This window comes from Leiobunum rupestre, chromosome 7 (genome assembly GCF_980474605.1).
Source record: "Leiobunum rupestre chromosome 7, qqLeiRupe1.1.hap1, whole genome shotgun sequence".
NCBI lineage: Eukaryota > Metazoa > Arthropoda > Arachnida > Opiliones > Sclerosomatidae > Leiobunum > Leiobunum rupestre.
The window spans coordinates 536382-608470 of NC_143390.1; the positions used below are offsets into that span (position 1 = coordinate 536382).

The 72089-nt window shown below is 34.2% G+C and overlaps 3 protein-coding genes across 7 annotated transcripts in view; 1 reads left to right on the top strand and 2 right to left on the bottom strand.

The window, feature by feature from the left end:
- The window catches only part of LOC149933843 (uncharacterized), a 479-nt gene extending 82 nt beyond the window's left edge, over positions 1-397 (top strand). Inside the window, exons 1-2 of the mRNA XM_090180812.1 lie at positions 1-76; positions 145-397. The exon at positions 1-76 is cut by the window's left edge and continues 82 nt beyond it. Coding sequence (XP_090036938.1) covers positions 1-76; positions 145-397 — 329 coding nt within the window. The remainder of the gene's footprint in view (positions 77-144) is intronic.
- A 31036-nt stretch (positions 398-31433) lies between these two features.
- Positions 31434-57700, bottom strand: LOC149933844 (uncharacterized). 3 transcript variants are annotated; one of them, XM_090180738.1, is made up of 20 exons: positions 57542-57699; positions 56291-56482; positions 51810-51931; positions 51090-51166; positions 50223-50348; positions 49849-49903; positions 49683-49783; positions 48750-48787; positions 47739-47885; positions 47136-47207; positions 46807-46926; positions 46624-46746; positions 46174-46315; positions 46004-46116; positions 45448-45636; positions 45289-45384; positions 40828-40932; positions 39081-39387; positions 34975-35384; positions 31434-32002 (listed from the first exon to the last, which is right to left on the bottom strand). In XM_090180738.1, the coding sequence occupies exons 2-20, from the start codon at positions 56458-56460 to the stop codon at positions 31609-31611; spliced, it is 2907 nt and encodes a 968-aa protein (XP_090036864.1). In that variant the 5' UTR covers positions 56461-56482; positions 57542-57699; the 3' UTR covers positions 31434-31608. The 3 variants fall into 3 exon arrangements, with proteins under 3 accessions (XP_090036864.1, XP_090036865.1, XP_090036863.1); XM_090180739.1 differs by having other exon boundaries at positions 35044-35384; positions 45289-45636; positions 57542-57700; XM_090180737.1 differs by having other exon boundaries at positions 45289-45636.
- A 10899-nt stretch (positions 57701-68599) lies between these two features.
- Positions 68600-72089, bottom strand: part of LOC149933845 (uncharacterized) — a 5834-nt gene continuing 2344 nt past the window's right edge. For all 3 annotated transcript variants that reach the window (XM_090181684.1, XM_090181683.1, XM_090181685.1), the window contains 9 exons: positions 70882-71088; positions 70655-70813; positions 70449-70595; positions 69757-70374; positions 69562-69675; positions 69388-69495; positions 69105-69325; positions 68888-69047; positions 68600-68818 (listed from right to left, as the gene is read on the bottom strand). In XM_090181684.1, coding sequence (XP_090037810.1) covers positions 68676-68818; positions 68888-69047; positions 69105-69325; positions 69388-69495; positions 69562-69675; positions 69757-70374; positions 70449-70595; positions 70655-70813; positions 70882-71068 — 1857 coding nt within the window. In that variant the 5' untranslated portion in view covers positions 71069-71088 and the 3' untranslated portion in view covers positions 68600-68675. The remainder of the gene's footprint in view (positions 68819-68887; positions 69048-69104; positions 69326-69387; positions 69496-69561; positions 69676-69756; positions 70375-70448; positions 70596-70654; positions 70814-70881; positions 71089-72089) is intronic.

The window sequence follows — 72089 nt, forward strand, 5'->3', positions numbered from 1 at the left end:
ATGAAGATGATAGTGAAGATCAAAATGAACAGCCAGTAGTAGCGGGAAATAATGAACGTATTGTAAATACCAATTGGTAAAAATTAATTCTGAATAGTTTTCACGAATCATTATACTAATTTAAGCATAAACAATTTCTTTTAGGTGTACTTGCGGTTATTGCAGGCCAATGCCTACAGCGACGGAGAGTATTTGTTGTCGAGAGATAGGAGGATTAGTGCGAGAAACCCCTGGTTTACGCTGCTGTCTCGATTGGAGAAAATTTCGATTAAATTCTTTAGAAATTGATGTTCTCGAGCCAGCGTACCTCCATTACTTTATACTTATGGAGACTGACTATGACGATCGGCTGGCACTCTGGATTAAATTTCCCGCCGTCAGTAGGGGAGGAGAGTAGACGTCACCGGAGGCTGCTTCACTCTCATTAGAAGACATCAATTTAAGGGAACCAATGATTTGAATTTTTAGAAGAAAGGAGGTTACTCTTCGAGCGTTAAAAGTATTGGGAGCAAAGAAAAAAATCGCTTCAACATAGTCATTATCCTTAAGTATAAATAAGTTCATTCTTGGCATTACTTAAACCGTTAAAATTGAATTTCTACTGGGTTTCGCTCTTAATGTTAGTTTCCCTGAACCGGCTAATTGTATTATACTCACTCTCCAGTCCGATATGAGAATATAACTTCCACTCTGCTTTTCGATTTCTTTGGGATTCTTGGTCACAACTTTATATTCTTCGAGCAGATATCCACGTGAGACATTCATATCCTGATGATTCTCGTAAGTGATTTTAAATCCGAATAGTAATATGTCGAAACCCTACAAAAAGGGAAATTCTTGTCATGTTTAGTTTTGATAGGTTTTTTACAGCAAGTCAGTCAATTTTTGGTTATTTTCGCTCTTTAAACTTCTAAGTATAAATCAAAAAAATTTAAATCAAGGGCAATCTATAACTATAAGTCTTAAAATTTGTCCTTTTATTTATTAATTTACTAGCTTTAATACCCGGCTTTGCCCGGGGTCTTAGTATTAATGAATTAGATCTGATTTGCACGTAAGAAAGGTAAATGCTGTAGCAAAAACGTAACACACGTAGCAAAAAGTCCTGAACTACTTAAAAATCCAAAATAAACCTCCCCTTCTACGAAGTCCTGTTCTTTCACACTAACCCGTTAAAAAAGTATAAAGGTCGGGACGGGCGCAAGGAACTCAAGAGATGAGATAAGGAAAGCAAAGGGGTGAGAGTCGAGAAAAAAATTTGAAAGCCGAGACAAGCCGGAAAATAGATAACGGAAGCAAAGAGGTGAAAGACCAAAGTCAGGTAAAATAAAATTGAATTATGAATAAAATTGACTAAGATTAATAACCATGTCAGGTATTTGGAATTAGGAAAAGAAAAAAAAATGTCTTAAAGCAACTTTATTATGCCCAATTGGTTGAATTTCCCAAAGCTTGTGAACGGGGACTAAATAACTGCCTTATATTTGGAATGCGTGGGGTAACTATTCAGTTACTAATCTAATTAATTTAAAACGTTTGCCTCTTATGACTCAGGTTTAGCGTACAATTTCATTAGTTAATTACAATAAACATCTTTTCGATTGAAAAAAATTCAGATAAAACAAGAAAAGGTTCACATTTACTTTATGCTCGTCAGCAGCGTTTCTAGGAGATTAAGTATTTTTTACAGAAATACGAGAAGCTATTCGTCGATACTTTACGGACTCTCTTTTGTGTTAAACCGAAAAGCATATAAGTGGTTTCTGTGAAGCCCTCACTTGCTGCAAACTATGAAAGTTCGAAGTCAAAAACCGAGTAAAAAAACTCAAGAAAGGAGGGCCGATAATTTCAGGTTTAAACCCGACCTAAACTGATGGAAATCCTAGTTTCCACTTCTGTTGCGCACAAATTTTAAAATAACACTTTCTCCATCCTGGTTATTCTAAATATGCTCTTAAATGAACACCTTAACCCTGTGGCGTATTTAAAAAAATTGCACCACTGAAATTTGGGAAAATGCGTCCCCTCTCTACTTACGCCACTGATAGTTCACCCGCATTTGTGTATCGACTTAATTTTTCCACTGACAAAACAGATTTAAGAAAAGAATGAAACGACTAGCCTAATTAATTTTTCAAAATATAAAAGTTTACGATGTTATTAAATGCAGAAGTAGTTAAAGCCGTATAATATGATGCAGACTAAGTTCTTTTACTATTACCAATTATAAAGGAAACGAGCAAATTTCCAAATTTAAAAGATCGCCATTTTGATGGTCGAAATCTCCCTTTCCTTATGATGGCGCGTTTGGGCACTCCTAACGTAAAAATGTGCTAGGCCTATATATACAGCTAATTTATCGAAATTAGATTTAAAAAAACATTTTACCTTGTTTTCTAAAGAATCCTTCATTGTTTCCCAACGAAAATCAAACCATTCAATCCAATCTAAAATAACTCTAGCAAAAATAATTAATTTACATTTATCTTTTTTCGGGAGTAAATAAATAAATCATGAGTGTTTTTAATTCAAGCTTTACGTTTTGTTGCATTTCTCCAACGAGTTGCACACTAATTCTGACCACGAATCATAAAAATCAGATAGCTTGCATCCTCCCTGAAGAAATTAATAGAGTTGTATTTATTTATTATATTATATTATTATTTGTAACATTTATGTGTAATTACTCACAAAGTAAAAACCACCACTAGCTTATTTATATCACCCCTTCTTTAAATTTGTTTTTGTAGTTTAATAACTTAGAATTTAACTTAGAATTTTAACAAGGATTATATGGCCGTTATTCCCGTTAAAATTATTTTGCGGAAATTAATAGTTTAGGAGATATAGTTATTCTATAAATAATTGTGCACGTGGCATGCGCCCCTAGACCTAACGACGTTTAGTTTTAGTTTTGATTTTACTGATGCAGGAAACAAGCGTGTTTGGGAATCGATTATTTTACTTAACCAGTTGGTGTAGTTAAAATCGGAATGACGTTATTGGAGTTTGAGACTTCTTTGTGGCGATTATCTACAAGAGGCCGATTTAATTCATTCCTGCGAAATCGATCATTAATGTCGCTCGAAATTTGGAAAAATAGAATGGCTTCATGAAAAAAAGGTAAACGCGAGTTACGCGGAATGTAATAAATGTGGCAGTTCGATGTCTCTTGTAGGGAGGTACGACATTATATGTGGTGGTACCATAAGGTATCAAAAACTGCGAAGAAAACCGGAAAACAAATATGATTCCTCTAAATCCGTCCGCCATGGTTTCTTCTTTTTCAAATCAAAAATGTAATTTCGTGAAATTTGGCTCGTTTCTTATTACTACGTTTTTAATGCTAACCCGCAAAGTTTCGTCGTGCGTGAGCTGTTTATCTCCCCAGTCACGCTAGTCGATTGGCGGATGTTCTGCAGGGAGGTGGCGTATCATGCTGGAATCACCAAACGTCAAGTCATTGGAGAAGATGGCAAGACCACTGAGTTTGAAAAAGTAAGTACCACCGAAGGAAAAGAATTGGGCAGTGGTTTATTGGTGGTGTGGAACGCGAAAAAGGGAAGTTTTTCGTGGAACGCGTCGAAAAGAGTGATGCCGCTACATTGGGGCCAATTATCACTTCTTGGGTCCTTCAAGACACTATCATCCTGACCGACTTTTGAAAGTCGAACTATTCTTTGGATCAGGAACACTTCACTCACATTAAATTTAACTATTCACTCCCTTTCAAGGACCCTCACACCGAGGTTCACACCAATTAAAATTGAGGGTGCATGGGCTCACGCGAAGGCGCTCTGCCACGTGGGAAAAATTGTACCATGGCCTACTAGCATGTACATGTTCAGGGTCTGGTCAAGACGTAAGGTGAAGAATGTTTTTCAGTCTTTCATAACTGCATGTTAAGGTGGGGGGGGGGGGGGGCGGAGTGGTTAGCACTTTCGCCTCGCAGCGAGAGGAGCCGGGTTCGATCCCAGCTTGTGGCACTGGGTGAAAACTAGGTACAACTCCTTATGCCTTGAGTTTGCAAGTTCTCTCCCCACTGGTTTAAGGGTTTTCCCCCGAGCTCTTCATTTTCCCCTTCCATAAAAACTCGAGGTTAACGGTAATAGTTAGTGAAGGAGCTGTTGGCTCGCGTGGCATGCAGGGCTTGCCACCATTTACCTACGCATTGTAACCCGGCCACCTGAATTAATGGCTTCAAAAGCCGCTTGTTGACTTAGGCTTAAGGTGATGCCTTGCCTGATTATTAACTTTAATGTTAACACACTATTGTGGAACCGGAAATTGACCCGGATGCCTACGAACCTAGCCCATCGAAATGCAAATAATATTTCTACCTTTTCTGTCGGGTAGCTTACGATGTCTCTTAATAACCTGCCATACTTTAGTTAGTTATTTATTTTAATGCTAATATGAAAAGTACTATTTATTCACACTTAACTCAGTTAGGTTATGTTTGCTGGGAATAAAGTTTCGATGTTAGTATTTACGATTTAACTAGTAACGACGTCAGTAGGTGGAATTTTTATATATACGCACCGTGATTCTAGAGAAAGGGAAGCGAGCATGCGACGCCGTTAGGACCACTTTTATGGTTTTTTTAATGCGTTAATTTCCAACAAAAAAATTGCTAAATTTGTAAAAAAAATTCATAACTACAATTTTTTTCCCGACAAACAAAACTACTCAGGGGTCACTAATGTTTCATAACAAAGAAAACGACAGGGGCTGCTAGTCTTAAAAATTACCATAATTGTAACTGAACTTTAAAAAGTTAAATCGCTGAAATTGTTTATAAAATGAAATTTGTATACGCAGTAGCGCTCCCAAAGAAAGAAAAATAAATGTCGGACGTAACTATCTAATTTCTAAATATGCACTAGTTCCAACATTAAAGTGTATCTTTTCGACAATTTCATCAGTTAAAAAAATAAATTTTAAAATATAACTTATAAATTATATAATAATAATCAGCTAGGTTTTTAAATGGAGCAGTCGATAATATTATAGTATTTATACGATATTTTTAAGTCGACACAATTTCAATACTAAAATTTGCTAAACTTGCATAATGCTAAATTTGCATAATAACTTTTAAAATCCAATACAATTAACTTAATGACGAGAAGAGATTAACAGGTGTGAAAAAGTGACACAAATTAAAAGAAAAAACACGGAAATTGAAACCACTTCTTGAAAGATACATGAAAATATAATGTACCTGTAATTTACCGGAAGTACGCCGATAATTACACGAGTAACCCGACAAATATAGAAAGTTTTCTATAAAATGATCAGAATTGCTACCCAAAATGAAGAAAAATGACTCAGGATTGAAAAATATAAGTGACAAATCGCAGTCACTCAAATAAAAGAAATCCTAACTTTTTGTTGTAGCTGTGTACAGTCAAATTTTTTAGCGATTAGACATTTCATATTGTAACCTTATTATCAAATCGTCATGGACAAATGCAAATCACTGTTTTTTATTTGCGATTTTTATATAACCACGTTTTCCGATCTGTTATGGTATTACTGTAACTTCTCACTGGTAAGTGATTTGTCATCTTTTGTGCCCTCTTATCAAATCAATATTGCAATTGATTTTGACTTTTTAGTGAGTCTAAATGCTCAGATAATCTGAAAATGATTCTATCAAAGCAGTATAACGGAAGATTTTTAGGGTGAGTTGAGACCTACGATATTGACTTTATTTTAGATTTAGAAATACATTTTTTTGGCCATTTCATTTATTTTGTGAGGATGTCTTGAAACAGGCATAACATTCTTATAGCATAACTAAATTAAAAATGCTAACAAGCGCTATTAATTGTGATTAACGTAACAAGTGACAGTTAACCTAGCTTCTAAATAATCTGGTGGTACCAATAGTTGGAAATTAAAGCTGTCATTTAAAAAGGAAAGCGCCATATGTTTTTCCGAATATCGGCTTTTTCACGTTTTAAGAGTTAACCGAGTCCCTAATTAAGATGAAAAACACTTACATTTAACTACCAAATATAGTGGTGAACAGTCAATTTCAATCTAAATTGCTCTAAAATCAATGCCATTTTATTTAAAATGAGTAGACTCCACAAATTTACGTCCGTTATCACTAAAGGGCGCTAAGATTGTTGTTCGTCAAAATTTCAGAGGAAAGCTCTGTTGTCGCTCGAAAGTGATGAAAGTTAAAATTTTAAAACTAATTAAAAACACAACCACTGAATATTCTTAACACAAAATTAAGTTTCTAATCTATAGAAAACTTAAGGTTTTAATCTTTATTTTATTTAATGCAGTGGAAAGCCAGATATTTTATTACGGTTGATGAAGTGTTAATTATGGACATACATATGGGTCATATTAAATAAATTTTACTTACTCTACTAATTTGGACTTTGACGAAATCGGTATGGTTTACTTTCGGAACGAAGTTCATAGTTTTACCTTTTCTTACACTGAATAGAAAACAGAACCGTTTTCTATAAGTACACAGGCACTTCATTTTTATTTTGTTGATTTATTTGATTGCGATTACGCAACACTCTTAAAGTAACTTATACCATTCTTGCTTCCCTTTCTGCGTTATTACAACTTTACATGACGCGAAATAATGCATTAGTTTTAATGCTTCTTGGCAAACGGGCACAAACAACTTTTAGAATAATGGAAATAAAGCATGTCGTCTTTTTGATCGTTATTAAAGTGGAAAGATCTATTTCGATTTACGATGTGCAAAACAAGGTTTTACTTTTAAACCGAATTAACGATTGGTACGTTTCCAATTAACGCGATGCACGCAATGGGGCTGTTCAAAAAATAAAGTAACGCAAAAATGATATTTTTGACTCGGCCTCCCTTTGTAACTAGGGGTGAAAAATAAAGACAAATTACGTAACAAATACTTCAACATCCCTCATTTAAAATACTACGATGCACTTGAAATTTTTTTTTATACGTCCATGGAACTAGTTATTCTCATACACAGGGCCGTAGCTAGAGAAAATGGCGCCAGGGGCGAGCTGTAATTTTGGTGCCCCTATACCCTATCGCGCGCACGGCGCCCGGGGCGGCCGCCCAACCCTAGCTAGGTCGCTGCTCATACATGAAGAAGGCAAGTACCAAATAGCGACTGTAACATAAAATAATTGATAATAGGTTCCGGTGTAGACATTTGAGCCATCTCTCCCTCTGTAGAACTTATAATCGCTTTTACAAAACCCCTCCCCATTATTGTTTAACTTAATTTGTGAAAGGTTTGAATCACTACCTTTGGCTTTTGAATTAAAAGCAATCGAGTCGATAAGTTTTATGGAATGGGATTTTTATTTAACCCGACGGGGTAGTAACTATAGTAATCAGGTGTAGAAATCTTGCGTAATCGAGAGGAAATGTTAAGAAAAGCACTGAAAACCGTCGAGAAATTATCAGAAATCAACGGATGATTTTCAAAAATCAATAATTAGGTGTACAAAGATTTTTAAGTAACTACCCCCTCAATTTAACACTGGTTACTCTTGGTTTTTAATTGTAATTTTAGAAATAATCACCACCATTTCCAAGTGACTAAGCTCTTCAACTTACTCACTTTCTGCAGAAAATTTACACAATTTTTACGATCTTTACCTCAAGCTGTGAATAATAATATGTATAAAAAATGACCGATATTGAATCAGTGATGCCAGATAGAGATACGTTTCCCACATTAAGATCTAAAAATTCACGAAATCTATTGAAATTCTAATCAATAATTGGATCGAAACTAAGGTATATAGAAAACCACCCGCGCGCCCCAATCACCCAAACAAGCAAGAACTAAGTTCGTTTTACTACTTCATCGACCAAACAGCTAACGTGTGCTCCAAAATCCATCGACCAAAAACCAGAAATAGCTGTATGAAAATCTATCGCGAGTAACAGAGCCTATAAGAATTTTATTCTTAACAGAGGCATCGACCGTATTATAAATAAACACATACAAGTTAATAAACATTCAGAGTGCCCTATATGTGAGCAGTCCATTGTAACTTATAGTGAAATTCTTCACCAATTATTGCATGGCGGTCGCTATTCAGCAGACATCTTTTACGCTCGGGCTTCCGTTGAATTCCAGCGTTAAGATATTTCTATCAAAAGTCAATATTTAGGAATAGAGGATAGCCAGAGTTCCTACACAGTACTGATGAGCCTCAAAATGGTGAAACCGGTCTACTGTTGGAATCTCTGGCCTAAATTTTGAAATTTGACACTTACAAGTTGTAAGTGGAAAAAACTCACAATAAGATAGGAGTAAAAACGCGAACGAGACCAATAAGTAGGGGAGAAAACTAAGCTTTATTGGGGAAAAATATGCGGTACTTCGGCCGATAGGCCTTCAAGGCGAAAAACTTTATGACGACTAACCGACAATTTGAAAATAAGATAAATTTTTAATAAAATAATTTTTTTATCAAGGAAGAGGCTGTAGTTTTATCGGAATTAGATGACAATTTTGGCCCCCCTCTCACGGGAGTAAGACCGAGATCGGTACGTGGTGGGAATTTATAGAAACCCGAGAAAATGCAGCCGACATAACCGCTGAAACATCTATGCGATCTATTATGGATATTAACACTTAACAGCTAAGAAAGTGAGACAGATGCATCAACTCAATATAGCTATTATTTATTTAGCAAATCTAAAACGAAAAATAAGTCTAGCATGTAATTTCGATAAAAAATTGGCAGATAATAACCAAAAATTGGCAGAGAGTACTAAGCCGTCACCAAGTTTTAAATCGGTTTCTTTAGCCGGAAATTAAAGAGAAAAACGATTCAAAAAGCTAACAAATTTAAAAAGGGTCTGCGTAGAGTTTGTAAGTTATCTCCCCACTGGTTAAAGGGGTTTTCCACCGAGATCTTCGGTTTCCCCTTCCCATAAAAACTTGCTGAGGTTAACGGTAATAGTTAGTGTAGGGAGCTGTTGGCTCGCGTGGCATGAAGGGCTTACCACCACCCTCCTACGCATTGTAACCCGGCCACCTGTTACTTGATCACGCACAAGCAACATTGTTTATGTGGTCGAAGGTGGTGCCTTGGGTATTAGCTCTATTTAAAAAAAAACCAAAAAAAACGAAGAGTTAATCCACCCTTACAGAATCTGTGGTAGTTGGGACATACGTTTCTGATTTTTCAAAGATGATCAATTCTTATTATCATGTAGAATTAAATTATGAAGTAAGTAAATTTGTATTTATGAATTTTGGCATTAAAGATAAAAAATGTATACAATAAAATGTAGAGAATATTGAAGCATATGTTCTGAGGCTATCGTTAAGCTAGCGATATAAATTCTGGTGATAGGCGAAACGACAATCTCTCAGCGACAATTTCTTAACTAGAGTGAAATTGGTATTCTAAGCGAGCTCTCGTTACGGTGGCGTTAGCATAGAAACACGAACGGGAGTAAATTTTAGTCACGTGTTTTCGTTTTTGTAAGAGACAATTAAAGCAAGGTAGCGTTTTATTAAGCAGACGGTATTACTTTCTTGTAAACACGAGGTAGTCCGTACTCCAAATTCTGCGGTAGGCCTAAATTTAGATGGTTTTATAAGTATGATTATGAATATAAAACGAGGAGTGCAAGGGAATGAATCTCAGAAAGAACAAATTGTATACGTTATGGAAAAACATCGACAACTTATTTCACAAAAATTCACTTTAAAATTTTCTAAAATATTATCGAATAAGTTGTGGGATGAGTTAGTTCTTCAGTTAAACTCCGTTGGAACCGGAGCAGTTAAAGACAGGCTGAAATGGGAAAAAGTAAAGGCGCGTTTATAAGTAGCGAGAAACCAAAGATAACCTAGACTACGTACCCTAGATTGGAAATGCGGCAAGATTCCTACGGGCTCCAGTATAACCATGTGATTCCCTAGTTGCGGGTGGCAATGTAATAGCGTGGGGGTAAAAAGGCTGAAGAATTCAGTTCAGTTCAGTTTTAAATCTCGTATTTGCGGACAGGAGAGCGTTCTACCGCAGAACCACGGATACAGTTACGCTTCACTGAAAATTAAAAACTCTTCCGAGGAGAGGTATATTTTGGCAAGCTTGCCAACTTGTTAGATTTTGATTGTTTCGTGATCCCTTTTAGCCCGAGGCCCGAACGAGGTCCAGATACCGAAGCAGACGAACCCGCTGAAACTTTTCAGACTAAACTTCCACCCCCCCCCCCTCTGCCACTAGGGAATCGCATGAGACAAAGCATTTCGCGTACGTTTCTACCCCCTGGAGAAACCGAAGCCGTTTGCGGAAGCTCAAAATTGTATACCTGCGTATGTTCTAGCGCGACCGTTTACCAACGAGTGAGACCCTAATTTTTACAAGCGAAAGCTGACCGATGACGCTGAAAGTCGACGCTTGGCGCTTCAAAGTTCGGATGATATTCTCGCCGGAGTGTTCCGAGGTTTCGGCTCTAGCTTCAGGTCACGTGTTTTAATGTAGTCAGTTAGCGTATTCAATGACACCGATTTCGTCTGCTGCTTTTCTTCAAGTGTTTCGTCGTTTCGTAAACCCTTCCAAAAGCAAGAATTGTTTTTTTTTTTTCGAAATAATAATGCCCGATACTGTTGGCTTGCGGCGGCGCCATTTTATTATTATATCATCATTATACCGGTTGTCCACTAAAAAATAAAAAAAATATTAATAACTAAAACAACTTTTTTTTTAATTTCTATGAAACCCTCCTCGCGCAGGGGGGACATTTACTATTGCAAGCAAAAACTTTCGAATTAGAACCAAATCGGTAAACCCAATGGTTTCCCAGATAGTTTTACAAGGTCATTAAATTTTACACTAGTAAATTTCCCCCTGCACGAGAAATGTGCGATAGAAATTTGAAATTTAAAAAAAGATGTTTGTCAGTTATTTATCATTGATCGTTTTTTAGTAGACACCCTGTATATTAATTAATAGTTAAGTTAGCAGTGCTATATGCGTTCTTAAATTGTAGGTTAAAATAAAAACTTTGTTATATTTGCATATATTTGAAACTTTTATTAAGGGTAAGCCTTAGTCTGACTAGTTTCGGCTAGTAAGGGCCCGTAGTAAAAGTCATTCTGAAAAACCTAGCCGATTGGCTAGCAATCGCAGATCGGCTAGGTCGTTTGGCGGATTCCTAAAAAACGCGTTGCAAAAGTCTCCGATGTGCGATCTAGCCGAACGAGATCCTAGCAAACTCGTCTACTTTTTATTTTTTTACCGCGCGCATTGTTTAACCAATCAGAAGATGCTATTTACGCGGGGAAATAGTACGTTTTTAAGCAGACGGCAATTCTCCAATTTTAAGCGTAGATTGTTTGGTTCTATTTTAAAAATAACTTGAAAAGTTTAAAAGAATAATGGCACCGAGAGAAGGGTACCAACCCAAATTTAACGAAAGGGAAAAAGACGCTCTCATTTCCGGTTTAGAAGTTAGACCGCGACATGGGATACGAAAAGAAGTATAACAGTGCCGACGAATTCAGCAAGGGCTGGGATGAAATAGCTTCAGAGGTTTCGGCGGCGGTTGGCTCTGGTTTCATAATGAAACTGAAATTGAAGAAAATTGCAACGGATTTGGACGTTCATGCCGTACTCTTTCGCGCCTTAAATCAGGTTCTGCATCTTCATTTCCGCGAATATTCATTTCATTTAAATCAAGCAACGCGATAAATTCAGCCATTTTTCCCGCTTTAGCCGATCGGTGGCTGCGTATCAAATGAATATATTCATTTTCAGCATTCAATATTTGATATTTCCCTCATATGTAGCGAAGCTTCGGGTTCAATAACAGCTGCAATTGTAAATTCAGTGTTTGAAATAGATAAGAAATATAACGTCTTTTACAGAAAATTATAAAAGCTCAGCAGCCGAGCAGCATAACCCAAGGGATAACCGTGAAAGTTCTTCAAACAAAAAAGATAATGAAAATTCAACCTCTAACATCGAAGAGATTGTTAATTTAACCATGTTATTGAAAACACCCGAAGGAAAAATAAAGTAAGGAACTACTCGAGGGGATTTTTACCGATTTTGATGAAACTCAGGGGAGTTTGATAGACCTACTTGTAGAATGAATACACCTAAAGGGAATTTTGTCTATGGGCTGTGTAGTGATAGCTGTTTATTTTTAGTAAATTTTGTTTAAATTTGGGTAAAATTGCATATATTCATTAAAATCTCATATATTCATTAAAATCTCATATATTCATTAATACCTCTCCGCGGGGACAAAGTCCCCTAGGATGGGTTATACAATCAGCGTGTCTGTCTGTCCTGCGAACGCGTTCGCATTTTCCGTGCAAAGGTTAATCAATGCGTAGGCAGTTTCTCGAAATCTCTCCGTTCGCATTTGTTAGGACTGTCGAAGGGTTGCCAAAACCACCGTGCAACGGTGAGCGTTAACGGATTAATTTGCGGTTGGGTTTGGATGGTTTTTTTCGTTAACGCTCACGGTCGCGACAGTTTTAACTCAGTTTGATTGGATATTTCGCTATTATAATGTTGATGTGTAGGGTGTGAATGTTGAGTTTGTGTTATGACGGTTGTGGGTGTTGAGTTTGTTGTGTTTGTGTTATGACGGTTGTGGGTGTTGAGTCTGTTGTGTTTGTGTTTGTTGTGTTTGTACGGGCGTTTTCTCTTCAACTTCTTCTTATTGACTTTTGGGACGGACCGAGTGCTGAGTGTTATGGCAACCTCTCAACGTCCAATGGCAAGGTTTCCACCAATTGTTCACGGTATTCGTCGTAGTATCAATTTGCGATTTATTGGCGCCGGCCAGGAATCAAACCCGGATCTGCTGCGTGCATGAGATTTACTCTAACCACGTTAGGTACCATATTTTATTCTACATCATTTTAAATATTTATAAATTATATTAATCTTATATTTAATTAAATATTTATAAATTATCTTAATCTTATATTTAATTAAATATTTATAAATTATCTTAATCTTATATTTAATTAAATATTTATAAATTATATTAATCTTATATTTAATTAAATATTTATAAATTATATTAATCTTATATTTAATTAAATATTTAAGTATTTTAATATTATATTTAATTAAATATTTAAGTATTTAATCTTATATTTAATTAAATATTTAAGTATTTTAATCTTATATTTAATTAAATATTTAAGTATTTTAATCTTATATTTAATTAAATATTTAAGTATTTTAATCTTATATTTAATTAAATATTTAAGTATTTTAATCTTATATTTAATTAAATATTAAAGTATTTTAATCTTATATTTAATTAAATATTAAAGTATTTTAATCTTATATTTAATTAAATATTTAAGTATTTTAATCTTATATTTAATTAAATATTTAAGTATTTTAATCTTTAATTAAATATTTAAGTATTTTAATCTTTAATTAAATATTTAAGTATTTTAATCTTATATTTAGTTAAATATTTAAGTATTTTAATCTTATATTTAATTAAATATTTAAGTATTTTAATTTTATATTTAATTAAATATTTAAGTATTTTAATCTAATATTTAATTAAATATTTAAGTATTTTAATCTTATATTTAATTAAATATTTAAGTATTTTAATCTTATATTTAATTAAATATTTAAGTATTTTAATCTTATATTTACTTAAATATTTAAGTATTTTAATTTTATATTTAATTAAATATTTCAGTATTTTAATCTAATATTTAATTAAATATTTAAGTATTTTAATCTTATATTTAATTAAATATTTAAGTATTTTAATGTAAAATTTGATCGTGATCAGGAATTGAACTCGGGTCGCATTGTTACCATGAGGATAGTTCACCGCCGAGCCATTGACTTCCTTAGGGTAAATATTAAAGTAAAGGAACCATTTTGATAAGGCGGGTTTTCTTACTAAACGGATAAATACAATATCTGTGGATATTGTTTATTGAACTTTGTTTTTTAATTTTTGTGAACTTGTTATAGTCTAAATTTTTTACGTATGAAAATTTAAAGGTCAAATCTTGTTTTAGCGCAGTCAGCAGATAAGATGGTTAAAGGGTAAAACCCGTTAGTTTTTTGTAATTTATTTCGTTTTTTCAGTCTTTTTTATTAATTGTGTTTTAGCGTATTAGTTTTCAAGGGTAATAGTTCATTTATGAGGAAAATATCGAGTTGTTTACATCGTGCACTTACACTTATGTTGGTCTGGATTTTTAACTGGGTCGTCATTACTTCGTAATTTATTTTAAACGTTTTCTCGACTGATAAAGATGTTTAATGCAGTTCATCAATTGGGTTCGTTTGTTTTATTTTTAAAGAGCCCTAACTATTCTGTCTACGGTCATGTATTGATATACGAGCTGTCGTTTAGTCAAGTGGCTTTTTGTGCTTTGTGAATGGTAAGTTTTTCGCTTCTTGTTAATTCATTTTTATTGGTGTGGATATTTGGACATCTACGATTCCTAATGCAGTCATTGATTTCCTGGGTGTGCGAGTCATTATATGATATTGGAAATTGGACGGTATTGGTCTTTTTCATGCGGTATGTGTCACAACGTCAACAGGAAGTCTACGAGTCGTCCACTATCAGATGTCGAATATAGCTTTTCTACGGTATCTTCATCAAGGGTGAGTGTTGAAATAAAATGAGCGTTAAAGATGCGGTAAGTATGTCGTAAGCGAGAAAAATACAAATACCCTCTGTAGATATTTCTTTCATTAAAATTTGCTTCGTATTATATTCAACTGATAAACTTGTTCTGAAAATAGGGTTAAAGTCAATTGTGCATTGTTTTAGTACGTCTAACTTGCTGTTGTAACTACTTAATTTATAGTATTCTGAATAAATTAAACTCGGTTGTTTCGTCTCAATTATTTTAATTAAAATTAAAATTTTATACCGGGCGGGATTGAACCGGGATTACGTTTTTAGTAAATAACTCTGAATTGCGGAGATATCTTTAAGGGATGTCTCGAGAAATTAATACCACTAGGGACAATTCTTCCGAGGAGAGGTATATTTTGGCTTGCCAACTTGTCTTTTGGTAAAATAACAAAAAAAGAATAAAAGTGTAAAGTTAAAGAATTTTGGTTGTATTAAAAAATGTTTAATTAGGTACAGGAGAGGTTTTCATAAATTTTAGTCATTTCTAAATTAAATCAAAATTTGTAAATTCATTAAACTTTCATAAAATGAAATTAATTTCAAATCTCAACCTTAAAAGTGAAATTAGTTTTTGGTTGTCATGGCAAAACTAAAAGCCCATTAACCAAATTCCTTTTAGCGGTATTCATTTTTCAAACAAATCGTCTAGTTTTTTTTAAAAAAATTGAAAACTACAGCGGGCAGTAAGTCTTATAGGCACTGGAACTATTGCAATCTGCAGGTAACACTCCCACGATAATTGGGAGGTGATAGACATTGATAACTTATACACAGTTTTAATTATCGTATGACGTACTTAACTATTTCTGTAAAGAAGTTTCCTTTTTTTACCATAAATCCTTTTGACACACAGTTTTCTTTTCGAAGAATTTTTCCCACCGTAACATTACTATTCATTTAATTTAAGGGCCGTTCGCAAACACATCACGCACTAAGAGGGAGGGTGGTTTGTACAATTGGTCCAAATGTTAGAAGGGGGTGGGGTCGCTTTTATGTTATGTCACATCATAATTCTACGTGGGAACCTAAATTATCAGTTGTTTTAATTTACAGACACAGTTAAATAATTGCTTATCTCATTTATACAGAGGGTAAGACAATAAATAATTTTGCTTTAATTAAAACAAGGATTAATTTTAAGTTTTATCGTGCTATGGGTTTTGGGTATTTGTAAAAAAAATTATTCATTCTTTTAGAGTGAGTCGGGGTAGTCAAAAAAGTCGATTTCAACTTAGCCTTATTTGTGAACAGCCCCTTAGGCTTAACATTCTTTCGTATCTTTGGTTATTTTTCCTTAATTATAAGATTAGACAGCTTAAGCGCCCCTCGGAAACGTGTATGGGGAACTTGTAGACGTTGCTTCATTCCGTACAACCTACAGTTAATAATAATAATAATAATCAGCTAGGCTAACACCCAAGGCACCACCTTAGGCCTAAGTCATCAAGCGACTTTTAAAGAAATGGTTGAACGAACTTTTAGACAAAATAACACTGAATTCCTTTAATGTTTAGCAGAATCTTTGTTCGAAACATCTTTTATTTAGCTCAGAGCACCGCAAATAGGCAGAGACCGGTTGGTCCCGTGGGCAAAATTCGATGAGTCCCGAACAAATATTGCTTTTGAGGTCGGTGAAGGGAAGGCTTAAGGAACAGGTGACCTGGGCGATGCCACCGCGACCCTCTTAAGTGAGATCGACCTAGAGTACCAAGTCGCAATACCCGGGAAACTAGGGTGAATCCTGTAACAGGGTTGCCTTAGTTTTTTCACAATAACATTCCCTGACTGTTACAGATTTTCCTTGACTTATTTTGTGCCACAATTTTGTAACCTATATTTTAGAAAAAGTTTCCTATTTGCAAACGAAATTAAATTCCCTGACTTTCCCTGATTTTTATACCAATATTCAAATTCCCTGACTTTTACAGGAATTACAGATTTTCCAGGTACAGTGGCAACCCTGTGTAACGAATCAACCCTTAATCGGTCGCTTGCGTTAGTCTAAAAAGGGGTGTTGCTTGGACTGCTATGGTAACTCACTTAAATCATGGGCTGTAACGATGGATTAACTAGTAGACCTCTCCCTGGGTGACTGACGATCTACATGGAAACTTAGTAGTAGGGCAGCCAAATGGTGTGTAATCCCGCCTCCGTTGCAATACAGGCGAGAGTCGGTAACAGTATCTTTTAGACACTGGGTCAGTGGAGCTGGCCTTTCCCACTGGGCGCACCACTAAGCAGAAGTGGAAGCCAATGTCCAGTGGGAGTTAAGCTAAAAGTCCCCAACCAGCTGCTACCGTAGTGGCGATAGTATGAACTACGTGCTCATCATTAATCTTAAACCAATTTTTTACTCTAGGTTTGTTGTCAGTCCCAGAGGGTTGAGCCACAGTAGCAGTGGAGGCTCCACTACTGTACGTTTCCTGGTCATGGATGGACGGTAATGGAGAGTACTTCTTGACATCCGTGTGTCTGGATACCCATCGATGTCTGCAGACGGAGGGACCTTATGGTGTGCTCGTCTTAAAGTACGTGGTATGCGCTAAATAGGGCTTATTGTCGATAATTCGAACAGCGCGTTTTTGGAGTAACAGCAAGCGATTCATGTTAAGTTCAGAGGTATTGCCCCAAATTGCTATACAAAATGTTAATTGTGAATAAATTAGCGAATAGTAAAGTTGTAAACGCGTTTCATATTTGAAGATTTTTCGATTTTGATTAATTAAATATACACTAGCCATATGCTATTTTACTTGCCATTTTATCTACATGCTTATTGAATTTTAGGTGAGGGTCATACCATACACCCAAATATTTATAATGGTCTACTTCAGATAGATCGGTGTCGTCAAGTCTAATATGAGAAAGTCGTAGTCGTGATTTATTAACATTGGAAAATATCATAAAGACTGTTTTATCTTTGTTTAATTCTAGAAGATTATCTTTCAGCCAAGCGTTTATTTTATTAAGCATCTTGTTAGATAGAGTAATTAGTTGATTTAGGTCAGGACCACCACGAACGCTTACAGTATCGTCAGCGTAGAGGGTTAGGGAGTCATTATCGTCAATGTTTACAATATCATTGATGAATAGGTTAAATAAGATCGGTGAAAGAATACTGCCTTGGGGAACACCACGATAGACGACATTCTGAGGAGATAACTCTCCATTTATCTTGGTTTGACTACGCCGATTCGATAGGTAAGACTTAAGTCAGTCGTAGCTATAACCTCTGATACCCATTAGGTAGAGTTTGCGGAGAAGACGTTCTTGGTTAACGGAGTCAAACGCTTTTTTAAGATCGAGAAATATAGCTAATGCGTAATGGCTTTTATCAAGGTTGTCAGTTATTGTTCGATATACTCTTAGGTTAGCAAGTTCTACGTTAGAGTTTTCTCTGAAGCCGAATTGCTTATTAGAAATTAATTTATATTTTTCTATGAAGTTAACGAATTGAATGTGAAAACATTTATCAATTTTTTTTGCAAATATTGACAGGACAGAAATAGGCCTATAGTTAGTGGGTAGATTTTTTTCCCTTTTTTATAAATGGGAGTTATAATTGATTTTTTTAATCGGTCGGGATAGATTCCACTTTGAAGGATAAATTAATTAGGCTAGTTAATGGTCTTACAATATACTGCGCGACATTTTTTAATATTTTTGGGGAGATATCGTCAAAGCCAGCCGCGGATTTTCCTATTAGGTTCTTTATTACTTGAGGAACGGTTCGCTCCTCAATAGAGTTAAGTACCATGGAGTTGTTTAAGTTTTTTATCCCTCAAATGCGAGGAACACTAAAAATCGTCTCAACAGTCTTTCCCGCTAATTATAAATGTTAATGGTTCAATTGTGCAGTTCCCATTAGCGCATATGCAATTGCGCGGTTTTCCATTGGGGCAGTTTTACATTTGCGCATTTGTCATTAGCGCAGTTTTCCACTTGCGCGGTTAACTCATATAAAACTATATTGAAAGCAAAGCGCGAAGTACGAAAAACAGGAAAATATAGGACAATTGCCATATTATAGCCGTGTAGTTATGTTTGTTATATTTTTCTTTTAAGCTAAGTTTTGTATTTGAATACCAGACAAGTAAACTGAATAAACACGAACTAATATTTATTAATATGACGAACGTAATTAAAAAATATATATTACATAATTTACAAAGTTACAATTAATACAATCTATCGAACTTATCTACAACACGGCATCGACGCCAACAACGTTTTCTTTTAGGTGTGCGCCATATAATATACGTGAATTATGACGTCACTAAATTACGGATGTTCTTATCTCTAGGTCATATGACGTCATTATGCCTCCTTCACACTCCTCCTGGATCTCTGATCCCCATCAAGGAGAGCATCCCTTGTGATTTGGGTCCAGGAACAATCTTCGTGAATTGATCTGCTACATTTTGGCTGGTATTTACGTAGCTGAGTTTAATTTTTCCCTCTTCGATCAGGTTCCTGACATGAAACATTTTAAGATCAATATGCTTTGATCGACGAGACGTTGTCGGATTTTCAGCCAGCTTGATTGCTCCTTGGTTATCCATGGCTACTTCGACTGTTCCTCCCAGATATTCGTCCAGGCCGATCTCTTCCAACAGGTTTCTAATCCAGACGCATTCTTTGGCTGTTTCACTGAGTGCTGTAAATTCTGCCTCAACTGTACTCAGTGCCACGGCTCTCTGCTTCTGACTTCCCCAGCTCACTGCACCTTCTCCCAATAGAATGACATGTACGCTAAAAGATTTCCGGTCAGTAGGATCCGATCCCCAATCGGCGTCAGTATATACTTGCAATTTCTTCTCAGACTTCTGATATCGGAGTACCGCGTCTTGAGTGCTCTTCAGGTACCGCAAAATATGCTGCACCCCAGTCCAATGTTCTTTACTTGGATTTTGACAGAATTGGCTCATATACGTCGTAGCAAATGAAAGATCGGGTCTGGTTTGTGTTGACAGATATAACAATGATCCTATTGCTGTTCGGTAAAGTTGAGCTTCATTATCAGGTAATACTTCTCCTTCTTCGGCGGTATAGTACTTCGTTCCGAGACATAACGGTGTTGAGACAGTCTTACAATTTTCCATACCGAACTGCTTCAGGATGGCTTTGGCGTACGATGTTTGATCCAGTGTTACCTCTCCCTCTTTTATGACCAACCGTATAGAAAGTACATTCTTTGCTCGTCCAAGATCTTTAATAACGAATTCTTGCTTGAGAATGAGTTTCATCCGATTAATTTCTTGGGTTGTGCCATATAATAAAATGTCATCTACATACACTGTTATTATTATTTCTCGACCAGGTTCAAAATAGACACATGGATCAGCTACGGACCTCTGGAGATTTTTCGTTTTTAGGAAAGCGTCCAAGTGCCGATTCCACATTCTACCAGATTGATGCAACCCATAAATACTCTTTCGAAGCTTCCACACGTATTGACCATGTTGTAATTCGTCTGATTCTGGAGTTCCACTTATTTTCGTCAATTCTGGTAGCAGTGATAAAAACTCTTGAGGGATTTCCATAAAAACGTCGTCTTCCAGCTTTGCGGCTAAATAGGCAGCCGTAACATCTAGATGGTGAATGTCCCAATTCTTCTGAGCGGCTATGGAACACAGGATCCTTGTTGTCTTAGGTTGAACCACGGGCGCAAACGTCTTGTCGTAATCTATACCTGGTCTCTGCGTATGACCCAATGCCACAATTCGTGCCCGATACCTGACAGCTGTTCCTTTTTCATCACGCTTACACCGGAATACCCATTTGCTTCTGATTAACCTCTGACCCTCTGGAATCTTCACGAATTCGAAAGTTTCATTTTTAATAAGATTTTCGAACTCCTCCTTCATCGCTGATCTCCATCTGGGGCCTTGTATAGAGTTTCGTGCTTCATCTGCAGTTTGTGGGTCCTTTTCGTCATTTGGTCCGACTACTTGTTGCATATTGAGTCTCCCATGAAATAGTCCGTGGTCCATTTAGGAAGGTTAATTTTCCGACCAGTTCTTGACGTTGTGGCTGGTCTAGCTCTATGTCTTCAGTACCAGGCTCTTCAGTAATTCTCGCATCTGAACTATCTTCATTTATTGAATCTTCCAGAATCAGGGTAGTTTCATCTAACTCTCTATTCGGTACATCTTCCTCATCGGTAATTTCCTCTGCGTGCTGTTCATCGTCGTGGCTTGCTGAAGAATCTTCAACTGACCACTCCACGGTTTGATTACTGGCTTTAGATTCTACCTGGACTGAATTACATGGAAATACTGTTTCGTTGAACTGAACGTCCCTTGCGATAAATACTTCATCCTTGTCTTGGTTCCATAGTCGATACGCCTTGGCGCTCGTATCGTACCCAATCAATACACAGGATATTCCCTTTGGAGAGAATTTACCGTTCCTTTTCTTGTCCACTGCCCAAGCTTGGCATCCAAATACTCTGAGATGTTCAATGTCTCTTTCCTTGCCTTTCCACCTTTCCATTGGAGTCTGGCCATCATTTGCCGCTGTCGGGCATCGGTTACGAATATACATAGCGGTTGCTACAGCATCTGCCCAGAAATCCACCGGTAGCCCAGACTGGAGTAGCATACAGCGTGCCATGTCGATTATAGTCTGATTTTCCCGCTCGGCAACTCCATTCTGTTGGGGAGTTCCCGGAATGGTTAACTGTCGTTCGATGCCCAATGCGTCCAACCGTTGATTGAATTCTGTACCCAGGTAGGTTTCAAATTTTTCCAGTACTTGATATTTCGCTTGAATAAGATAAATTTCAGTATACCTTGAATAATCATCAATGAATGTGACCATATATCTACTCCCATCCTTGGACACAGGAGTTATTGGTCCCATGACATCACTATGCACCAGTCGCAAAGGCTCCTTTTCTCGGGAAAAACTCTTCTTTGGAAATGGGAGTTTTTTAAGCTTACCCTTCATGCATATATCACATGAAGTATCATCAGATATCCTTACAACATCCATGGACTTTACCAACGTCTCCACTGCTCTCTGGTGTAAATGCCCGAGTCTTTGGTGCCATAATTCTTCAGTCATTTTTGTTTTCAGTGCCACACATGGAGCGATTCCTGGTTCTACATCAACTCCATCTGATCAAAAATAATATAATCCTCCAAAACGTTTACCCACCGCTATTACTTCATTTCCTTTCTTGATTTCAGCTTTGTCAGCACCGAGAATGACATCATAGCCTTTACTGGCTATCTGAGTAGCCGACAGTAGGTTACCCTTTAAATCTGGAACATATAAAGTGTCTTTTAAAGTCAACCAGTAACCTCCATTTTCTTCGGACAATTTAACTTGGACATCGCCTTTTCCGAAAACTTGCAACTGTCCGCCTCCGGCTACTTCAACCGTAGTCATATCTTCCTGAAATGTTGAAAAATTGGTCTTATCTGCCGACATATGGTCCGTAGACCCGCTGTCCATAATCCAGGTGTTGCTGCAATTCATATTCTCCGTCCCAATTGTGATTAAAGCAGCATGCCGTACAAATGAAACCTTTTTTTCATTATCGAACTGACCTTTATTTTCTTTGGTGAATTAGTTGTTGTCGCCTGATCTTTTCTCGTCTCTTAGTGTGACGTCATTGAATGGACAATCTCGGCCGATATGGCCCCATTCTAAGCACCTGAAGCATCTGAGATTTTCATGCGTTTTAGAATTTCGTAGTGTCCCTGCGGAGCCGGCTGAATCCCATCGTCCATCTGACTGTTTACTTCGTCCCCTATGAGTGCTTCTTCCTCGACAACTCCCCTTCTGGGTGTTTATACTTGAAATTAGAGCTTTGCTACTGAATGAAACCCTTTCGACCGTTGAGCTATGCCTTGAGTGCAAAATTCTGCGTTCTTCTTCCATTAATTTTGCTTTGAGGGATGCCATGTCTAAATCGCCATCCTCCATACGCAAGCTCCTCGAAACAAACTCATACTCAGTTGGTAGTCCCAATACTGCAAACCCTGCTAAGATTTTATCTTCAAATTTAAAACCAGCATGCCTCACTTTATGATACAGAGTTTCGTCTTGCCAAGTACTTCACTATTGATTCATCATTCGTCTTGCTAGTATTTACGAACTCCTTTACTATTAGTAATCCATACCAGGTGTTGTAGCTGGTGTGTATTTGTTCAAGCGTCTCCCAGATTTCTTTTGATGTGCCGCATTCGGCAATGTCGTTTAGCGTCTCATCACTTACGATCATATAGAATACACCTTTAGCTTTATGATCTAACGCCAATTCCGTGGCTGTGGATGGCGTGCTACATCCTGTTGAGACAATCGTCCAGCAGCCCTTGGCTTCCAGTAAGCCTTGGGCCCGTAATGCCCAATGTCGATAGTTTTCCGTCTTTAACTTTTCAATTTTATAATCGTCAGCCATTTTCTCAAAAAAAATAAATTGATAAAGTTTAACTTGCCGTTCAAAATTCGTCTTCGGAAAATACGTCCTGTAGCTTCTGGCTCTCTCGTCTTGGGCCTAACGTCTTCTGCTACAAATTTCCTCTACCGGTGCAGTTTAAGCCTTGCTTGACCCATAACCTGTTATATTTTTCTTTTAAGCTAAGTTTTGTATTTGAATACCAGACAAGTAAACTGAATAAACACGAACTAATATTTATTAATATGACGAACGTAATTAAAAAATATATATTACATAATTTACAAAGTTACAATTAATACAATCTATCGAACTTATCTACAACACGGCATCGACGGCAACAACGTTTTGTTTTAGGTGTGCGCCATATAATATACGTGAATTATGACGTCACTAAATTACGGATGTTCTTATCTCTAGGTCATATGACGTCATTATGCCTCCTTCACAATGTTAGCATTCCCCATATGAGCTTTCGATGTTAATAGGGATGCAACGGTTCCACTTTTTTGGACTATCTCGGTTCCGGATCAGGTTACGGTTCCTAAATTTTTGCTTTATCGGTTCCGGTTCTTAAAATTTTAATTTATCGGTTCCGGTTCCTAAACGGTTCCAGTGTGTTTAGTATTAATAAAATTCCCACGGTTTCATCGTTTCCAGATGTAGGGGGGGAATGATGTACTTTCAAGTTTTGGGGATAAATTGCCTTCCCTTCCGCTCCTCATTTCAGGGGCGTAGGAAGTTTTAGAAGTAGGAGGGGAAAGAGAAACGAAACGGGGGTCTAGGAGCTAAGCCCCCGATGTAGAGTGAGTAATCGGTCGCGAATGTAATTAAGGCATTAACAGTAACAACTGTTATTATATGAAGTGTATTTAAGTCTTTAGTCGTTTATGAATTTAAGATACACAAATCCACAATAATAAAATGAGAATGGTTTGGAATTTTATAAGGAGTGAAGCTTAACCGAATGCATGTGTTACTGTTTGACTACTATGTAAAATGGCGGGAAAAGACACAGTTGAGCTTCTATAAGCTTTATATGCTTTTAAATTGAGAATTTGAGCTTTTGAAGATTTCAACCTAATGACCAAAAAGTTGAAGGGGCATTAACATTAGTTGCCCCTCCCAGCAAAATTCTAGGGAGGGGGCATTGCCCCCTTGGTTCCTACGCCCCTGCCTCATTTCATTGAAAAATGTAAAGACGGGATTTATATGACTCGTTTTGATTTCAGTTGAGTATATCGTTCTAAATGGAGTCCATATTATTTCGTTCAATAATCATTGACATTTGTGAAATGTAAGCAAATGCATAAGTTGAAATTTTAGATTTTCTAGACAAAAACTACCGAGGCCAGCGATTATATTATGCAACGAATTAGCCTTACCTTCAAAACTTTAAATTCAGAAACACAACTTAGTTATTAATTTACAAGATTTAACCATCTGCTATAAAACACGTGTCTCGTTACTTTTCAAACTTCAGTATGTTACTTTCAGTATGTACGTTGTTTGGATATTTATGCGACGGTTATTGTGGTTGTATTTATAAAGTTTTGGGCGTGCCTGTTGAAACATAAAGCAATATATGAAGCAAGTAAAACATTAACTTGAGCTGACAAGAGAAAAAACTAGACGAGGCCTCGCGCGGTTGGACTGTACACATTCCCATAGTCAATTTGGGGGCCCCTCGATGGAAGGACCCCCCGCCGCATGGCGGAGTCTGCCGGGGCGTTATTTACGCCACTGGCTTTTCTGCTGTTTCTCCTCGAAGTCGGTTGCGAAGGGGATCAAAAATTATGCTTGCCCATTGCCCCACTAAATAATTGCTCGGAAGCCACACTAGTAGCAGTGGATATTGTGGCCTTTGCTACATTTGTGAAATTGTGTCGAGTTTTCCGACTGAAGAATATAAAACTAAAACCATCGCAGATTTCCGGATTATGCCAGTTTTGAAAGCAAACATTTGGAGAACGAGCCCATTTTCAATTGAGAATACGTAAGGGTGTCAGTTGACAGTTACGTAGAATCCCACATAAGAGTTATCTGAGATAGGATAAAGATGAGCTTATATGAAAAACTAATAGTAAATTAGGAAGTTTAATTACTAAATTTCAACATGCGCTAAATATTGGTAAATAAAGTTATAGAACCGTTTAAAACCATGAAAAACTCGGTTCCGGTTCCAGTTTCGGTTATCATTTTTTTATAAATATCGGTTCCGGTTCCTGATACGGTTATCAAATTTTTATATTATCGGTTCCGGTTCCTAGAATTTACTCAGTTCTTCTCGGTTCCGGTTATCCGTTGCATCCCTAGATGTTAATATATCATAAATCGATAAGTATTTATTAAACATGTAATGATGGTACTGAAATCTAACGATGGTTGAGATAAAGAGGCTTCTTAACATTTCACTTTAAAATCTGTAGGTAAAACGTTCCCCTATTGGTGACATCACTGCATACCTTTACTTATCAAGACTAGCTGAGCCCTAATCTTAACCATTAAAATTTTTGGGGCAACTATATTACTTTTATCTTGTTTTAATTAGAAGGGTTTTAGCATGTGCAATACTTGTTTTGGTTTAATTTTCTTAAAAATATTATATTATTATTACTATTAATAGTAAATAATATATTATTAATAACCAATTAAATTACTGTGATTCCGTAGTCAGCCTGTTATAAATGTCACTGTACAGGGTGTTTCAAATGGTTATAAGGAGTTGTAGGGGGTGAGTTGAGAAGAATGCCATTTTTTCCCCCATTTTCCTACGATGAGAGCTTCAAAGTGTGGCTGCAACAATTCAAAACCCTGCAAAAGGGAAAAGCTATTTCAGGGGTACGATGTATTTGCAAATGCGTGGGAATTGAGATTAATAAAAAACAAATGAGTTAATAAGAAATGTGGGCAAAATTGCACTACAGCGGCCTCATGTAATTTCGTTTTTTTTGTTGGAGAATGTAGCACTTGACGCGTAGATTACGAAACTATTTTTTTGGGCCGCAAATGATAATTTAATTAATTAACTTAATTTTTAAAATTTAGTAATTATAGGGAATTACAGTGTTTTTATATTTTTTGTGGCGGAGAATTTAGCACTTGACGAGTAGATTACGAAACTAATTTTTTTGGGCCGCAAATGATTAATTAATTAACTTAATTTTAAAAATTTAGTAATTTTAGGGAATTACCGTGTTTTTGTATTTTTTGTGGCGGAGAATGTAGCACTAATGTAGATTACTAAACCAATTTTTAAATCATCTTAACTTTTAAAAAAGGCAGTCATTTTAGGAGTTTAGTAACGTTTTCCTAAAAAATATTTTCGTCGCGTAAACTCCCCGTATTGGCGCCTGACGCACTTTGAGATTCCCCGTATTGGCGCCTGACGGCGCCGCGCACTCGCTTCGCTCAAGCGCTGGGGGCGCGCAGCGCCTCCCCAACCCTATACTAAAAAAAGCGATGGGCCATCTATAACGCGACCTAGAGGACAGTACCAAGCCTTACGCATCAAGTATATACTTTTAATCTCAACCAGAATAAAAGTGGCCCAAAAATAGAAAACACCTAGAAAATGAACCAAAACTGTAATAATTTTATAAAAAAAGGGAATATCACGTGGAATTCATTAGGACAACTAAACTGTGGTGTCGGCGAACACACGACGGAAATAAGTGCAACGAAACACGTGAAAATGCCCAAAAATTATAAATTTAAAAGTACATTAAACAATTAAATACTCATTTGCGGCCAAAATAAAAAATACCCTCGGCATCTACGTGACAAGGTTTATCAGGCGCAACCAGAATTAATATAAAATTCAATGAAAATGAGAAATTTTAAAAATTACGTTAAACAATTAAATAATCATTTGCGGCCAAAATAAAAAATACCCTCGTCATCTACGTATCAAGGTAGTAGAAGGAAAGTGATGGCGAGGCTCCGATCCCGGGGTCGGGGTCAGGTTCGGGATCGGGGTCCGGGATTTAAGGGGTGAAATGGGGGTAAAATCATCGAAAAGTCAATGTATTTAGGGTATTTCTCGCGACGATTTGTTTTCCCGTATATCAACATATTATGTTCAGGCCAGCTTGTTCATTTATCTACGCTTATCTCGAAAGATACTTGAACGTATATCTTATCGCGTTTTATCGTACGGAATAAGTTGAAATGATGTAAAAATTGATAACCTGGGCGGCGCGTGCGCAGATTACCCCGGGGGACGCGGTTAATTTGAATTGAAGTGTTTTGACGTCAGGGAATATTCGTTGTTAAAGTAGAATGGAAATATTTTTAAACTTCATTTTAATATCATTGTAGTACGCTTGACACTTGAACCAATCTCACGAGTATTTCTCAAAACGAATATCTCGATCGCGTTTTATCGTACGAAATAAGTGGAAATTATGTAAGTTGTATGATTGATAACCTAGGCAGGAAGATAGCGCGCGCGTGCGCGGATTACCTGGGAGGCGCGGATTGCCCGGGCGCGCGGTTAATTTGAATTTAAAACATGGATTCCCTCCCCGAAATAATTCATGTACCCAAAATTGGACCGCAACTTTTTTTTTCTTTTTAGGGGAATCTCTATGGGAGTTTAACATTACAATAAAGCTAATAGGTCCAGTTTGGGGTACTTTTGGTCCGAAATGGGGTACATAGGGCCGAAAATGGTGACTTTGGTCGTTTTTAGGGTACTTTTGGTCTAATTTGGTCCATTTTTGGGTACATCAGAAAAGCAGTTGGAAAAACGAAGAGTCTTTTTTTTTCTTCCACCCATCTCCAAACCCCAAAAATTTATTGCTTTAATTTATTTATCGCTTCCGTAGGTATAAAATAAGATAAAAACCACTTACCTATATTTTAATTACGGTAAATTAAAAATACTTAATTAGTGTACTAAGTTACGTTTAAAAGAACCTTTTGTAACAATTCCAATATGTAAATATAGGTAAGAGACAAGGCTACCATCTATAGAAGCGTTTTACAGTTCATTTAAAAATCTATTTTTTTTTAAATCATCATCTCGTTCGTAATTGCCTTTCTATCTCTTCAATTTTAAAAGTATCCTAATTAATTCTATATTTTTAACATTAACAAGTCTCCAAATTATACCAACTTTTAACCAATTTTCCCCAATTATACTAATTTTAACAGAATTTCCTAAATTATTCTAATTTTACCATAAGCCAACTTAATTTCAAAACTATTGTCTATTTATGAAAATTGAGTTTTGTACGTATTTTGAATCGTTTCATTTTTATCCCTAAAATGGGTGATTTGTAGGAAATTTATATTATTTTTAATGGCTTTACGATATTTCAAGTTAATTTATAAAATTTATAAATGAGTTTAATTAAATTAATAATTAAGTTTCGTTCGTATATTGAATCGGTATTTATTTATAATAATTTTTTCACCTAGATTAATTTTTTATCCCCCACACTCTCGATCTAGCTCCCTACTATACGTGTCCATTTATAATATCAAAATTGAACCGTCATGAATAATCCATATAAACGTAAAAGACGCGGGCGTCTTGAAGTCCAAGTTTCGTTTCCACTGAAATAGAAACAACAAGAGGAAAGGGTCTTTCTGGTGACCTAACATTTAACATTGCTGGACGTTTTATATTTATTGTGTTCTGTTACTTATAGTCATATGGATTTCCATTCATTCGAGGAAGTTAGTGAAATAGTGGAAGAGTATAATAGGACGTGGTTAGATATGCAAGAAATAAAAGAACATTTGGACGAAATGGAAAAGCATTTAAAAAAGTGGGAATTGAAGTTAGAAGAAGCTTGTCAAAGGGAAATTGTACTGAGAAATAAAGTTAAAGATATAAAAACAAATACAATTGGATTGAAAATATTGCAAGATAGTTGGAAGGGAGCAGAGAAGTAAAGGGATAATATTGTATGTCATTGATTGGCTTAAGAACTGTTAAATAAAATATAAAATAAAATATGAAATAAAATAAAATATGAAATAAAATAAAATGTAAGTAGGAATACTCGGTGATAATTCTTAACGAAAAATCAAAAAAATTACTTACTTCCACCTTTCTCCCAGTTATTAGTTTCGTTTTAAACTTGGTTTACGTTTTAGTTTTACTTTGCTATTCTAGAAAATTCCAAAATTCCTTTAGAGTTTATCAGTAAAACCACTTACTTTAAGTATTTTTTTAATTAGTTCGGTCTAATAGTAGATTACGCACCTATAATCCATGATGTTTTCATTTAAATTCAAATTATAACGAATTGAAAGTTTGAAGAAAATATTAATTTAGTTTGTAAATGAAATCCTTTTATAGTACTCTGAAGGGCTCTTAATACGTTTTGAACTTCCAAAATAAATTAATGTACTAAGTTACGTTTAAAAGAACCTTTTGTAACAATTCCAATATATATATAAAAACCGTGATAAATAGTAAAACCCACTTATTTTTCAATTAATACATTTCAGATACACAAATTAATTAAATAAAAGTATTTAAATAAGAATTGCTTCACTAAATTATGCATTTGCACTTTAAATAATATCTGATTTTGAAATTATATTAGAATAATTATATTGTTAAACTTCTTTCATTTTTAAAAATGTAGTAGAAAATGAAAGATATTTTAATTAAAACATTTCTTAATTTCTTTATTACCTAAAAATATTTACAATATTTACAAATTTTTATATTGTTTAACTTCTTTCATTTTTAAAAATGTAATTGCTTGACTTAAATAAAGCGTGAAAATTATTAGTTTCAAATGATATTTACAAATATTATCAACTCTAAAGTCCATTTTTCATATGAAATACTTACTAATACCTGAAAAATGGACTTTAGAGTTGATAAGATTTGTAAATATCATTTGAAACTAATAATTTTCACGCTTTATTTAAGTCAAGCAATTACATATAGGTAAGTGGTTTTTATCTTATTTTATACCTACGGAAGCGATAAATAAATTAAAGCAATAAATTTTTGGGGTTTGGAGATGGGTGGAAGAAAAAAAAGACTCTTCGTTTTTCCAACTGCTTTTCTGATGTACCCAAAAATGGACCAAATTAGACCAAAAGTACCCTAAAAACGACCAAAGTCACCATTTTCGGCCCTATGTACCCCATTTCGGACCAAAAGTACCCCAAACTGGACCTATTAGCTTTATTGTAATGTTAAACTCCCATAGAGATTCCCCTAAAAAGAAAAAAAACTTGCGGTCCAATTTTGGGTACATGATTTATTTCGGGGAGGGAATCCATGTTTTAAATTCAAATAAACCGCGCGCCCGGGCAATCCGCGCCTCCCAGGCAATCCGCGCCTCCCAGGTAATCCGCGCACGCGCCACCCAGGTTATCAATTTTTACATCATTTCAACTTATTCCGTACGATAAAACGCGATAAGATATACGTTCAAGTATCTTTCGAGATAAGCGTAGATAAATGAACAAGCTGGCCTGAACATAATATGTTGATATACGGGAAAACAAATCGTCGCGAGAAATACCCTAAATACATTGACTTTTCGATGATTTTACCCCCCATTTCACCCCTTAAATCCCGGACCCCGATCCCGAACCTGACCCCGACCCCGGGATCGGAGCCTCGCCATCACTTTCCTTCTACTCAAGGTCTATCAGGCGCAACCTAAATTAATATAAAATTCGATGAGGCCGCTGTAGTGCACTTCACCCGAAATGTGCAATGAGTTTAATTAAACACAGAAGAGCAAAGTGAACAGATTCGGAACACACCGGGAGTATTTCCACATGGACGCGATTTATTCCTTCGACACTGTCGTCTGTGTAGGAGTTGAAGTAAGCAACATCGAACATTTATTGTAACTCGTACAAAATACACATTTTCCTGCTTTGCTCTTCTGTGTTTTATTAAACTCATTGCACAATTCTTATTTACTCATTTGATTTTTGTTATTTATATCAATTCCCACGCATTCGCAAATTCATCGTACGTACCCCTGAAATCGATACTTTTTTGTGCTTGTTGCAGCCTACTTCCAGGGGCTAGTAGGCCACATTTTGAAGCTCTCTGGCGCTCTTTTAACTCATCGTGGGAAAATAAGAAAAAAATAGGCATACTTCTCAACTCACCCCCTACAGCTCCTTAAAAGTTTTGCATAACGGTGGTGAAACACACAATCGTTCTAAGCAGCTAGAAAATGTAAGTACTTCCAATACATTGATACTATGAAAAAGTAAGCTGTTGACCATTAAAATATATTAAAACTGCAAATAACTAAATCATTAAAAAATATTTGAACAACAGACACGAAAATTTCACAAAAGTTGACTAACTTAAATATGCTTAGGGCTGAATAAGCCCAACGCCTAATTTCATTAAAATTTGAAACGACAAAGATTGTGCAAGATAAAAGGTTTATTAGCTAGCATACATTGAAATTTCACAAAATGATAGAATACATCTAGTTCCGTAATATGTGAACTAATAAAAAAAAGTGTTTGCTAATTACCAAAATGGTAAAAATATTAATAAGCTTAACTGACTTGTACAAGGATTGATGTAAGTGTAAGTGTTAGGTTTTCTTTTGTGATTTAAGTTTTTCTACAAAAGATTCCATTTCCTTCAGAGATTTTTTGGAGTTAGATTTAGGAGAGCGTGAACCACTGTCGTCCTCGCCATCATCTTCATTCCCAATAGTTTCATTGATCTTTTGAGCAGCAGCAATGGCATCTCTCAAGCTTTTGTCTCCCCAGTGCTTCAACGCTCCAGTTCTTTTATCAATCTTATTCATATCCTCTTCGCTCCTCTTACCCTTTCCTTCTTTCAATCTTTTTAGCATTTCAATATCTGGGGCTCTACTGATTACAACAGACTCATCAGCTGGATTATTTCCTCTTTTCATGTCAAAGTATTTCGGTGTACTAGGTCTGAAGTATGGCCTACTCCCTCTGAAGTACTGTCGTCCCCTAAATTAAAAACCAATTTCATTATTCCAAAATTCTTAAAAATAAAAGTGTAGCTTCCACTTTACTAAGTAATTAATTTAATCATATTTTCTACAGTTTTTAGGATTGGCTTGTTCCTTCATAACAAAGATTTGTATTGGAAAATAGAGAAGTACATGGTTTTAATAAACTATATCAATAAAGTAACAAAAAAGATGAGTTTTCGATTGATTGACAGCTCACAATCAATAAGTCATGTAATTTTTTATAATTTTTACGATATGGACGGTTTTACTCAAACCTTTTATTTAAAACAAGTTTTAATTTTCACTGTAAATTTCATTTTCATGCTTTTTATTGTACTGGAGAAAAGAGCGAACTTGGTTAAGAAATAGCTAGCTTCTCCCTCTGATTTTTTGAAGTTTTCTCAAGAAACGTTGGGCTTATTCTTGGAGAGAGACAAATTTTCGCATATGAGTCACAGTACATTTTTCGGATACTGTCTTATACGCTGTTACTCATGGAAATAAGCTTTATAGTTGAATGAAAGATTTATTTGTTTCTGTCTAGATAAGAACGAAGTGAATGACAATAGCCCTCTAAATTTGTTCCAATGTTTGAAAACATAATTCATAAGAAATTTGGGGTATATTGAACAAAATTTTTGAGGTAGCTCAATGAGCTTGAAAATTCTATAAATCGAAAAACAATTACTCTTAGCCGTATTATGAAACATTTTATGCAAATGATAATACGAACATTACAGTCTGAATGTAAGATAATTCTGGAAGTATTAAGGTAGATGAGGATGGTTCATATACGGTAGTTTACCATTTATGATAGCAACCATGGAATTACTGTTGTGAGACTGATTTCAGATTCAAATCTTATAATTTGACAAGACTATAGACAATGTACTATTTGTACCTACTCTCTTAGATTATTTTTCTTTGGAAATATATAGAAATGGATTTTCCATTTAAAAACTAGTAGTGTTTGACAATGGATTTCTCCCTTTTGAAAGCTAATAATAATAAATAATCAGCTAGGCTAATACCCAAGGCACCACCTTAGGCCTAAGTCATCAAGCGACTTTTGAAGCCTTTAATTCAGGTGGCCGGGTTACAATGCGTAGAAGGGTGGTGGCAGGCCCTCATGCCACGCAAGCCAACAGCTCCCTACACTAACTATTACCGTTAACCTCAACAAGTTTTTTTATGGAAGGGGAAACCGAAGAGCTCTAGGGAAAACCCCTTAAACCAGTGGGGAAAGAAATTGAAACTCAACGCAGAAATCCAAGATCTTTGAATTAGTTTTTGCCTGGTCATTGGATCATTTTAACATCTTTATAAAAAGTACCTGATCTGAAATCCATAACCTTATGAAAACTTTATCAAACGAATAAAGAAAGGAAACAGAAAAACTTGAAAGAAGATGGGTTGGAATTGATAATACTTAAAATACTATTGGATGGAAATGGTAGAACTTAAAAGAATATGAGATGGAGATGGTAATAATTAAAAAACAATAAAATTGGAAAGTTTCCTTTCTACTATACATTAAGAAGTTACTTGAATTAAATATACAATAAATGATTTATCAGAATGACAACTCAGTTGTATATTAGACGTTTTTCAAGGATAGCCAGAATTCCTACACGGTACTAATGTGCTACTTTCGGAATCCCTGGTTGAAATTTTGACTTTGGTACTGAATCCTCTTCACTTCAATAGAGTAAAATTTACGAAAACCCATTTCATCGTTTTATTTTGTTAATATGCATAATTGGTATTATTCTTGTGCCTGGTGATGAGAACATCTTTTTCCAGGTAAATAAACTTGGAACTTAAATTCAAAGTTTCATTTAAATCAAGGAATACCTCTGCGTATTGTTCCATACCAGAGTGACTGAGAAAAATCATATCACCTCAGTCACTCGATCTGGTATGGAACAATAAGCAGAGGTATTCCTTGATTAAATGAAACTTCGAATTATATTAATTCCTGCGTAATAATAAAATTAAATTCTCTATGTTGGAACTTAAATGCTGTTTCATACTACTGTAAGTACGAAGCCTTAAAAGTTTAGTAAAAAATAATGACAATTTTTATGGTTTGTACTTCTCTACTTTCCACATTATATAGGTTAAAGCAAAATTTTTAGCTAACATAAGAGGATTGGTAATTTTAGTGTTTCAGCGCTCTTCCTACAGTGGTAACATTGTTAGCATTCTGTTATCTTCCTCCTTCAATAAGCCACATTGGCAATGTGAGAAGGGCACCTTCTATTGTTATACTGTGCTTTGTATTGTTATATTACACCATTGTTAATATACTTGTTAAAAATTAAATTACTTTCATTGATTTATGCTCTACAGTTTCAGAACAGTGAACCCACATTATATATTAGTTAAAATTGCTAAAACAAGGAAACTTTTGTACTTTGAACCTGCTTGTTTATTCAAGCATTTTTTCAAAGTATTTTGTATTTACAATACAACACAGTTTTGACTATCTCTAGTAATACAACATTATCCATAAAGAATAATATTTTGTAAAAATAATAAAACTAATTTTGATAAGCTAGACTTTATATAACCAAGGCCTAATTCATAGTATGACTTTTTAGTGGCTGGATTTACAAATAATTAAGGACAGTCATTTACACAAAATTAGTGTACCAGTGAAATATTACTTTAACCATTACTATTCTAAAACTGAATACCCTTTAAGAGAGAAGGAAAGCTGGTACCAGTTACCAGGGCCCATGTGGCTTGGGATGGGCTAAATGTAAAGTTATTTCAAGTCAATGGCTTTCTTGGTACCCTGGAAATTTAATTTTACCCTGGTAGCAATTCAATAGCAAGTTCGGGCATTGAGGATGACCAAATGGTAAGGTTCCAAGTAAATATATCGAATATTTTGATAGAAATACTTCTAAGAGCACACAAAATATATAAAACTACGATGCTACCAACTAATATTCAATATACCTGAAGGGCCGCCTATAGTTGTTTCTAAAGCCTGATGAACGATAACCTGATTGATTATAGCCACCATACTTTTTGTAGTGATGCCTCTTGTCATAGTACTTGTCATCTCGGTATTTGTCATCCTTGTATTTATCGTATTTTTCATACTTGTCATATTTATCATATTTCCGATATTTTTTGGACCTTCCTCTATCCGAATCATAGCTTCTCTCACTCAAACTATAATCATCACTGTCATATTTGTCATGATACTTCTTTTTCTTTCGACGTTTAGGTGATGAACTGCGAGATGTGCTGCTACTACTGTCAGAACTGCTATCTCTGCTGCTAGAAGAAGAAGCCTTACGATAAGATCGACTCTTACGAGAGCTACCATCTTTCCTCTTTTCTTTAAGTTTTTTATCATCATACTAAAATAAAAAAACAAATTCAAGGTTTGAAAATAGCAGAACAAAGTTCAATGTTAAACCCTTTAAACTAGCATAGCAGTCAACTTGATAGCTATGCCAAAGCTATCAGAAATGGCTCTAAATAACAGGCAAGAAAATTGGTATAGGTAGTTTTTTTAAATTTTGGTATGATTGAAAAAATGGAAATTTAAAAAAAATCTATACCAAACAAACAAAGGTTTGTTCGTTATACAGGGTCTTTTTTTTTGCTCGGAAAAGTGTTTTTTTTCAAAAACTATTTATAGTACCGATTTCAAATTTGGAAGGTCAATTCTCTATACCGGGGGACATCAGTTTGAGAAATTTGAGCGTTTTCGGTAATGTTTTTCACCAATTTTGAAAAATTATTTTTCGACCACTAGGTGCGAGATAAAAAATTTCTATTATAAAGTTGTAGGCCGTCATCGAAAACCCTTAAAAATTGTTCACTTGACGAAAAACAATTTATTTATCAGTGAAAATTCGAGCTTGAAAAATTTACAAGTTGGTGAAGCCAAATTACGATTGTTTGAAACGATAATTGAAACCGAATTACCTAATCCAGTTGAAACTTTGGTTAAAAAAACGACCGGATTTTTAAAAACACGAGGCTATAGCTCAATCCTAAACATGCATTGGGTATTTAAAGGAAAACTTTGGGAGATTATTATCAGTGTTTGATAATATTTCGAACAATGCCTCGTTATTCAGTAGCTGAGCGTACCGAGATAGTTGCCATTTACTATGGAGAAGCAGCGCAAAACCTTAGAAGAGTGACTGAAATCTTCGCAGAAAGACATCCAAATGGAGCACCATCTGTAATAACAGTAAGACGAGCAATTCACGATTTCAATCAATTTGGTAACTTGCAACCTAGGTTTCGCGGATTGGGTCAACCGGATTTAGACTTCGAGAACAATGTACTCGCGTACTTTGTGGCATATCCTCGTCACAGTTGCGCTAACGCCGCTGCTGATTTGGGTTGTTCTGCAAATCGTGTGTGGAAAATTCTTCGTAAGAATCGCTATCACCCATACAGAGCTACGCTCCACCAAGGACTAATTGACGGAGACCATCAAAGACGTTATGAATTTAGCAACTGGTTACTAAATGCTGTCCAAGAAGATAGACAATTTTTGCGCCATGTTTTGTTCTCCGACGAAGCGTCATTTTCTAGAGATGGGCCCTTTAATCATCAAAACTGCCATCTTTGGTCTGACATCAACCCACATTGGGGTTTTGAATATCATCACCAGGTTCAATTTGAACGGGTCAATGTTTGGGTTGGACTTGTTGGAAACCGTTTGATTGGTCCCTTTTTCCTGCCGACGAACCTCAACGGCCAAAGGTATTTACATTTTCTACAGAACGAACTCAGTGACGCAATCGACGACCTTCCATTGGCTGAAAGACGTCAGTTGTGGTTTCAGCAAGATGGCGCCCCTCCGCATTTTTCCCGGCAAGTAACTGAGCACCTCAACAACGAGTTTCCTGAAAGGTGGATAGGGAGAAATGGTCCAGTGCATTGGCCAGCAAGGTCACCTGACCTAACACCGCTGGATTATTTTCTCTGGGGATTCGTTAAAGCAAAGGTAAACGCCACGCCCATTGAAACTAGGGAGGAACTCATTAGACGAATAATCAGTGCTTGCCGAGACGTCACACCAGAAATGGTAGAGAAAGCGTTTGAGAACTTAATTGTCCGCGCACAAACCTGTGTTGCAGCCAATGGTGATATTATTGAAAATGTTTTGTAAAAATTTATGTGAATAAAATATCTGCATTTAAAACCAAACGTGTACATTTTTTCAAGTGTGAAAACTCTACTACGTTTGTATTAGACTTGTTCCCTTTTCAATTATCGTTTCAAACAATCGTAATTTGGCTTCACCAACTTGTAAATTTTTCAAGCTCGAATTTTCACTGATAAATAAGTTGTTTTTCGTCGAGTGAACAATTTTTAAGGGTTTTCGATGACGGCCTACAACTTTATAATAGAAATTTTTTATCTCGCACCTAGTGGTCGAAAAATAATTTTTCAAAATTGGTGAAAAACATTACCGAAAACGCTCAAATTTCTCAAAATGATGTCCCCCGGTATAGAGAATTGACCTTCCAAATTTGAAATCGGTACTATAAATAGTTTTTGAAAAAAAACACTTTTCCGAGCAAAAAAAAAGACCCTGTATATTATAACACAATTTTCAAAATTATTTTAATAAACATGCAAGTTAATGAAATCGGTAAATGACCAAGATTAATGGTTCAGTGCACTAGAATTGTTAAATTGGAAAGATAACGTGAATTAGTGACTACTAAGAAACAAATTAACATTGAAGCATTTGCCATCAATAAAAATGTAAATTAACAAAAATTACTTTAACGAAAAGCTTTTGACCAGTATATTAACAAAACCTAAAGCTTGAACTAGCAATTAGACCTAATAATTAACCCCTGTATGGAGGAAATGTTTCACGATTTAAATATTGATTTAAATTATGCAATGTAAATAAATCTCTATAAAGTATAAAAAGCAGTGACATCCTTTGTAAGTATACTAATTTCATAACAAATAAAAGTGCACAAGAAGAATTCCAAAACTAGTGAGGTTAATTTATGTTTTTAATAAATAAATTTTTCTTGTGCACTTTTAATTTTCGTTGTCTTTCTTTTCTTAAAATTAGTTTATTTTTGTGTAAGTAGCTAGTCTATTAACTTATTAAATTAAGTCCAATTGCAAAAAACATTTTTGGTAACATTATTTTTAATAATTAATACTTTGACCAGTGGTCCATTGTGCAACCCCAAAACTTGAGGTCTAATATCCAGCACGAAATGGAGAATCCACTTGGCCAATAAGTTATTGAAATCAGAGGTTTCAAACTAATGCATACTACCCTTACCAAAAAATAAGTTGGATTTCAGTTTGTATTTAGTTTGTATACACATTATTAGTTGATATTAACTTGGTATTAAGTAAGCTCAAGTTGTCAGCATATTTCAAGTTACTAGTTGAAGGGGTAATAAGTTGTTATTCAGTTGGTAGGAAAATACTTCTTTTGCTAAGTTTGTAATTAGTTGGTTTTTAGTAGTCAGGAAGTTACATATTATTTTTAAGTTGGTTTTAAGTAGTTAAATGTAAAAGTTGATTCTGGTTTAGTTGGAAATAAGTTGATTAATAAAGACGATTTAAGTTATTTTTAGTAGGCATTTGTCCCAAATACAAACTGAAAACCAAGTTGAAATACAAGTTGTTGTAAGTGGTTTTTAGCCAACTTATTTTTTGGTAAGGGTAAGATGCTTGAACCTTTGTTCGGCGTGAAAATCGTACCTGCAAAGTACATGAGAGGAAGTTGGTAGATTCTACTCAGTAAGGGGCAGAGAATGTCATTGCCCTCCGGCAAAATAATGGAAGTAATCCCATACAGCCCTGCAGACGTATAGGGCTCAAAAGATTACATAGCCCAAATAAACCTAGAGTGCGTGACAACTTTATTTTCCACCATACAACCTTCACTTTTCGTACGTGCAATCCTAATGGGGAGAAGGTCAGAGTCAGCTCTGCTCGTCACTAACAGTAAGTTAGAGAAGATATTATCCGATGAAGGTTTGCAACTTGTGATTCTTTCCTTAAGTCACAAAGGGGGCTATTATAAAATAGATAACAGGTAAGCTTACTTTCTTATCCTTTTTGTCTTGCCCATCCTTTTTTGAAGATTCATCCTCCTCTTCTTCATCTTTGAAAGAGGAATGCGTGTATATCTTTGAATAATGAATATCTTCGTCCTTCCTCATTACAAAAACCACTTTGGGAGAGGGGGCTCTCCTTTCAGAACTTGGAGATTTTTCATCTCTTTTCATTTCTAAGTGGGATCGACTTTTTCCTCCATCAACACTTCCTTTTTTTGAAATTTGATGTTTCTTACTCAAATTATCATCCAAATAGTCCCATTTTGATTCTACTTGATCTATGGGGCTGTGGTCTCTATTTACAAGAAATAATAAAATTAATAAATTTTTATTACTACCAACAAAAATGAACTATCCCTCAAAAAAATTAGCTACTTCATATAAAAAGATTCAGGGTGATCACAGAAAACTCCAAAAAATCTTATAAAAAATAATTTGTTGGTGGATTTTTAAGATTTTATAGGAGATTTTGTGCTAAAAAAAGAAAAATATAGGATAAATTCCATCAAAATTATGGGGGAATATAGGTTGCAAGTACTCATGATGAGAAAATAAGCCATGGTTTTTAAATGGCATTTGGTTTCATAGTTGAACGAGCAAAGATTTATAATATTCCTAAACCTCTTTCTAACTTTGTAAATTTTGTTATTAAAAGACAATAACAGACGCTAAACCCGAAAAAATCCATAAATATAGGAAAATAGTGTAATTATACTTAAAGGAAAAATTTTAAAACATATGTGTGGTCACCATGAGTATTAGGCCTCAGTAAAACCATTTACAAAAAGAGCATCTCATAAGAAAATTAATAATGATAAGACCTGTCAGCTACCTTTATTTTAGAATTTAAATCCATAAATATAGGAAAAACCAACCAGCTATGACGTAATTGGTGGCAGCTAGGAGCAATTACAAACACAACACCCCACATAAGGAGAACGCAACCCGTCAATATTCGTGGATTTTCTTGTGTACGTTTTTCATTGGCTAGACGCTTTAGCGCCTGCTGCCGTCGGAAGGGGGAAAATCGGAAATTGTCTTCCCCCCGCCCGTAAAACGTTTATCGTAAAGGCTCGTGACGCTCGTCCAATGAAATTCGTACACAACCCATCGTTAGCGTGTTTAAAGGCTAGCTGCGTTCTCCTCGTGTTGGTTGCTCCTAGGTGGCAGCAAAAAATGCAGAATCAGGTTAAAATAAACTGCAACACAATGCCATTCATAAAATTTAAGCCTTGGATATTTGCTTTAATCATTTTAATAATTTTCAAAAACTTAAGTTTTTCCAAAGTTAAGAATTTAATTAAAATAACCTATATCATCATATTTATGCTTCCAATACTTCTCAGGCTAGAAAACTACGTTCCTTCTCTTTAAAATCAAATCAGCCTGGCATATAATTGTTCCTTTAAAACTTATGTCTTTCAATGCTATTGAAGCACAAGCATGCAACTTTTTCCTTTCCCCCTCTCATGCAAAGGGGTCTACAGATCCTAAAAAGTAATTCTCCCTAAGCATAAAAATACATTATTGTATTTTAGTTATCAATTAGAACTTTGAGCATTTACAAAGTATGCCCAGCAAGGATATTGATATTCACAGAAAACAAAGACATTCATTAGAAATAGGAGTTTAGATATCTCAATATATTTTGTACTTCTGGTGTTAGCAACTAACAATTGTAAGTGAAGGAGAAATATTTGCCAATGCAGGATTTAAAATATGTAAGATTTCATACCTCGATAAACTTTTATCATACTTTTCCTCAATGCTATGTTTCTTGTAAAACTGTTCTATGCGATCAGTAAGCGTGTTTTCTTTCTTGGGTGAAACTGTATGGCCACTAAAAAATACAGCAGAATCTTTAAAATTGTATCAAGGGAGAAGTGAAAAATATTTTCTATACATATAATTAATAAAAATCATCAAGAAAAGTTAATATAAAAACTCATTACTGATAATACTCTTGGACCACAACCTAGCCCGGCCTGATAATAATTTAAAACGTAAATCTTAAAATTATTTCCTTACAAAATTTAGGTCCGTAAGTTAAATAAAATGGCTCAGAGCTACGGTTTTCAGTTTATAAATTATTCAAAAACCAATAAATGAATAAAGTTGTCTAGGAACTACTTAAATTTGGTTTGTATTTTTCCCAAATACAAACTAAATATTAACAAAAACCTAACTTAAAATCAACATGTAATTTTCTGACTACTAAAAACCAACTAATTACCAACTTGAAAAATGAAAAGTATTTTTCTGCCAACTTTATAACAACTTATTACCCCCTTAACTAGTTTATTGAAATATGGTGACAACTTAAGTCTACTTAAAACCAAGATAATATCAACTAAAATGTGCATAAAAACTTAAATCCAACTTATTTTTTGGTAAGGGAAGTGGTACAGAATTTTCCAATTGACTGAATTTAAAAAAAAATTAACAGCATTTTTAAAACCCTTCTTTTAAAGGGGGACTCGATTCCTGGATTTTTTAAAATAAAAATAATTGAGGGGTGCTCAATGGCATATATTTTTGGTTCATTAGAAGTAGCAATTTTTAGTAGATATCCTCAATTTTAGAAATCAATTAGCAATGGTCAGTGTAAGTTACCAAGGAACTAAAAATTAATAGAAATCACTGGTCCAATATGAATTGAAAATCATAAAAACTTTATTCAATATGCATTTACGACCAGTTACTTGGCTTGAAAAATAATATACAACGGATAGAGCTTAAAACTCCCGCCATCCGTTGCAATCGAAGTGTTAAGAAACCGCTCCTACCAGATGTCGCTGCCGCCGCCAAAGAACATAGTTTTTTATTAGTTTATTTTTTATATTGGTTTTCCTTAATATAAAAGGGACTGAGTTTTAAACGCAGAAGAGAACCGTGGATTTGAAAGCGAAAGCTATAATTAACAGAGGCGCGGGGACATTGGGTATTTGGTGAGAAAAAGGACTTAATTGAAATTAATTATTATAATCCTTATTTAATTTAGTTTATTGAAGAATTTATTAAATAAGGAATAAATCGTTTAATATATTTTTTGGTAAAATTGATTCTTCCACCTACACTATCCCCTTACCAAAAAATAAGTTGGATTTCAGTTTGTATTTAGTTTGTATACACATTATTAGTTGATATTGAGTTGGTATTAAGTAGGCTCAAGTTGTCAGCATATTTCAAGTTACTATTAAAGGGGTAATAAGTTGTTATTCAGTTGGTAGGAAAATACTGATTTTGCTAAGTTTATAATTAGTTGGTTTTTAGTAGTCAGGAAGTTACATAATATTTTTAAGTGTGATTTTAGATGTTTCCCAAGTAGGATTTAAGTTGCTTTTAAGTAGTTAAATGTAAATGTTGATTCTGGTTTAGTTGGAAATAAGTTGATTATTTAAGAGGATTTAAGTTATTTTTAAGTAGGCATTTGTCCCAAATACCAACTGAAAACCAAGTTGAAAAACAAGTTGTCGTAAGTGGTTTTTAGCCAACTTATTTTTTGGTAAGGGATATCAAAGGCCTAAAATAGTGTTCAGTCACGCACGTTGATTAACCGAGGGTTTATCTAGAATATAGCTGGTGGAGGTTCACTGTCTCTGTATATTACGTTGTGGTATCACAGGGAAGGGAATCCGCCATCCGTTATAAATATAAATATTTACACTTAACTGTTACTAAATATGATCATACGTTTTGTTTCATATAAGCACATTATATATTCATTGAGAGCCATTCTAGAATTAAGGATCAGGCATTTGTCATGGAGTGTGTGTATAGCGCAGTGACAAGGTATAGCACATGATCCTGGAATTCCATACCATAATTACGGTATGATCCTAGTAATTCATATCATAATTATGGTTTATGGTTTGATCCTAGTAATTCATACAATAATTATGGTTTATGGTTTGATCCTAGTAATTCATACCATAATTATGGTTTATAGTTTGATCCTAGTAATTCATACAATAATTATGGTTTATGGTTTGATCCTAGTAATTCATACCATAATTATGGTTTATAGTTTGATCCTAGTAATTCATACCATAATTATGGTTTATGGTTTGATCCAAGTAATTCATACCATAATTATGGTTTATGGTTTGATCCTGGTAATTCATACCATAATTATGGTTTGAGGTTTGATCCTGGTAATTCATACCATAATAATGGTTTGTGGTTTGATCCTAGTAATTCATACCATAATAATGGTTTGTGGTTTGATCCTAGTAATTCATACCATAATAATGGTTTGTGGTTTGATCCTAGTAATTCATACCATAATTATGATATGATTCTAATAATAGTTAAGGAAAATTCCACTTTGTGTTTAATACATTTATTTTGAAAATAGTACTTTCAAAAACCAGACAAAACGAAATTGATTTTGTTAATGACAAATTTTCCCTTAGCGAAAACAGTGTGAAGTACAAGGGGATAATACCCTGTTCGCACAAAGAACTCCGCCCTTACCAAAAATTAAGTGGTTTTAAGTTTGTATTTGGGACAAATACCAACTAAAACCATACATAAAAACAACTTATTACCAACTAAAACCATACTGCCAACTTAATATCCACTTATTACCCCTTTAACTAGTTTATTGAAAAATGCTGACAACTTAAAACCAACTTAATACCAACTAAAATGTGTATACCAACTAAATACCGACTAAAAGCCAACTTATTTTTTGGTATGGGCGACTTAACTTAGGGGGGTGATATCTGTTAAACTAACTAACTGAAATAAGACGGATGAGCTCAGTAAATAAAGACACAATCCTTATAAGAATAATAAAGTGTTTCATAAATAAAACGGTTTAAAATTAACTACATCTTAATGCATCAAAAGCTCAGGGCAGACTACCTGACTGAACTATGTAAAAATACAGGTTGAAAGATACCTCGGCAGTGCTACCATGTTAACTGTCAAATATTTCCCATTTTGTCGAATAGCTAAGAACATTCAACAAGATCACTCCCCGAGTGGAGTCCGGCAACCGTTCGAACCTCAGGTTTTTCTCTAAGTTTTCTAAGAATTTTTAAAAGCCGAAAGCAGTTCGCACTTGCATATTTTCTCAAAACTTGACTTTCCATTATCCCTCAACTCTTAGCACAAAAGACTTAAAATCGCATGTCAGCCAGCCTACCCATTTAAGGGCTTTGGCCGACATTGGCCCAACTCCTATGTGCTACAGCCCTTACCAAAATATAAGTTAGACGTAATTTTGTATTTAGTTGGTATACACATTTTAGTTGATATTAAGTTGGTAGGGTCAAGTTGTCAGCATATTTCAATAAACAAGTTAAAGGGGTAAAAAGTTGCTATTAAGTTGGTGGGAAAATACGGTTTTCTTTAGGTTGGTAATTAGTTTGTTTTTAAGTAGTTAATATTTAGTTGGTATTTGTCTCAAATACAAACTTAAAACCAACTCTAAGTAGTTCTTAGACAACTTATTTTTTGGTAAGGGAGGGGTTAGTGGGAGAGATTTGGGCAGGCATTTTTTAAGTGGGAGAAAAGGAAACAAGAAGGCGAATTTAAAAGAAATGCCTATTCATTAGGTGAGTTTAAACATATTTAAAATCTTTTACACAAAATTTAAGTATTTACACTACAGTTGGGATGAGTGTTTTTTTGCGAGGAGAAATCCCATTAGTCTTACAAGTATATATTAGTCTTAAAAGAAATGTAATACGTCTGATTTCATAAATTGAAACATGTCTGGAGCATAAGGCAAAGTTTCCACTAGTTAGTGCGTAATGACTAATTTCTCAGCTACAGTATGTACACACGTAACACACCTTTACCAAAAAAATAAGTTGTCTATGAACTTGGTTTTAAGTTTGTATTTGAGACAAATACGAACTTAATATTAACCAAGACCATGCATACTTAAAAACAACTTTACACCAACTAGACTTCTAAAAACCAACTAATTACAAACTTACAAAAAAGAATTTTCTTGTCAACTAAAGAAGAACTTATTACCCCTTTAACTATAGTTAAAGAAGTGGTTATTAAGTTGGCAGGAAAATACTTTTTTTGAAGTTTGTAATTAGTTGGTTTTTAGTAGTCTTGTAGGTGTAAGGTTGTTTTTCAGTATGGTCTTAGTTAATATTTAGTTACTATTTGTCTCAAATACAAACTTAAAACCAAGTTCCTAGACAACTTGAAAAACAAAAAATTAACTTACAAAGACTCTTCACTATATCTTCGTTTCCTGTTTCGTTTAGAGTCAAAATATTCCTCTGGTAATTCCTTTGATATCTTTGGAAAGTATTTCTCATCCCTAGAAATGCTTTTCACATTCATATCAAAGGATTTCAACGCAGGCTTCTCATAACTTTCATACATAGAAAGCTCTGTTTCTTCCCTTTTTCCTTTGTAAAAAACTGGCGACCCTTGGCTAACATTTCCTAGGTCAGCTCTCATATCTCGAGTGTGTGTTGGCATTCCTCTAGGACTAGAGCGATGTGGTGATGAACTCCAGCTATGAGGAGAATCATTTATTGAACTACCAATACTTCGAACCTTTTTGTGTCTGAAATGTAATAAATTAATTTATAAATATAAATGTTTGAAGACTAAGTGGAACAAACCACTCAATATTAAACATAAATTTTAAAAATAGAGCTACTTAAACCATGAAGTAGCAGATCTTTTGTTTTTAATAATTATTAATTTAGTCAACCATGGTCATAAAAGAAAATATTTATAATTAAAGTAGTTTGATATTAATATTTAATAATTAAAAAGTTGAGGAAACAAATAGAACTACTTAAGGTAGATTTGATACTAAATATTATTAAGTTAAACTTTATTTAAATTAACTATAACTGTAAATCAAATTTTATATTTTAAGTTAAGGCACATGCACTGATTAAGTATCACTAATTCCTCCAAATTACTTTTTTTCTTCTTTTAAAAGAAGCTTAATCTTGTCTCGCGTATCTGGAGGTTGCTGGATGTGTTCTGGTGATAAGCCATGCGGCGATGGTCCTCTCACAACTCGTTGGCTTAACTAAAGAAAAAATTAATTTAATACACCAAAAAAATTTATTATTAAAAAATTATTAACCAGTTCCGATTCCCGCTGCCGCTTCTTCTCTTTCATTTCAAGGCTTATTAGAGCTTCTCTTGCTGATGCGTTATTTGAATTAATCTGAACAGACTTCTTATAAGTTTTAAGGGCTGCTTCAATTTCTCCTTTCTCTTCATAGCTTTATTTAAACATATCAATTGCAAAAATCTTATGTGAAAAATATTTAACTAGAGAAAAAAGTCAAAAAACATTAAACTACAGAAAAAAAGGAGGGTCTGAAAATGGTAATGATCGGTAGTGATATTCTGAAGAGAGCATTCAGGAATAAATATTCCTGAATTATAAATTTTGAAATTAAGATAATAGGATTTTGTGGCGTTAATAAAAAAAATTATAGTAAATTTGAATATCGCTACACTTCACCAATTTATAGAAAATATTATAAAGATAACTTTTGCAAAACAAGAGAAAATGTGGAGAGCTTACTATCTTCCAAGAGCCACTAAAGTTTCAGACGTATATTTTCGCCCATTAATATGATGTGGATTAATTGCCAATGCTTCTTCAAAATCTTCCAACGCTCTTCGTAAATTGTTGTTATTTGCAAACCTAAACACAGGATTATTAGGTGACTATACTCAATCCAAGTGTCACAAATATTTAAATTACAAAGCTCCTCTGGCCACCAAAGCTTCAACATTCTTTGAATCAATTTGAAGGGCTTTATTTAAGCACTGAAATGCTTCGGTATGATTGCCAGCTTTGAAGAATGCAACTCCATCTCTTACGCTAAAAAAAATGATAATGAACATATAAATTCATTAACTTAAAGAATCGAAAAGGTTAATTATAAGATACTTTAATCAAAGGAGAAATGACAAGAATGTTGAATGCAAGGAATTGTTTACATTAAAATGTTAAGGGTTTATAACATCACAGCCATGCTCCATTTTGATTACAATACCAAAGTCAGAATAAAAGGGTATAACAAACACTACCTTTTATATGCCCATTTTGATGACTGTTCTCTTCTTAGTGCTGGAGCTGTTAGCTCATCAGACACATCCATTCTACATTTAGTAAACCAAATCAGTAATGGAAAGTTAATTGGAAAGAACATATTTATGTCTAACTAAGAATATTGTATCGCACAGCAACCAAACATATCACTCCTGAAAACATTACAACTACCAAATCATCTTTACATGCAACAAACTACCAATATAGTTTGATTAATATTCTATTGTTCTTATAGACACCAATAAGTTCTTGTCATTAGAATTAAAAAACTGTTGCAAATGTCAATGAAACATTAAATACATTATTAGTTAAGGTCCTAAAAGGTTGGACACTCTGCAATTAACAGTGATATAAAACCGGACAACTACAGATTGAAAACTCAATTTGGGATTGAAAGATGACAATTAAAATGAGTTGAATGTTGTGTTTAACATAAAAGGAAGAATAAATTTTTAATTCCCTATTATTTTGTTTATTATGCTTACGAATCCAATTCATTAGGAGATCCGGTATTTAACAATACATGAATGTCCAACCTCTTATAAGTAACAGATACACAGAGAAAATTAAGAAGACCTTACTTTCTCATGTAATCAAAGCAGGAATAAATTTTTCCCTCAGGAATGCCAAGTAAACTTCTTAAGTGTGCAGATGTAGCTGGGTTATGAAACCCCAAAGTCATAGTTAAAATTTCAGAATATGGTTTTCCTTGATTCATTATGTATCGCCTGAAGAACACAAATCAAAGCCTTTTATTGAAACATTTCGAATCATGTGGAAAGAACTCCATACAATATTGTGTTACAATAAAAATAGCAGCCATCTTCTCAAAAATTATCAAAGTTAAATTTATTAAAATTAATTGGTATATTTAATACACTAAATAAATCAAAGCAGGACAAAAAAATCTGGTCAAATTACTGTAAATGAGCCCAATTTTCAAGAAAATACGTATATACAGATTTAAAACAATACCAAATACCATGTTTAGTGGTTTAAAAATCAGCTTCAATTCAGTCCAATAGTGAAAATTTATTTTAGACGCACGCTAACAAAAATTACTGAAAATGTTGGGAGCATTAACAGTACAAATTAAATGAATAAATTTCACTTAAATAAGCTCATTTACAAACATATTAATCTGATCAAGAGTTTTTTAATTTATTCTAAATTAAAATAGACTACCAGGATATCTAATTGAAAAAATAATGCCCTACACACTAAAGCACTATTTTGGGCAATAAATTTTGAAGGGGGCAGCTATTTAATGTAACAATACACTGTATAAGAAACCTTAGACTCCTTAAAAAGTTTAAGACTAAAATGAAATCTTACCATAGCATGATTAAAAAAATCATGCATGTAGTTTAAAAATGAGGTGGTCAATAAGCCTTTAGGCTTTTTAATATGTATTTATAAATTTATTGCTCTATAAAACATAAGAGCAATTCATTTCAACCAAAATTTCCTTCTTTCAGGGTAAAATTTACTACATAATTTGCTATAATAAATCCGTCTCTTTAAACATAAAATGCTCTTAGTAAAGAAATAAAATTATCATCCAAATACACTGCTATAAGTATTGAACTCACTTGTGATGGCTGGGTAAATCTTCTTCAGTGATCACTCCCTAAAAATAAACTACAAATCAGAAATGAAACTGAATCATGCAATAAGATATTATATATGTAACGATTGTCTTTAAAAATAAGGTAACAAACTACTTCATGATACTGAAAAGCCCAGTTTGAAAGAAGGCATATTGATTTTGTAATCCTAAGTGCTGTGGAAAATTCAAAATTTATTCTTCGGCATTATAACCTGAAAAACAAAAATAATTACAACAAGATCAAAGCCATTTAATAATTTCATCATTACCAATTACCCAACGAAATATAAAACATTGAAGAGTGGATTAAGCATAAAACTTCAATAAATCAGCTTCTCCTCTAGGATATTCTTAAATATATCCTTCAATTTCCAATATTTTACATCAAATCTGGGCTCTCTTGGGTTGCCCTTGTGTTACAGTGTTATTTCGATAGGCACCATTTTCCACAAAAAGTGGCGTAACTGAATTAGGATACCAATATTTGTTTGCCCAGCAAAAACAGTTATGCAATGCATCAAAGAATATAATTTCCACAACTTGTACATTTTGTTGTCGATACTATTATATTATTTAAGGGAAAAATTCTGATAATCCTAAGCCTGAAAATACAATTTAAAATTAGTTAGAAATTAAGTAGGATAAATATAACTAATAAAAAATTCATACCAACCTCATACCAATTCCATATAAACCATATAACCTCACTTCTCATAAAGGTAGTTGAATGATTCTAGAGGAAAGCTTAACCCCAAATACAACCTATATACAGCATTATATATAGTTGTTACCTTATTTATAAATCACCTTCGCAACATACCATATACCAGTAGAAGAGTTAAAATACATTGGTCTTTATTATTGGCTGTTAAGTAACCAGAAATATTCCTAATAAACGTTACTACCATTATCTTACCAATTTTATCGATTGCTGAAGTTCCATTGGCAAATGCTCATTTTTTAGAGACACCAATATTTTCCCAATGCTGGTAGATTGAGGAATACTATGCAGAACACCTAAAACATTAAAAACAGGTCAACACCAGTTGTATGGCAATTTTTAAAATGTTTTTGAAACAAACCTCTAACATAGTCATTAACCTGGAAAACCTCATTTGGATTCTCAAAACAGAAAACCTATTTGAAAACACAATAAGAGCAGGTTGTGTATAAAAATTGAGGGTAAGATTTAGTGAAATTTTAAAGAACCACTGTAGCACAAAAACAGCTTTTTTACCACCACTTTTGGACTTTGGAATAATCTAACCCAAGTTGTCACCCGGCAACCACAATAGCAGCTCTTTCAAATTGATCAACTAATGTAATACGATTTAAAACTAATTTTTTATAACCCTTGGGTATTAGCCTAGCTTATTGTTATTATTAATATGTAACTTAAACTGAAAGTATTTCAAAAAAAAATAAAATAAAATAAATGGGCAATTAGTTATCTTACCTTAATTCCTAAATCAATGAGCTCTCTCTTCTTTCCACCATCAAGGCAAATTAAATTAATGGTCAACCCATTATTATCCAGCTTGCGAACAATTTGTCCAATGAAAACATCTCCTTTTGCACAAGTCTGAAGAAAATATACTTATGTCTCAATAGCTATTCAAATCGATCACTTTACAAAGTGAAACAAAAAGCAACACATAAAAACCCAGAATCCATACATCCAAATTACAGTACTGTAGTTATATCCTTGTAAGATTTGGCACTAAACTCAGTTGGGGATTGACTCACAAGGTTGTTGTGGAGTTCGTATAATAGGGGAATAGAGTGAAAGAGCTAGTTATGATCAGGTTAAGAGTACATGGCATTGTCATTCTCACACTCGGGACTTCTACCACCCAGATCACAATTCCCTCCACTTCCAACAACTTTAGTGTCCAGAGCTGTTGTTGATGTAACAATAACCCCCTGCCATCGCTAGCCATAGCAGGGTGCCAAGGTCGAGATGATGACAACACCACAGAGTTTTGATCACCCATTAAGGCTAACTTAAACTTAGACCTTACATGTGGTCTTTAAATGTGCAAAAATATTCTTGAAATTGCCCAATAATGAAAAGATTTTGTAAAAGATAGCATAAACACCCCAATAAGACTTTATTCAAGAACAAAATCCCATAAGTGTAAACTCTTATAAACTTCATTAAATATATAAGATTAAAATCATTCTTTGTATCCTAGAATTTTACTTAAATTGAATCCAAATTATGGGTTATTTTGCGAGGGATTATTTATGAATACCCAACTTATAGCATGTGTCAATGTAAAAAGAGTTATTAAAACTACAATGTAATATTTTGAAAACGCACCTCGTAGAAGTTCTTCTTCCTCTCGGGAGCAGGAACTCCCATGTAACTTTCAATGGGAGGCATAACAGCACATAACTCTGTAAAAAACATTAGAAAGAGGTCAGGATTATTTGGTTCTTTTCACAATAACAAAAAAATACACAGTAATAAGGTGTTTAGAACCAGTCAGACTGGTTTAAAATAAATTAAGGCAAAAAGAAACCGAAGGAAGATTTGATTACACGATAAGACACTACTATTTTATGGTTAAACAAGTAACCTAATAGACGTACAGTAAATCTGTCAGTAAGTTTGCAAACTCTTATTTTAAAAGGGAAGTGCAAAGGAACGAGATGAGCAAAAGTAGATGGAGCAAAGTATTTTAGTTTACTCTCACAATTATTCAAATTTTTAAATAATCGCTACCATCAATAAAATATATTTAGAAAGAAATGGAGTCTATCCACGAAACTGGGTAGAAAGTGCTATTGTTACATTACAAAAATCACCTTTCATACCTAAAAGGACATGGTTTTCTATATCTATCCTCACAGTTATACATCAACTGTTAAGTGGTTGAATTACTTCATATTTCAACCATTGGCTAAATACTTTTAAGATAAAGTAAAGGAGAGCTAGATCTACACACTGTCAACAGATTCCATTGTATACATCAAAGTGTATACTTAAATTGTTTCCTGATTTAGCTCCTTAAACATATAACAAGTAATGAAAATTTACCGTCGCTTTCAGCATCAGTGCACACAATTTTAGTTGTTATTTTGTCATTTGTTGAAAAGACATAATCCGCTTTTCTTGCAATAAATCTCAACAACTTCTGTCGCCTTTGTCTTTCTTGGAATCTATATAACAAAATATTTTTAACAACATTATTGAGCAAAAGCATTAACAAATTAGTAAAATCATTCACATAAATTTAAAACTGCTCCGCCACTTAAGTCTGACAAATGAAGGAATAATTCCCTTAAATGGCATCAATTATTAAATTAAGATTAACTCAAGTGGGTGACTGCTTTCAGTAATCAGTGTACAGGCTGGCTGAAATTATTTTTGAAATTGATGGATTTAATAACTCCATAAACATTTCATAATTGTTCTGTAGTTATTGTACTCTTTCGTGTGGGTTGGATAGTTGCTTAAGTGTTATATAATTATACTAAGCAACAATCAAACCACACTGGGGCACCTACAGATATAAGCACTAAAGATCAAAACGATTCTTAGTTGTGCTTTGTTAACTGACTTAATGTGCAGCTGGTTATACAAACACCACTGAACAATTAATATGTAAGTGTAATACTTTGAACTATGAGGGTCCAAGATTTATTGGTACAACAAATATCTTTACCGTACTTCAAAATTGGATCAGGTCATGTCGATGCACTGATTTGTAATTTAAAAATATCTTCACTTGTTAAGGATTTTGGTAATACAGCTTCATAATTTTTATTTTTCTTGAGAAAATCTAAAAATGGCAATCGAACCATTACCATCCATTTAAATGTGAATTTACAAAATTATCCAAATAAAATTAAGGATAAATGGAAAATATTTTAAGCTGGCAAACTAAAATTAAGTACAGCACGATTTCGAATGTTTGAAAAAATAATGCAAATTTTAAGTAGAAAATTTTATATCTTCAAATAAATTAATAATCAAATAAGTTAGGTTTTTTTTAATCCATTGTGTAGAAAATGTCTTCCCTACATGTTTTCTAGCACAATGTAGAGTGTGTAGCACTCAATTTTTCCATACATTGAACAAGGATAGACAAACAGCATAGACTATATATATGCTTCACTGACTAGACAGGGGTCTATATACTAAAAATTGGTTAACACTTTTGAAACACGGGAGAAGCCTTTGACCCGCCATTAGACGCGCCAATAGTAGCACTCTGAAGCACGGGGAAAATCTGCTATTGTATACAAGTTGAGCCATTGAACACGCAAGTCTATTTAGCGAAGCGTACATATAGTTTTGGACAACTGAGTATCCAGTGGGGGATAAGTTCAGATGTTGACAAATAGCTCCAAATTTGTCTAACATTGTGGTCAGATTTAAATCGCAAAATCAAGTGATTTATTTGAAAAAAAACTGGCAAATCATTGATTTAAAACACCTTTCATACTATTAATGTATTTACTGTATGTATAAAAGCTCTATAGCAATTCCAATTCAGAACAAACTAAATTACAAGTAATAAATTTCCTTAAGATTAAAATTTTAGTTTGCATCACCACTTCACACCAATTATTAAAGTGTTGATTGCACGAAATTTACGCTACGGATAATTAATGATTCATTAGAAAGAGCAAACATTTTATAGCAAGTACAGATAATTTCATCAAAATTGGTTAAGCAGGCTTTGAATTGTAATAAAAAGAAATCAAAATGGTGGAAATCACATTTTTCAGCGAATTTCTAGACTTATAAAATAATTTTCGGCACATCAGAAAATGTGGAGTTTCATTGGCTAATTGTAACACATTTAAAAGCAGGTTGATTTAACATCCAAGAACAAATCCTATGCAGTAGTAATTGAAATAGGCATACACAAGGCTATGTAGTAGAAAAATGATATGAAACCAAAGGTTCCTCGCGCATAAAAACGTCGTGTCGTACGCGTCAGTTTCAGACCCAAAATAAGTACACTTAGGATTGGAAATTTGTTTCAACAATGACATTTTTGGAAAGAGAACTCACAGGGCTTCAAAACAAGCCCTCATTCGTCTGATTTTATAACTATTGACTTTTCGGGCAACCAACACTTTAATCCATTTGTCAAGAAAGAAAACTTCTTAAAACAGAGTAGAATAATAAATCATTTAAAATAAACAAAAAGCTTTCTAAATAAAGAAACAATATGTCCTTTCTGGGTGCCAGACAAACTTTCATGTGGGAATATTTGAGAAGTTGGGGGGGCAATGGACTTATTTATTCAATCAACATACCACAAATCAGTAGATTACCAAAAATATAATTTTTCTAGTTTTGGTCTTACTTTTAATTTTTATCACAACCAGAAGTTATCAGATATACTCGAATTTTAATAGGCATTTTCCTTGAAGCGGATTGAAAGACTATCGCTGCACTGTTGTCACCCTCATGCAACCATTTCGCTGGCGAGGCGGTTCTTACAAATATTTTTCTGCAACCGGCGTTTGAAAAAAGAGCTCTTGTCTTGGTAATAAATCCCCCCCCCCCCTTACTCATTATACCTAGAGGGAATTTTCTAGATATAGAAGGAAGGGAAAATTGAAGGCGAAAAGATGGAACAAAACATGGAAAAGGCCTCTTACACTAAAGATATAAAAAGTCCAGTTCCTATGCTCATCATGAACAAGTGATCCCAACCAGTAACATAAATTTTTCTTATTACCATTATAGTCTTAACTCTTCATACTTGTTTTTACTACACAGCTGCTTAAACATAAATTCCTCAGTTTTTATACACCCAAAGACAATGGAGCTGCCTCAACTCAACAAAGCTTTCTATAGAAAACTTCCAAAATCATGTGGTACATTTATTTTACTTAATATAAAAAGGAACCAACAGTTAAGAGGCTAAGTACTGCCCTGGCTAAAACATTGAAATTAGCAAAAGTAATTAAAACAAAACATTAACTTTGGATAACAAAAAATAAGGCAAGATAATATTTCCTAAAACCCAGTAGCATTGCTAGGGTGTATTTAGTGGGCACTTGAGCCTAATAGTGACTGCCAATCCACAATTTGTCAAATTGTTTTTATGAAAAGCTACCTCTAGCAATAGGAGACTGAGCCCCCTCAAACTTGAAACCATAGACAGTATATACTGTCTATGTTGAAACCCTGAAGAAGGCAATTTCGGAACCCTTCCACCAGATATGGTTGTACTATACTTACAATGTTAGTTGCAGTCTAACAATAGGGAAAATTAGAGTATAGTTTAACCAAAGGAAGGACTTGGGCGGATTAACAAGGGAAAATACCCCTAACGATCTTGATGAAATACAGAATTTTTTCTGGCAAACATGATGGACCCAAAATATAGAGGGTAACGCCTAACTCACGAAGAAGCTTCCAAAGTTGAAAATTGGATAATGGAGAAACACGAGGTCAGTGTTAGCTAAGCTTTTCTAATAAAAGATTGGTTTCTATCTACATCATGTTTCATAACAGTGTTGTTGAATCCATTGAACCAAAACAGTGGTGGAGAGTACTATTCAACAAAATAAAAAGTCAACGCTGAATTTTGTTCTTTCGTGTCTTCCCTTCTAACCTGCCCAGCAAGTTCTACTGCTATAGAAAGAATATTTTCAACCTATGGCCTAGTTTGGACGAAATTAGGGAATAGGAATACACTGGGTTATAAAAAGGGAGAAAAATTTGTAAAAATAAACCGTTATCTCAATCAGAAAGCGAAGATAGATGTACATTTAATTTCCTTTAAATTACTTTCTGTACATATATACGTAATATTCTGAGTTTATTTGAAATAAATAGTATATACAAATTTCTAATCCATTTCACAATATTCTTTTATTAAGAAAAAAGTGGTTGAAACCATGGTGGTTCTTGCTGGATTTGAGACATTCACGCATGCATTATAAAACATTAAGTTGGGGCCAAAGCTACCAGGGTGTGTCTTTATATAATACCTACAACCTAATAATGACTCTGAACTAAAATATTTCTTACACCTTGACTTATGGATACATTATGCTTATACTCTAAACAATCATATAAGTTACACCATCACAGTGTTTCAAAGAGCCGAATTTTTGGCGAAAATTAAAAAAGGGTCTGTTACAAATAATATGTACATTTTTATAATAAGGACATAACTTGACGCAGCACCAAAATTTTTCAGCTGTGACCCCTAGCGGTTAATCTACTTTCCCTGAAGGATCAAAGGGTTTTCCTTAGTGTCATTCAATATCTTAGCAAATTTAGAAAGTGGAAAAAAATTCACAGTCACAAGTTATTTCAAACTATTGTTCAAAATAACTTAAGTGTTGGAAAAAGCCATTTTCAAAAAAAAGCTAGGCTAAAAACGCCATATTTGTCTATAAATTGAATAAGCCAGCAATGAAAGGAATGTTTAATAAATTTGGTTTAACTAATTTACAGATGGAAATTTAAATAAAGTTATAATAATAAAACCTTTTAAAAAATTATCTCCCCATATTATTAAATATTAAATGAGAGGCACTTACCCAAATTCTTTCGCTCGTTTTCTGTATTCGTGGTAGTCAAGAGATCTTACATCAATAAGACGTAGTTTTTCCAAGCCATGTTCTCCTTCAATTGCTCTGAACAATTCTTGCCCATGATAATTCAATGCATTGGTTACTAGTTGAGAATCCATTTCCCTTATCTTATTCATGTTGATTCAGTGATCAGTGTAACTAAGTTAAACAAATAAATCAATGATTCTGATTTCACACACTTAACTCAATTTAATGCATGATCTCTAAATAATTCGAACAAAAACAACTGTCATAAATTATTAAACCAATAAGATTTAAATAGTGCAATCATCAATCAAAGTCCTCGCCTAATATAAGACCAGTGGTATGAATATTGTAGCCGCTTCGCTTAAAAACTATGTATCAGGAGTTAAAGGGAAATATAAACATTCAAAAATAAGTTCAAATTTCTGTACTTTCTAATACTGGATCCAACTAATCAATTTTTGGCATGTATACTGCCATTTTAAAGAATCTAAAGCGGAAGATTATAAATATTTACAATGATCCTGTGATTCTGTGACGCTTTAATTATTTCAGATAATGTTCTCAGACTCTTTGGTATGGAAACATGCACAATGATATCCTTGATTTAAGAAAATCTCATATTCCATTTTCCCTGTCAACTATGTTTGGGTATATTAGACATGCTAATTTCCAATAATTTACCGTTCCTTGGCTCACAGGTCATTTCATTTATACATGGCATTTAACCACATATGAATGCCCCTATCGTAGCTATAACAATTGATTAAAGTAAAAAAAATATCTCGAATACTGTGAAAATTTTACGAGATCCATCATGCTAAAAATTAAAACGTTACTTAATCACTTCCTAACTTAACTATTGTGACTTCTAATGTAACTCACTGAGTCACTGTAAGGCTTCTCAGACTTCCACCTAGTATCCTACATTAATTTTTCTCAAGTATGTTCTTGAAGCAAATGAAGGTGATACTATAAATTATAATTTGGCTGGGCATCAAAGCTTTAGTTGTAAACAATGTGATTTACTAATGTGAGCAAGAACATAAAATTATGATATGAAATCAAATAATGCACGTTCAAAACAGCAAGCTGCATGCACTAGTAACACTACACTTTGTCTTTATTTGAAGTTATTGGTCCTAACAGTAATGATTACCATATACCATCACTCTAATATCCACAAGCAAATAAAAAATTAAACTTCATACGCAAGAGCCAATGAAAACTTACACATTTAAAATAATTAATGATGACTTTTCTTTTCGAATCTTTTATTTTCTTAAGATCATCTATTGATCTACGCTTCAATATAAAATTCTGAAGGCATTAGGACTAGGCTTGCAAATAATGGCTCCTCGTCGTCCTCGAGTCCTCGTAGACTGTTAAGAGTAGACACGGCCAACTTTGACAATCGCACAATAGCGGCCAACCCATTCTCCGAAATTCCATAAACAAGGATTTTCCCGCTATAGATCATGCTATAAACTAGCGGCGTTCTACGCCACGCTCGTTTTTATATTGGCTTCAATGCAAAAACTATTCTAAAAGTAATTTTCTGCTAAATGCGCTCAACGCCGAGAGATATTTTTGTTCGTATGTTAACATAGAAATTTCAACGAATGGGTTGGCCGCTATTGCATGAGTATCAAAGTTGGCCGTGCCACGATGATTGGCATTAAGTTGGGAATATATAACTAGAGATCCAATATAGGCCCCAGAAATCTGGGTTTCGCGTGACAATTTCTCCACTGATTGTAAACGATATCATTCGGAGGTGGCACCTTCTTTCCTCTTTCTTTCTTTACTTACGCACCAAAGCTGCCACTGGCTGCTTTTAGGCCATAAAAATCTTATAACATGAATGATTCCGTATAAATACAAATTGGGCCAATTACATTTTCGGAGGTTTCATCATTATCAGCCAATCACGATTCAAAGAGTGATTACGGCAACGACTCGTTGCCATCTAGTTTGAGTTACTGAAAATAATAATTCGATTTTAGATTACGTCACCTTAAGAACCCGCATTTGATTGGCCCACGTCAATCGAGTCACGGCTCCCTGCACGAGCGCGAGAAGGGGGCCGTGATCGAGTTTAATGTAGTTTTAAAGATGGTAGACTGTTTCTTTACTCGTAAAGAGTTTTCTCTTTGGATAACTATTGCGTTGTTTGTTGTTATGGCTTCTCGATGTTTCATTTCCACATGTAGAAAACGATTTGCGGTGTGTCGTTGCACAGGTAAAAGTTTGAGTTTCCTTCAGCAATTTGAAATGTTAACAAACGGCGGGCTTTCAAATTGACGATTAGTGGAACAACAACTCAGGACTATAATTACTGCAATATCCGTTTTTTTAAAAACACTTTATTTAACATTGTAAATATCTGTCTTCGTTGAGTACTATCTCTTATGTTGTTTAAAGGAATATTGTCACTCATTTTGGCCCCTGAATTCCACTTCTCGGTCTCGGTTTTGATGAGCTATACTTAAGCGCCACCCATAAGAAAACGGCGAATTTTACAAATAATTTGAAAAAATTAGTTTTTCAGTTATGATTTTCATATTTTGAAACTATATATTTGTTTCAAATATTACGTTTAAAAATATTGTACAAATATATTAGGGTTAAATATTTTTTAAATTAATTTTCAACACCAGAAGGTGCTTTATCCATTCGTGGATAGAAAATACGACAATGGCGCCATGAAGCGAGAATAAATATTTACGTTAATTAATCGTTTAAAATATATTATTTCAATCGATGTTTATAATAATTTTTGAAAAATATTAAATATATATTATAATTATAAAAATTATCCTGATTTTGAAATTTCATAAATATTTATTTCATACTACAAGTACTACCATAAGTCTATAAACATTTTCAATAAGTATGCCTCTTTGGGAAATATTTTACGGAGTAAATAATGCATAATTATGCTGTGGTTTTTTCGATAATAAAACAGTTAATTTACGTTAAAACGTTTTATAGGGTAATAGCATTCCTCAACCATGTATGGCCGCCATGAAGGTCAGGAACGGTGTTTTATGGTTTTTCAGGGAGGACAGAACCCCCAGCCCCCGGAAAATGTTTTCTATAAAGAACAAAAACGCGTCAAATTTAATATTCTTTAGATTTGTATTTTTAGTTATTGTCCCCCTTTTGGTTAATACGTAAGTTTTTAATATTTCGAATGTAGGTTAATGCAAATATTTTCGTAAACGTTTTAGCTCATAAAAATTCTGATGGGAGCAATGGCCCCCTTGCCCCACCAAAATTACGTCCCTGATGAAGGTATTCTTTTTCAATGGAAAACATTGGTGAAACTATCTGACGTCATCGTGCCAAGAGCTTATTAAATTAAAATTAAATTCGATGAAACCAAAAACAATCAAGTTTTGATTCATATTATATTATGAACATGATAATTTTGTTCATGGTGTATATAGCTATAGATTTTAATAAACTTCATGAATCGAAATTCCGATCTATTTCCGTTTTATTGAAATGTATATATACATTATTATTATTATTTATAAAGATTTCGGTAAAAGAAATAATCATATTCAATTATACAAAATTACACGAAAAAATAATATCGATTAAAAGAAATTATACAAAGCAAAATTAAAATCAAATAAATACGAAATTCACGGAAAACGATATTACAAGAAAAACAATTAAATTCAATTATGTACAAAATTACACCGAAAAAATAAAATTAAAATCAAAGAAACACGAATCATACGAAAAACCCAAATAGATTCAATGAAACAAAAAAATAAAGAGAAAAATAATTAAATTCTATTAAAAAAACTAAAAGGAACAGAATTAATTTCAATTACACGCAAAATCAAGTGTAGATAAATTTAAATACACGATAGACAAAAATCTAAGCCATGAAACAAAATTACAGAAAAAAACGAATAGAAATAATTCAATGATATACAAAAGTAAAATAAAATTGAAATAACATGTGAAAAACTAGTATCCAGCTGGCAATTCCCCTTCTTCAAAAGGCGTATAACTTCCATCGGGCGAAGGGAACTTATCTCTAATTTTAAAAACGCAGCACGCCGGAATGACTAGGCGCCTCCCTCTTCCCAAAATGCCATATTGCATTAAAGTAAAATTTCTATATGCGTGATATCATAAGTTAATTAATTACTAGCTCCCTATAAGTTAGACAGACACATAGACCTAATACATTTGGCGATTTCTTCCACTAAAAAAAAATAACGTATATGCGCAACCTAGTGGATGGCGCCAAAACTACGGTTTGAAATTTTAAAAAGATTTACTTTCGCTCGCAAACCGCAATGCATGATATTCCGGAAGCAGATCCAACCCTATAAGCCAATCAGCGGCTTAGAGTGAGCCAAAGGAATTTTTTACGGCCAACTTATGTTTTATCGATATTTCTACAACATAATGGAGGTGGTCAGTGCTTAAAACAGCTGTATCCGGGATTCTAACAACACAGAAGCGTGATTTTTGGCTTGGTGTTAAATAGTCAGTTTTGTGATATTTAGTTAGTAAATTATTTATTATTTTATTTCAAGACAGTGGTTCACTATGAATTTTCGTGACTTTTTAAAGGAATCTTTAAAAACTGAGTGCCATTTAAATAATACTGAAGGAAATATACATTCTGACAGAAGTTTGCTGTTTGAAAGAATATTGCAAAATAATATGTATGATGAGATAGTATGTAAGTTAAATAACATTTTTAAATTGGAGACAGATCTTTTGAAAAGAAAAATGAAAACCAGGGAAAATCCTTTTATGAATGACAATGACCCTCCTGAAAGGTGTACATCAAAGTCTTTGACTAAACCAAATGAGACCATTGAATCTGAGCCACCAAAGAGGAAGAAAAAACCCAAACCACTAATTCCATTTGGAACTATTGTTATGTTTCGTATAAATTATTTAAGGCAAGCAAATCTATTAAAGCAGAGCTTTTATAAAGATATGAAAAAACTGACATTAGATGAAAATTTAAATATGGATGATTTGGAAAAGATTTTTAATTTCTTATCACGCTCCACCTATGATTACGGGTTTGAGAAACTTAGATGTCATGATTTGCCCAACATTGATTTTGGTATGGAAGCTGAAGCTGAAGCAAGTAACGAAGATGACTTGATGTTGGATGACGATTTTGAATTTGATCATAACGTATTAGACCAACTAGAATTTCAAGCTATGGAATTGCATTCTAAGGATAAATTAGATAAACAATTAGTTCAAATTGACCAAAATTTATCATTATCCAGAGAAATTATGTGCCTTGAAGAAGACCAAGCATTATACAGGTTAGCAGGAGGCTCGATAGGCCAAATTAAAAATGTGTCAAAGCGCCTAAAAGAAAAATATAGTTACACTTTAAAGCAAAAAATCAAACAACGAAACATTTACAATATGGTGAAAAAAGTATGCCAAAATAAAAATGAAAAATCTACACTGCCAAAATGCTTGCAAATTAGGGATTATGGGAAAAAAGGGGGCCTAATGTTTCCAAAAAAAGAATTCCTGCCATTCATTCAACTTGTTATCAACATAACGAGAAAATTCGCATCCCTAGAAGGCTTAGAAAAGTACAAAACCAACATGATAAAGGTAATTTTAATTTTAAAACAATTTTTTTTAATATGTATCTTATATTTTTTTATATTAAACAGATATGTAAAGAAACTATATCTCAGTATTTGGGAACTATTTGGATTTTGTATTGTCGTGGACTTCCTACAGATTGTTTACCAACGGATGAAGGAGTTAAAGATTTTTTGATATTTGGGTTAGAAAAATGGTAAATTCTAGAGTTCAAGAGTTTATGGACGGATATTTAGATGATCTTTCAAATCAAAAACTACAACTTGGAAAGGGTGGTCAAACCTTACGAGATAAACTATACGCTGCAGTGGCTCTTAACAAAACGTTGGTAACAAAAGGAAGTATTAGTTGTGCTACAGATATGGAAACTACCCCAAGTAAAAAACCTGAGGGCTCTGCTGTCTCCAGAAGGGGCTCAAATTCTACCAGAAGGGGCTCGAATGCTACCAGAAGGGGCTCGAATGCTACCAGAAGGGGCTCGAATGCTACCAGAAGGGGCTCGAATGCTACCAGAAGGGGCTCGAATGCTACCAGAAGGGGCTCGAATGCTACTAGAAGGGGCTCGAATGCTACCAGAAGGGGCACGGTAGTCTCTGGAAGATTTTCTTCTCAGTACAGGAGAAGAGGTGCTACTCAGGCTACCACAAGTGATTCTAGTCATTCTACCAAAAGTGATTCTACTAACTATGCTACCAGAAGTAATTCTACTAACTATGCTACCAGAAGTAATTCTACTAGCTATGCTACCAGAAGTTATTCTACTCAGTCTATTGGAAGTGGTCCTAACCATGGTATGAGAACTTCAAGTCCTACCAGAAACTGTAGTCTTAAGATAAATTTAACTCCTATGAGAAAATCTAGTAGAAATAGCTCAATTTCCTGTCTAGATAATTCAACTAGTCAAATTCATTCTTCTTCTAGCCACTTTAGCTCAAATTTTAGTCAATTTAGTGGTAGAGTTAGAAAATTAAAACTATTTGAAAACTAGTCAATTTAATAGTAAAATTAGAAAAATAAACCTAGAAAAACTATTTGATATCTAGAATGTATACTAGTCAATTTAGTTCAAACAATTTTAAGAATAAAAAGTTAGCAATATGGAAATTAAAGTTTAAACAATTTTTAAAATAAAAAGCTATCAATTTGGAAATTTTAATTAAAATTTAAACAATTTTGAATTAAAGTTTAAACCATTTTTAAAGTAAAAAGTTAGTTACTAAATTATTTAAAAGTAGATTTATATAATTTGAAATTTCATTTTAATAAAATTTTTAAATGGAGACGTTAAAAAAGTCAAGCAAGTTTTCTTTTTATCGGGTAATTTTAAAGCAGTTTATCATAGTACAAATAGTCGAGAATTGGCAAATGGTGGCTAATTACAGAGAATTGTATTAAAAGCTAAAACCACTAAATGAAATTTTATTCATTCATTTTAAAAACCTACATGTTTAGCGTTAATCTTAAACCACAAATTCTCAATGGCATTTTTAATTTCCAGGATAGTACTGGAATTTTAGAATTCTGATTCTCGTATATATAAATGGGTGTCCCTAATGTTTTTATTACTTGAATTATGACCGTGAACATTGCCTTTAATAGTAACTGCTTTAAGTCCTGTTTCATAGTTAATTCCATCAACTTTACTGCCAGTAGCATATTTTACTTGAGAAAATAAACTTTCAACTGAGCTTCCATTTATCCGTATTGGCGATATAAAATAGTCAGGGTATAAAACGAGGAAATCTTCACACAAATCTATCATACCGTAAACACAGACTCGAAGTAGATCCCAAGTTTGCCAGCTTAAAAACTTATTTTGAAGGGGTGAATTTAAATTTATATTTTGATTTTCATTTAATACTTCTTTGATCCATGTGCAGAAAAAACCTACACCTAATTTGATAGAATCAATGCAACTTGAATCACTTATACTAATCATTGCGCTTTTTGATAACATTCCCATTTCAAATATTTGATTACATGCTCTTAAATAATTGTAGGTACACTGCGCACTCTTCTTTGCTTCGGCATTTCCTCCTTTACTATCAATGAAATGTGTTAACTCTGACAAAATTGGTTCTTGTTGCATGAATTTACTGGGAGTGACGTTAAGCCTTGTCCAAGAGTCTCTTATCAAGTAACTTACCAAGAGCCCAGGTACAAACCTAGTTTGTTTATGTTTTGCCCTGAAATCCTCCCTACGCTTAACACCTTGCAGGTCAAACCAACCATGTTCAACACTATTTCTGCAAAAGTTCTTGGTTCCATTTGGTCTGGAAGAAAACAAAGCTTGAACTATGTTTTTTAGCTGGTGTGTTGGGCAAATAACCCAGTGTATTTTTCTTCCTTCTACAAATGGATTTTCAAAGCTAGGGTGAATATTGAAATCTTCGGTATTTGTTAGAAACGCTCCTTGATGGCCTAGAGTACACTTTATAAGAGCCAGATTTTCACTAGCACCATCACATACGAGGCACATGGTTCCAAAGGAATAAGCGTTGAGAGCTTCTATAGTTTTAAACAAGGCATCTGCAACAAAGTGTTGTTGGAAAGTGGATGAGGCTGTGAAGTACGGTCCAATGAAATGATAATCGGAAGTTAAGTCTCTCCATACAAATTGCAATACGTATTGGGTTGGAGATGGTGAATTTTTCTTTCTTGGCTCAAATATATCATTTAAATCATTATATGATTCCCGTGACATAGCAAAACCTTTAAATTCATTAGATTTAGAGTTCCATATTACCTTCTCAATAACTCTTGTTTCGTCAAAAATGAGAACTCCTTGACCCATGGGTTTTTTTTCCCCTTTTTTTCTTTTTCGCTTTGAAAAGCTTTATATTTAGTTTCTTCTCTGGCCATATGAACTTGATGGATTCCTGGTTTCATATTACATTTTTGGGATCTTCTTTTTAGGGTTTTCTCACACGGAAGTTGTAAAATTTCGAATCCCCTTAATGCATTATAAGCAGCTGGACTGCGACAATAAACAGCTAGAGCTATTCTCAAACTTACAGCACTCCATCTATTTGTTCTTGAACTGATCTTGGTTTTCTCTTGGTCTTTCAAAAAATCTGCTTTGTCTTTGAGTTGTTTTTGCAAAGAATCTTTCTCCCACGCCCTTCTCAGCAACTCCTTTTTCTTTCGGCTTAATTTGGAGTCAGTAAGAACTTCATTCAGTTCACCGCTACAATTTCCATTAATCAAGCTTATTATATTTTCCATTTCATCGGATTGTCCACAATTAAGGTTGACCTCTTTTAATTTAAGTTTAGCTTCAAGTTTCTCCACTTTTTTATTCAGAAGATTTTTCGCTTGTTTAAGTCGCCTGAGCCGCAAATTTTTACTTGAAGGGGACAATTTTGCCAAACTGAAATTGCTAGTAATTCTTTGCCGTTTGTATTTGCGTGTTGGTGTTTCTTCTTGTTTTCTCTTTTTGGCTTTGGTTAAACAATTTGTAGCGTACTTGCAATTTCTACACTGTTTAACTTTTAGTTGTGACTGTTTATCACTTTTAAAATAAATCTCGCATTTTTTTGATTGATATCTATGAATTGGAAAGTCAAACTGCACCATAGATTCATGCATTTTACAATCATTTAAAATTGTTAAACTTATTCCTGAGCAAAATTTGTAACTACCTAAGGGTGAAATTAAGTCAAATAAGCTATACAGTTTTTCAATATCCAACACGCCTTCAATATTTGTGACTTTGATTTCTTCAACTTTCTTAAAAAGCACTGACAAATAACAATCTCCACTATCGTTAATCGATAAAGAAATCGGATCCAACCTCAATCCGAGAAGTCCTTTTGAATTCGGCCTTTTAATCAGAATAAAAATTTCCCCCTTGTAATCATTATGAACCTTAGTTTAAAAAAAAGAGTATATTAAAAACCTCGCTACACAATAAACCTTACACGCTAGTGATCGTATTTAAAAAATTAACTAACCTCATATTCTAAGTTGTATTTTGTATCTTCTAAAATTAGTTTTTCAATTGTTGATAAAATGTGGCTTGACACTGGTATTTGAAGGTCATGGGGCAAATCTGCTTCTACGCTTACATTTTTGGTCTTGAGTAATTCATTAATTGGAGCAACAAAAATAGTATTGGTAACTCCAAGAGAGCACTGAGTCGCTACAGATACATTTGATATTCTTGTAATTGGTTCTGGAACTTCGATTACTTTTGGTTGATCTTTGGTAAGTGGAAAAAGGCAACACTGAGAGGATACTGATTTAACACTGGGATGAAAACTTGTTTGTGAAGATGTTGAGGTATAATTGTTTTTGATGATTATTAATCGACCATCCGAAACTGGAACTGTTTGTTTTTTTTTTAAACGGACAACTTTAACTGGTGGGTCATCAAGGCTTAGTTTTCCAAGCCCACTAATATCACAAGAAGTGCTTTTATGTTTACTTTTAATAGTAGGTTGTAGTAAAAACATATTACATTGAGTTTGCGCGTGCTTTCTGCATAAAACTGACACAAAACCTGCCATATTAACTACAATGTTTGAATATAAGACAAAATAGTTATCCCGCCAAACTTTCAGATACCCGTTGAACTTTGAGCCGCGGCGTACGAAATTGACTCCCTACATAGGCCACTCAGCTTCGGCGTAAAATAGAAGTAAAAAAAGGAAACCGTAAAAATTTTCGGCACCAGATGGCGCCACAAAGGGTTAAGAGACAGCCGTGGAAGAAATCGCCAAATGTATTAGGTCTATGTGTCTGTCTAACTTATAGGGAGCTAGTAATTAATTAACTTATGGTGATATCTATATGTACCGATAAATTAAAAAAAATCATTATAATAGGCAAAATCCCCAGGAACCGGGTGAAAAGGGCCCACGAGGGACTGATAAGGGGCCCGCAATTGTGGGGCGAAGATTTGAAAAAACGGTTTTAAGGGTTCTATGGGGGGAGGGGGGACGGGCTGGCGACTGCAAATCAAGATAACTTTGAAAATGTTTAGCGAGGTCATGAAAGGTGCAAATCAAAGAAATTTTCAAAACGTTTCAATGTCTCGAGGAGGTAATTGAAGGGCCCGCGAGTATAATTTCTGGCCGGACCCCATAATATCTCTGCACGTACCTGAAATGTACGCTAACCGGTTCAGTCCGGTTCATTATAGTCGCGTCTTTTCTAAATTTCATCGTCATGAGAATGATTTCCTCCAAGAGGCACACTATTTCGAATATTGCGCCACTGCTAATGCCTACAACATTTGTTCTCTATAACTGTGGGCATTATCCTACAATGCCCGCAAATGCAAAATTTTGGCGCACCTGGCTTATGTTGCGGAACGGGATCATCCTCATCTGCAATAACAAATATTTGACACGTGTAATGAAAGATCTCTAAATCTTTAGTGTCTATTGCTGTCTTCGAGACGATTGTACACCGATTACGGGAAGTGACGATCCCTTAGTTTCTAACAGACTAGGAAAAGCCCATAGAACTTTAATTACCAAATGTCATTAACAAGGCCACCGCTTCTGGATTTTTTGCCGCCACCGAACAAAAAACGTTTTCCAACTTTCTCCGTGAAGCGCTTTTTGATGCTTTCTGTAAAGATGCGCAAACAATCAAATTACACACGTAACGAAAACATCGTTATAAGAATCATATACACATGATTGACAAACCGTGTATTCGGTTATTCTTCTTGCTAGCGCTTCTTCCATCCCGACTTCATTTTGTGTTATATTTCTCTCTTGGATAACTTTTGCCCTCGTCGTCACTATCTTCTTAACTCGAGGTACCCTCGAAGAACCAGGTACCGCGAGCGGCTCCCTCGAAGGACTAGGTACCGCGAGCGGCTCCCTCGAAGGACCAGGTACCGCGAGCGGCTCATTCAGTTTTCGTTTATTTGGCCGACTCAATTTAGCCGTTGAATCTTGTTTGGTGGTCTAAATAATATAATTAACTTATCTAATTAGTTAGATTAATGTATATATATATACATATATATATATATATATATATATTTATCCAAAGATTACTTACATGCGCCTGAGCAGAAGCTAAGTTACTGCAATGCACTTTCCCCGAAGCACATTTGCATTCCGGGCGACATTTGACCTCCCACGCCCGACAAGTGCAACCGCCTCTTGGGCCTACCTCTCTCGCGCTGGTTCGGGTACCCTAGTAGCACAAATCGGTTGGCCCGACTGCGGTGGTTAACGATCTGGCCGACTGGGTCGGTACGACTGTGATTTTTTGGACGCAATGACCTACCTGCCCAACTGTATGTTTTACAGTCGCTTTGTTGTTGGAGAGAGCAGTTGGCCAAAGGTTGGCTAGCCGTTGGCCAACCACTGATTTTACTACTGTTTTACCGTTAAAAACGACTGTTGGAAAAAGGTTGAGAAAGCAATGGCCAACGCCGATTTTACTGCCGTATTATCTTAAGAAATGACTGTTAAAAAGGGGTTGGATTACCCTTGGCCAACTGCGGATTTTACTGTCGTTTTAGTGTTGGATGTTTCAGGGAAACCGTTGTTGGAAACGAGGTGGAATTTGGAAGCTGACTATAAAAATACCGAACAACATATTGCACTCCAATGCTAAAAACAACCCTGAAAAAATTAAAATAAAACCTTGCCTTCCTAATAGTAATTTAAAACGGTATAATCGTGAAAATCATTTTATTACACAAAAAATTGAAACCATACAATTGGTTTAGAGATTGCATTTAATTTTTTTCTTGGAAAAAATAACTCATTTAGCTCGACTATTAATCACTGTCATCTGTGTCTTTCTTTTCTTGATTTCTTTTACTTCTACCGCCTTCTCTGTCAGGAGCATACTTGACCCATTTTTGGATTATGCCCTCTATTTCAAAAACTTTACTGCCCTTCATATTTAACTGAACAGCTCCTAAATTGGTTAATGGTTAATAGCTGAATTTTAAATGAGCACAGAATTTTAATCAAGATCGTATTTTACCAATTATGACATCTTTGAGTTTAAGCTCTTTAAACGCATATTTATTGTTAACTCCAATCCAATTAAATTTGAGAACCAGCTCGTGACACATCACATTCTTCAAAATCCTTCTTGTCATATCTTTCACCTTTTTCCCTCCAAAGGAAGCAAACTTTTTAACCTAAAAATGTATATTAGATTATTTATCTTTTAATTATCAATTGATTTTAACTCTTACAGCTTTGTCCTTCACATTTTCATTTTCAATAAGTTGTTCGAATTTTTCTACCTCTTCCAAAGTTTTGAAGGGAAACTCCGGACATCCGGGAATATTTAGATCTTCAAAATCAGGTTGAGCATTTCTGTCTTTCATGCAAATTTCAAGGGCTTTATCCATTTTTGCATTCAGATCAGTCAACATAAAAAGCACAGTTCTTTGAAATTTTTCCGGACTTAAACCTATGTTGGTTACAAATAAAAATTAAGAATCAATAGAAATGAATATACTATGTCATATATACCTAATAAATGATCACGTCTTCCAACATTCCTGACATTATAGGATGCTTTTGTACGAAGCGTGCTACTGCGGAATGTTTCATCTGTCCGGTAATCCTGCTGATCCGGATCTAAGAATTAAATTATTTTATAAGACTACAAAATGAAAAGGTTTTCGAAGTATTCAATGTAAATACCTTCGAAGGTTCTTGTTTTTCTCAAATCGTCACTCCCTTCATTCGATGAATATTTTCTCGAAGTCGAGTTATTGTGATTTTCAAGACATCTTGGTTCATATCGTTGTGAATTGTCTGAAAAAAGAAAATGGAAGCTTTAACTAAGGATATTTTTGAGAATAAGAATGAAATAAGCAACAAAATTTCGTTCAAAACCTTTGTTACAGTAGAAATTAACTTGTGGTCTTTCGGTATTCAGAGGAGATGGAGATGACATAAAGGCTGAAAACACTGGATTTGATGTTTGTGATGAAAAGGCAGCAACATTTTCTTTACTTGAAGTTTCTATATTTCCTACACTTACGCTAAGATTGTCTAGGTCAGATAGCATGCCTGGTTGTTGGTTATTAGTTCTAATGGTAGTAGGTAGAGTAATGTTATTATTTAAATTTACATTAGAGACAGTTAAATCAGTTAGAATTTTAGACGGAATTTTAACTTTTTTTTTAGGCACCACTTTAGGTTGCACATATTTACGAATTAATGTAGATCTTTTAAGATTAACTTGTTTAGAGGATTTATCTTGTAGTGGGGTGCTAACTAGTTTAGAAGAATAATCTTGAAAGGGGCCATATAGATTAGAAGTTTGTAGAGGAGTGGTGAGCAGTTTAGATGCTTGAACTTGAAGTGGAGTGCCAATTAGTTCAAAAGATTGATCGGATAGTGCGGTGCTAACTAGTTGAGACGATTGTCCTGGTAGTGGGCTGCTCATTAGGTTAGAAGGTTCATCTTGTAGTACATTACTACATATTGCATCAGTCTCCTTTTCTTTTGCTGTACAAGAAAAATATGTATTAAGATAAAAAGCTAGCTTGGCCATATCAATGTTTTAGATACTCATAACTTACATATCAATTCAATCGAAGTTTGAACGCTAGTGGCTGACAAGTCTGAAGAACTCTTACTAATCGGAAAATTTGGTGGTTTTGGCAACGATATTTGTCTCCTACCTGGTCGATTTTTAGGGCATTTTTTAAGAGATTCTTGCGTGTCATCTACGATGTTAATATCGTTAAATTTTATAAACTTTTGAAAAATAGATTTTATTATTCACCTTCATCAGAGTCTGACTCTTTGCAGTTTGCTACTTTTTCATGAGCATATTGCCGTTTAAGTATTTTTCTTTTTCCACCTCGGCCAATGTCCAACTCGCTTGAAAGGTCTGAAGTATATTCAGATCTCGTTAGAAGCTCACGAGCTTTGCTATACGGCACTAATAGAAAATATAGAAAGTTTTTTTTAAGAGCTGCCTTTTCGCTTTTACTACTAAATCAAACTTACTAGTTTTGGTCATTATTTTTCCATTATATAGCTTCCAGTCATCATTCGGTGTAGCACCATCTTTAATTAATTTAATAGCTTCGTGTTGTCGTGATGGTGGCCAATAACACGATGACCTATTTGGGCACCAAGAATAGGGAACAGCTTCCACAGTATCTTCCCCATCAAAGTTGAATATCACATACATTTAAACAAAAACCAAAGATCCTTCAAAAATAAAATATTGCCTCTCAGCAAGTGCAATTAGAAAAGTTATCAATCTCGCGAGAATAAACAAGGAAAACATTTAAACACTAATACTAAACAAAATTGTAACACATTTTTAATGTTACCACTTAAGTTTTTACAATATAAAGGGGATATTAGTAGCGGTGCTAAGATCAGGCTTGGAATTTTTAAAAGGGTAAAACATTTGGTTTTTGGGGCTACCGTTGACAAGATGACTGAGGCATGATGGTGCTGTCTTGGTTATTAGTTTAGTTGATTATTACTATTTATTATTAATTTTCAATTGGTATTACTAAAATTTTAAAAAAATTCAGTTGAAGTAAATTTTTAATTAATTTTCAAATTTAAACCATTTGTGGATATGAGTGGATGTGTAAAATATCTTAGCACCGCTACTGACAGATACTAAAAAAGTTAAAATGATATTTATGCATAATGTAGGAGGGGAACTATGGTAAACAATGAGTTGTTTTTATTTGGATAATGAAAACACTTTCTTTCAATTAAATCTATGGGATAGGTTTTTAGTTGCTTGGATACTCTAGCCACAAATATTCCAAGCAGTGATGAACGCAATGGGTATGTAAAACTGTTGTCATGAAATTTACATATATTACCAACAATTGCTATATCTTTATTTTTGGATTGATAAAGGCTTTTTATTAAAATAACATCGCCAGTAGATAACTGAAAACAATTGTCAGGTGGATACGTAGATATTGTGTAAATAGGGGACACAAATTTTTTGAAAGATTTCGCATCATCAGGTAAATTGGCTCTACGGTCTCTAAATTCTTTTTTGAGCCCATAACGTATACCCTTTCTTTTGTTTTCTAAAATATTTTGACATTCACCCAATCTTTTAAAAAGTTGTTGCAATGGCTTATTAGGAGATCTTATTTTCTTTTTTAAAAGCTGCAAAAAATTTTCAAATGAAAAAGCACTAAAGAAGTCCAACGGACCAAATCTTTGTACGTCAG

Coding starts and splice junctions, on each gene's coding strand:
- LOC149933844 (XM_090180737.1), bottom strand. CDS start 56,460: ATGAATAAGATAAGGGAAATGGATTCTCAACTAGTAACCAATGCATTG. Junction 45,637..46,003: donor CTTTTAAAAGAAGAAAAAAA/GTAATTTGGAGG, acceptor ATTACATTTCAG/ACACAAAAAGGTTCGAAGTA. Junction 39,388..40,827: donor TATGATAAAAGTTTATCGAG/GTATGAAATCTT, acceptor TCTTGTAAATAG/AGACCACAGCCCCATAGATC.